This window comes from Panthera pardus, unplaced genomic scaffold (genome assembly GCF_024362965.1).
Source record: "Panthera pardus isolate Hobbes unplaced genomic scaffold, ASM2436296v1 HiC_scaffold_18, whole genome shotgun sequence".
Lineage (NCBI taxonomy): Eukaryota > Metazoa > Chordata > Mammalia > Carnivora > Felidae > Panthera > Panthera pardus.
The window spans coordinates 1,078,927-1,139,874 of NW_026526743.1; the positions used below are offsets into that span (position 1 = coordinate 1,078,927).

At 57.1% G+C, this 60,948-nt stretch overlaps 3 protein-coding genes and 1 long non-coding RNA gene across 4 annotated transcripts in view; 1 reads left to right on the forward strand and 3 right to left on the reverse strand.

Annotated features, from left to right (window-relative positions):
• The window catches only part of EXOC3L2 (exocyst complex component 3 like 2), a 14,608-nt gene extending 2,510 nt beyond the window's left edge, over positions 1-12,098 (reverse strand). The window contains exons 1-6 of the mRNA XM_053905471.1: positions 12,014-12,098; positions 7,409-7,947; positions 3,895-4,528; positions 1,475-1,586; positions 156-257; positions 1-37 (exon numbers count right to left, since the gene is read on the reverse strand). The exon at positions 1-37 is cut by the window's left edge and continues 64 nt beyond it. Coding sequence (XP_053761446.1) covers positions 1-37; positions 156-257; positions 1,475-1,586; positions 3,895-4,528; positions 7,409-7,931 — 1,408 coding nt within the window. The 5' untranslated portion in view covers positions 7,932-7,947; positions 12,014-12,098. The remainder of the gene's footprint in view (positions 38-155; positions 258-1,474; positions 1,587-3,894; positions 4,529-7,408; positions 7,948-12,013) is intronic.
• Positions 12,099-16,307: 4,209 nt separating this feature from the next.
• MARK4 (microtubule affinity regulating kinase 4) lies at positions 16,308-45,602 on the forward strand. The gene is given in 18 exon segments (XM_019426010.2): positions 16,308-16,660; positions 21,208-21,408; positions 23,941-23,994; positions 24,099-24,147; positions 24,862-24,927; positions 25,005-25,075; positions 25,709-25,765; positions 27,739-27,975; positions 31,260-31,379; positions 31,860-31,959; positions 33,236-33,345; positions 33,454-33,613; positions 36,676-36,893; positions 39,791-39,894; positions 42,009-42,287; positions 43,419-43,463; positions 45,153-45,243; positions 45,245-45,602. Coding segments are annotated over 18 exon segments (2,259 nt in total). The 5' UTR covers positions 16,308-16,609; the 3' UTR covers positions 45,491-45,602.
• An 835-nt stretch (positions 45,603-46,437) lies between these two features.
• Positions 46,438-49,187, reverse strand: LOC128777989 (uncharacterized). The gene is made up of 2 exons (XR_008423262.1): positions 47,933-49,187; positions 46,438-47,853 (listed from the first exon to the last, which is right to left on the reverse strand). It is a non-coding gene; the product is annotated as an uncharacterized LOC128777989 (long non-coding RNA).
• A 287-nt stretch (positions 49,188-49,474) lies between these two features.
• CKM (creatine kinase, M-type) lies at positions 49,475-60,066 on the reverse strand. Its single transcript, XM_053905472.1, has 8 exons — positions 59,934-60,066; positions 57,432-57,642; positions 56,512-56,666; positions 55,983-56,115; positions 52,913-53,084; positions 51,765-51,888; positions 50,441-50,630; positions 49,475-49,925 (listed from the first exon to the last, which is right to left on the reverse strand). The coding sequence occupies exons 2-8, from the start codon at positions 57,622-57,624 to the stop codon at positions 49,747-49,749; spliced, it is 1,146 nt and encodes a 381-aa protein (XP_053761447.1). The 5' UTR covers positions 57,625-57,642; positions 59,934-60,066; the 3' UTR covers positions 49,475-49,746.
• Between the last annotated feature and the right edge of the window lie 882 nt (positions 60,067-60,948).

Sequence of the window (60,948 nt, forward strand, 5' to 3'; positions counted from 1 at the left end):
TGATGCGGGGTGCTCGTTCCGTATGTTCTTCCAGCAACTACACGGTCCCCGGGAAAGGAGAAGGGGTGAGGAGGGGGGAGGTCTTACCTTCCCGCCCCCGGGGGGGGGGGGGCCCGCTGGAGAACGGATTCTCCTTCCTCTTCCCCACCCCCTACCTCACACACATCCTGCGCCAGGCTGCTGGGCTGCTCCTCCGTGCTCCCCCAGTGCTCCTCGTTCTCCTGTAGGACCCGAAGCAGGGCTGCCCGAGTCTGAGCCTGGAGCGGGGAGGTTGCAGGGGGGAAATGCAGGAGTCAGGAGGTGCCTGGAAGCCTGTCCCTCCTTTTCTCCCCTCCATGGCTCCCACCTCTTAGCCCCAGGCCGATCTGGGTCCCACCCCTGAGCTTGTCAAGGTTACTCCAAGGAGGGAGGCTGGACCACAAAACCTCCCCAGCCCCTTGCGTCCTTATGATTTGGAGCTTCATATTAAGAGGCTATAGTTTTAAGTTTCATCCATCTGACAGCCAGGGAGTTTGAGGGTCTATTCTGTCATTATTTGACGGTCCTAAGACTCTGGTCCCCAGGTTCTGCAAAAACAATTTGTTCGAGGGGCACCCGGGTGGCTCAGTCGGTGAAGCATCCGACTTCGGCTCAGGTCATGATCCCACCGGTTTCATGGGTTCGAGCCCCGCGTCGGGCTCTGTGCGGACAGCTCCGAGCCTGGAGCCTGCTTTGGATTCTGTGTCTCTCTCTCTCTCTCTCTCTCTGCCTCTCCCCTGCTCAGCTCTCTCTCTCTCTCTCTCTCTCTCAAAAATAAATAAATAAAAATTAAAAAAAAAATTTTGTTCAAGAGAGTCAGATTCTGTGATTCAAGAATTCCAAGGGTCTGGGATTCTGAGGTTGACACATGTCTGATTCCCTGGTCCAGTGTTCCCTTCAGTGACTCTAAGAACCTAGGTATGTTCCAGCCTAAGACTCTAGGCTCTCAAGTTACTACGATTCTGACCTCCGTGGCCGAGGCAGGACTGGCATTCCGGTGGGAGACAGCCCCCGTGGCCAGGCTGGGTGTTTATGGCCCCACCGCTCTCCTCACTGGTGCCTACGCCCGGCCAGTTATTACCCAGGTTTAGCCATCGGCCCCCCCCTTTGTATGTACAGACTGCTTTCATGCCCTCCTTCTGTGAGTCTTTGGGACCGCGGGCTGAGCTTCTGTGACTGACTCTGCTCTGGGATTCGAAGTATCGGAATGTCTGGAAACTTTGCTGATCGGCTCTGTGCCCCCTGGGTGCTTGGGTGACCCCACGGAACATAAGGCAGAAGTGATCAGCGTGGGCTTACACTTCTGTGTCTTTCGGACAGAACTCAGAAATCCACAAAGGGAACAGGGAAATGGACGTAGCGAAAGGGGGAGAGGAGAGACCCCCCAGCCCCCCCCCCCCCTCCAAGCGACCCCTCCCTCCCTGCAGAGCGCCTCTGGCTCCCGAGTCCCCGGTACCTTAACGTCTGTGACACATTCATCCTCCAAGCCCCGCAGGGTGCCAGGAGACAGAAGGGGCCCCAGCTCCCCATTCTCCAGGGCCACCAGGTCCACCAGCCCTAGGACCTCTCTGGGAGTGGGAGGTAAGAGACAGAGGGGTCTGTGAGAGGGGGGGTCTGGGCAACGGAACCCCTCCCCACCCCCCCACCCCTTCACACCCAGTGTGTTTGTGACCCTGGGCCACTCCCTTCCTCTCTAGGGGCCAGCTTTGCTCATCCCTCAAAGAAGTCTCTGGAATTGTTGCTTCCCTGGCCCCAGCTGTCTGAGTCAGCTCCCTGATGAATGGTGTCCGGGCAAGACTTGGAGGGATCAAGTCCAGGCTTGACGGGCTGGCACGCAGAGTCCTCGGCCGTGACCAGCTTCTGCCTCCGCTCCTTGTCCCCATCACGACACCCGCCTTCGAGGCCTCCCCAGTCCAGCCCTCGCTCCCGGGCCCTACACTCTTACACACCTGGTCTGTGCCATACCACCAGACCCCTTATGCCTCCTCCACGACCCACACGCACCCCAGGCTTTTGCTCTTGGCGTTTTCTCAGCCAGAAGTACCATCTTCCTACAAAGCAACTTAACTCCCGCCCAGGAAGCTTTCCGGACTCCCCGTCCTGCCTCCGTCTCCCATGGGAGATGTGACCGTGTCCTTCATACAGAGTCCCAGATGGGATCTGGGGAGTCGATGTCAGTACCTGTCACCTTCCCCTTCTTCTGGTGGCAGCATGAGGGTTTTATTTGAGGGACCACCCACCCTCCTCACTCGCCAGCCTGTGGTTTGGGTGTGGCCAGGTCCCTTGTCCCTGGAACCAGTAGGTGACCCAGTCATGGCAAATCATATTCCATCCCCTGGCCACCAGACTGGGTATGTTTTAGGATCCAAACACTTGACAGGAAATTTTAGGAGCGGGCGAGTCCCTGGCGCTGAGGTTCTAAATGCCAAGGTTCTAGAATTCAAGGGATCAAGAGATTACAGTCCTAACCCTGGAGGGATCCACAGTGGGTCCACATCCGGAGTGGATGCGGCTAAAGTTTAGGATTTGAAGTCTCATTGCTGCTAAGGCTCTAGGATTGAAAGTGTAGCGGCACCTGGGTGGCTCAGTCAGTTGAGCATCTGACTTGGGCTCATGTCATGATCTCGCGGTTGGTGAGTTCGAGCCCCGCATGGGGCTCTGCGCTGACAGCTCAGAGCTGGAGCCTGCTTCGGATTCTGTGTCTCCCTCTCTCTGCCCTTCCCCTACTCTTCTCTCTCTTTCTCTCTCAAAAATAAATAAACATTAAAAAAGTTTTTAAGAAAGCGTCCGTGCTAAAGTTCTAAGATCGGAAAAATCAACAGGGCTAATGCCCTAGGATCGAAAGAGAGAGCAGTAAGGGTTCTAGAATTCGAAGGGTCAGCGATGCTAAGATTTTAGGCACGTTGGTGCTAAGGTCCTCGTATTTAAGAACCAGTGGTGTTAAGGTTGCAGGATTGGGGGGGGGGGGGGGAGCGGTCAATGCTACAAAGGTTCTAGATGAAAATGAGCAACAGTGTTAAATTCTAGGACCAGAAGGGTGAACAACACTGAGATTCTAATAGTGTGTCATTGATGCAAAGGTTCTAGGCCTGGAGGGGTCCACCGCACCCCGGGCTTCTAGGACTGAAGTGGTCAGCGTGGGCACCTGGCTGGCTTAGTCTGTGGAGCATGCAGTCTTGATCTCGGGGTCGTGGGTTCAAGCCCCACACCGGGTATAGAGATTACTTTTTTTTTTAAAAAAATGGAGTCTTTAAAAGGAAGGACGAAAGGGTGGCGGGGAAAAAGAAATGGTCGGTGTTGCTGAGATTTCAGAACCGGGCGGGCCAATGGTGCCCATAGGTTCTAAGTCTGGAAGAGCGGGGGGTGTGAAAGTTCTACAACCGCAGGGATCGGTGTGATCCGTGTTGCTAAGATTCGGAGAGTTTAACCGTCAACGATGCGATGGAAGGGTCGACGGTGCTAAGATTTTTAAGAATGGCAAGATAACGCCGCTAAGCTTCCGGGACCAGAGGGGGGCAGCGAGGCTCAGATTCCAGGACGGGCAGGGTGGTGAGCGGTGCCACGCTCCCCAGGGTGGAGGGGTCAGCTGGGGGTCCTGACCCGTCACAACCGGAAGGGCCCGTGTCGCTCGGGTTCTAGCGCGGGACGAGTGGATCGCGCTCAGACGCTCGGATCGTAAGGGTCCCCGGGGGGGGGGGTGGGGGGTGAGGGCTGGCAGGGTCGAGGGTTCTCGGAGGCGACGATTGAAGAGTGGGCCGTTCCAAGCTCTTTAGGATCTGGCGAGGCCGGGGCCGGGGGAGCGTGTGTCGGACGGGGGGGGGGGGGGGGCAGCGGGGGCGGGATCTGCGCGCCCCGGGGGCAGCCGCCCCGCCTCACCTGGGGTACACCTGGTTGTGCCAGTGCAGCAGGGCGTAGCGGTCGGCCAGCGGCAGCCTCCGGCGGGCGGCGGCCCCGAGCCAGTCGGCGAGCGCGCCGTGGTAGCCGCGCAGGTAGACGCCGAAGGCGCCCAGGCCGGCGGGGTAGGCGGGCGCCAGGCGGCCCCGCACCACGCCCATATCCTCCAGCAGCCGCGCCCGCAGCGCCTCCAGCTGCCCCGCCAGGCCCCCGGGCGCCCCGGGCGCCGCCGCCTCCAGGCGCTCCCGCGCCGCGCGCGCCACCGCCTCGGCCCAGCGGGCGCGCAGCTGGCGGGCGGCCCCGGGCCCCCGGCGCCCGTCGGCCGCCTCCTCCTGCACCAGCACCTGGCCCAGCTGCGCCACGGCGCCCGCCCCGGCGCCCGCGCCCGGCCCGGGGCCCGCCAGCGTCTCGCGCACCAGCGCCCACAGCTCGCGCTGCAGGGCCTCGTACAGCAGCGCCACGTCCCGCGCCCGGCGGCCGCCGGCCGCGCCCTCGGCCCCGGGCGGCCCGGGCGCGCCGCCCCCCGACGACGCCAGCTCCTCGGCCTCCAGCTCCAAGATGTGCTCGTCGGCTCGCGCGAGCTCGCGCTGCTGGATCAGGCTCAGGATCTCCAGCACTGTGGGGGCAGAGCGGGAGGTCAGGGGGAGGAGGGCGCGGGGCGGGCGGAGAGGGGGAGGCGAGGGGCCGAGAAAGGAGCCCGGGACGTTCCGGGAGAAGAGGGGTGGGTGAGAGAAGGTTTGTCGGGCGAGGGGTGGGGGGGGGGGGGGCAGGGTGAGGGAGGGAAGGGGAGGGGCGGAGGAGGGAGAGAAGTCAGGGGAAGGGGGGGAAGGGGGCGAGGCAGAGGGGAGAGGGGCGGGGGACGGCACAGGGTATGGGAGAGTGGGTGAGGATAGGGGGAAGGGCCCAGGATATTTGAGGGGCGAGGACAGGGAAAGCGCCTCAGATCCAGAGAAAGGGATCCAGAGAATGAGAGGGCTGGAGGGAGGCCAGTCTGAGCCAGGTAGGGGGAGCCGGTGGAGAAGCAATGGATCAAGGGGCAGGGTGGAGGCCGGGAGGTGGGGAGAGGAGAGCAAGACCAGAGAGGGTCTTGGGGGGGGGGTGGCTGTGGGGGTGATCTGGCACTGTGCGTTCCGACTCCCCCAAGAGACACCCCCATGGGGTTGGGAGGCCTTCCGTGAAGGCCAAGGGAGGGTCCTGGTGGCCCAGGGTTACCCCGACACCTCCACCCCCCTCCACTTCCTCCCTGGCAGAGAAACTTGTTTCCTGGCCAGCGCTATTTCTGCCCATCCGTTTCCAGAAGGCGGGGGCTCCAGTCACCCCCTCCTCGCCTCCCTGAAGTGCCCTCCCAGTCCCCTGGGAGCCGGGGCTGAAATAGCTTCTGGCCAGGATGTGGGGCGAAGTGAGGGCTCTCCTGAGGTCCCCGGGGGCTGAGGCAGCATGCGTTGGGGGGTGGGGGGGTCTGGGAGTGAGGAGGGGGGGTGTATGAAGGTGGAGGGAGCCAGCCCCAGGGATCTGAACCCGAGTCTCAGAGATGGGACTGAGATAAGGGATGAGGGGGAAGTTGGGGTGCAATCTCTAGAGGGGACAGGAAAGGAGCTGAGTTTGACATCTGGGGCCTGGGACGGTGACTGGGGGCGGAGATGAATTGAAGCGACGGCTGAGGATGGAAAGAAGGGTTTGGATGTGAGTTTGAAGATGAAAACCGCACCTGAGTTGGGGCCGGGAATGTGGGTGGAGGTTGGGAAGGGGGGGGGGTTCAGGGTCAAGGTGGATTAAGGGTCAGGGATTAAGAATGAAGGGAGAGGGGTTCCCCGGGTGGCTTAGTCAGTTAAGCTTCTGACTCTTGATCTCGGCTCAGGTCGTGGTCTCACGGTTCATGAGTTTGAGCCCTGCCTCTGGCTTTGTGCTGACAGGCTGGAGCCTGCTTGGGGTTCTCTCTCTGCCTCTCCCCCTGCCCCCCCCCCCCAATGTCACTTGCATGCTCTCTCTCAAGACAAACAAACAAAAAATAAACGTTAAAAAAAAATGAGGGGCCCCTGAGTGGCTCAGTCGGTTGAGTGTCCAACTTCAGCTCAGGTCATGATCTCACGTTTCGTAGGTTCGAGCCCCCGCGTGGGGCTCCGTGCTGACAGCTCAGAGCCTGGAGCCTGCTTCGGATTCTCTGTCTCCTTCTCTCAATGCCCCTCCCCCGCTTGTGGCTCTGTCTCTCTCTGTCTCTCAAAAATAAATAAATAAATGTAAAAAAAATTTTTTTTAATGGAAAAAAAAAAAAGAATGACGGGGGAGAGACTAGCTTGCTGTTGGGGTTGAAGGTGGGTGCTGAGATGGGCCTGGGTCGGGGGGTTGGGCGTGAAGCTAAATTGGGGACGGGGCTGCCACCTGCATGCGGGAGGGCACTGGCTGGCCCCCCGGGGTGTTGACGGTTCTTGGGCACAGAGATGAGGTTAAAGGTGGTGTTTGGACAAAGGGATAAGTGGGGTTGGAATAAGGATGGAGTAGAAACTCAAAAAGGCATTGAAGAGAAGACACTGGGGCTTGGGGTAGTTTGGGGCTGAGGATAGAGACGGGGTGGGGGTATGAGCTGAGTTGTGCCCCCCCCCACCCACCATCACCAAGAAAAAACACGCGTGAAGTCCTAAGCCCCCGGGACCTCAGAATGGGACCATCTCTGGAGACAGAGATGAGCAGAGAGGTGAGCAAGTTAAAACGAGGTCGTAGGATGGGCTCTGATACGGCGTGGCTGGTGTTCTTACACAAAGGGGAGATCTGGACACAGAGACAGACATGCACCGCGAGAAGATGGCCAGCCAAGCACCAGGCACAGAAGAGTCGAGGAGGGAGTCCCCTATGCGTGTCTGAAAGGGCATGGATCCAGAACCGAGAGAAGAGATTTCTATAGTTGAAGCCACCCGGTTTGTGGGGTTGTGGGACAAGGTTACAGCAGCCTGGAGAAAGTGAGACGGGCAGTGGGGGACGCAGTGGGGAGACGCAGGTGGGAGGTAGGCGCTGGGCGTGGCGGAGGTTCGAGGTGCGGCTTGGACGCGTGAGGTACGGATGAGGTTGAAGCTGGGGGTTGGGAGATTGGGCTGGATTTGGGTTTGGGGTTCAGAGTGGGGTGGAAAAGGAGAGGAGGTTGGGGGTGAAGGAGGAGGTTGGGGTGCAGTCTGGGGCCAGGGTTGGGGCTGGCGATGGGAAGGGGGTGGGGTACAGAGGTTGGGGAGAGGCATAAGGTCAAGGTTGGATGTGGCTACATGGAAAGGAGTGGAAAGGAGATGGGATGGAGGCTGAACTTGAAGGGAGGGAGGGAAGGAGGGTTGAAATTGGGGGTGCAGAAGGGATTAGAGGAGACGAGACCAAAGTTCATGATCCTTATCATAGGACATGGGGGCGAGGTTGAGGCCGGCAGGTGGCGGGTGGGAGGGATCCGGGGTGGAGGGCTTGGTGATAGAAATCAAGATTTTGGGGGGAGGGGGCTGGGCGGGGGCTCCCGACTCACCTGACAGAGGCTCCTTCATCTTTGGGGGCTCGGGGACCTTGGGCGGGGGCTCGGGAGCTGCCTCGCCTGCGGGCACCACCCTCTCAGCCAGTGACGCGCGGCGGGGCTTGGGCCCGCGTCCCAGTCTCAGGAAGGCCAGTCTCCGGGCGGCCTCCCCAGCCACCTCCTCGTCGCCCTGGGCTCGGGTCCCCTGAAGCCTGGCCAGGAGGCCAAAATCTGCTGAGCTCCTGCGTATCCCTGGTGTCAGCACTCGGCCCAGGAAAGAACGGGACTGCCCATCTCCGGGGCTGCCTGCCCGCCGGCCGGGGGTCCAGCCCAGCCGGAAGGGGGCCAGGCCGGCCAGCTTCTCCAAGGTGGCACGGCGGCGACACGATGTTCCGTTGGGCAGGCTCCCCAGCTCCCCAACCTCGTCTTCTTCCAGTCCCGGAACTTCCTCAAAGGGGTTCCGAGAGGACCTCAGAGGCAGCGTCCCCGCCCGGGGCACCTTAGGGTCGGCCACCCCTAGACTCTTCAGGATGGGCATCTTGACGGGCAGGGACCTGGGAAAAACATAAGAGGTGTTGATAATTAACGCCTCTGGGTCCCCAGCAACGCAGGGCCTGCGTGCCAGGCACTGGTCTGAGCAGTCACTAATCCCATGAGGCTAGTGCTATTACTATATGCCCACGTGGCAGATGAGGAAACTGAGGCTCAGAGGAGCAAAGGTGCTTACCGAAGGCCCCACGGTGACTCAGGGACAAAGCCAGCATTCGCGCCCAGACCTGTCTGATTACCCTGACCGTTGGCATTCAGACCCTTTCCCTGCCTGACTTCCTGTCTGGGTGCTCATCACCTCGGTGGACCCTCCCACTCTAAGAGGAAACAGGCTCAGAGAGGGGAAGGGTCCGTCCCAAGGCGGCACAGCCAGCGAAGAGGAAAGACTGCATGGGGACTCGGGCCCCACCGTCTACCCGGACATCCAGTCACACACATGGGCACCTGCCTCGTCTCTCCCCTGTCCAGCCAGCACACCTGTCACCTCTAACCCGCCTTCTTCTTTCCCTTAGCAAAGCCTTACTGGGAAATGTCCAGAGCAGGCAAATCCAGAGAGACAGAAGGGAAGTGAGTGGTGGCCGGGACTGGGAGACGGGGGTGGGTCTTAATGGGTGTGGCTGCTTAATGGGTACAGGTTTCCCTTTTGGGACATGAAAATGTTCTGGAACTACATAATGTGGATGGTTAACAGCACTGTGAATGTACTAGAATACTAGAATGCCACTGAATAGTACGCTTTAAAGTCAAATTTTTAAATAAACTTATTTACTTACTTTGAGAGAGAGAGCAGGGGAGGGGCAGAGAGAGGGGGAACGAGACAGAATCCCAAGCAGGCTCCGTGCTGCCAGCGCAGAGCCTGAGGCGGGGCTCGACCTCACGAATCGTGAGACCATGACCTGAGCCGAAACTGAGAGTCAGACACTTAACTGACTGAGCCACCCAGGGGCCCCAAGATTTTATTTTTAAGTAATCTCTACACCCAACGTGGGGCTCGAACTTACAGCCCCGAGATCAAGAGTCACACGCTCTACAGACTGAGCCAGCCAGGCGTCCCATAACTTGAACTTGATGGGGCACCTGGGTGGCTCAGTCGGTTGAGCATCCAACTCTTGACTTTGGCTGAGGTCATGATCCAGGGTCGCGGGATGGAGCCCTACGTTGGGCTCCACACTGAGCATGGATCCTGTTTAAGAGTCTCTTTCTCGATAAACATTTAAAAGATTCTCTCCCTCCCTCTCTCTCTCTCTCAAATAAAATAGAAGAAAATAAAGTGAATTTTATCCCACCTCCTAAGTCCCTCATCTCCTCCCTCTCCATGGCCCCTGCCCCAGTCCAGGCCCCTTCCCACTTCCCCCCTTTCTCCCTGGTCTCCAAGCTCTCGTCTTGGCCCCTCCAGCCCACCTTTGAGGATCTCGTTAAAGCACAAACTTGCCCTGCTCTTTCTCTTAACCTTGCATGGCTCCCCAGTACCCTTGGCGCGAAATCCAGCTGCCCTTGCCTGCCAGCTGTGCACCTCACCAGTGCTATCCCACATTCTCCCCCTCCAGGCTCCTCTGGGTGCTGGCGTTTGTTGATCTTTCTACCTGGACACCTGTTCTCCCTGCACCACTCAGGCTTTAGGATCCAGCCCCCAAGGCCCTCTCCTCCAGGAAGCCCTCTGTCATGCCTAGGCTGAGTCGAGTTTTCCCCCCTCAGGATTTTCCCCATCCCAGCCCTCCCCACTCTGAGTTGTCAGTGTCTGGGGATGAGTCTGTGTCCCCCGCCGGACTGTGAAGTCCCTAGAGGGACAGGGTCGGGCTGTCTCAGTCACCACTGTGTCCCCAACTCCCAGGGCAGGCGCTCAGGAAATGAATGGGTGCTAAACAGGAAACAAAGGAAGGAGGCAAGGACCTCATTCCTTGTGGGTGAGGAGTCAAGCTGGAGAGGTCAGTACAGAGCAAGCCGTGCAGGGCCTCGGAGAGGAGAGCCGTGAGGAGGGACTTGGGCTTTTTCCCGAGGACACTGGGGAACTGTGGAAGGGCGCTTTTTAAAATGATGAAATCGTTCAAAGATTCGGGAATTTGGAAAAATTTAGAAAACAAATAAACACCCCCTCTGCTTCCAATCCTAGCTGCGTCTAATGCAAACATTCTATTTTGTGGCTATTCTGTTTCTATGGCTCAGGTTTGGCTGTTGTTTGGGTGTTTGTTTGTTTGGGGTGGGGTTTTGTTTTTGTTTTTGTTTTTGTTTTTGTTTTTTTTTTTTTGGTCTTTTTTAGAATCGAGCATTACAAGATGCACTCCCTGCCCCCAGCTCTCCTCCCTTGCCCTCTTCCCAGGACAGTAGCATCCAGAATGCGTGTCTCCCCAGGCCAACCCGACTTTTACTCTTAAGTCTCCAGAGCCTTGCATCCAGAAACAATGTATCGTTTTATGGGGTTTCAGAACCGCTCTGTGAAGGCTCTCGTACTAAGTTCATCCAGCAACTTGCGCTTTGATGGTGGTGTTTGGACTCAATACATGGGAGAGGTATCCGTGCCTATCTCGGTGGCTCTAGTCGATTTAAGTGTCGCATTACTCTTCCGCTGTCTGGCTTTGGCAAAACTGTGTGAAACGTCAGGTGTTTCCCCACTCACCTCCTGCTAGACACATAGGTTGTTTTGAACTGGGACAGGTTCCGAGCAGTTGAGGGACAGGGTCGGGATTGGGCGGCCCCTTGGGGGTGCATAGAGCATCTGGAAGGAGGCTGATGCTCAAAGGGTCCTGAGCTGGCTGGGCCGTGGGTAAGAGCATCTTCCTTTCATGGGGGAGCCCCCCTGCTTCTTTCCTCCCTGACTTCAGCCTCTGGACCTCAGCTGTCGTTCCTCAAGCCTCTCTCCAGTCTCCATGGTCCCCTGTCCTCCAGAGAGGCAGTCACCATGGTAACCCTTGCCTGGAGCCCCCATGGCTGTGGGCAATCGATACGAGCCCCCCATGCACACACCCACAAGTCGTGCACGGATTTCTCTGTCTTTCATTTTCCCGACTGGCTTCTGTGTGTTTCATCCCACAAATGGCTTCACCGTGTCCCAGCCCTGTGTCCATCGTCCCCCCCCCCCCGAAACTCCACATCCCCCTTCTACTTCCCTGTAACAGAAGCCAACATGACCCAAACTGGATCTGCCACTCCCCCACTGGCTCCCACATCCATCCCCAAACTGGATCCCGATACCCCCCAAGCCATTTCCAACATCCTCAGACCCCGCTGCAACAGTTTCTCCAAAGTGGCCCCGCCGGCTTTCCCTTTCCAGGCTCCACCACCCTCCACCACCCGCCTCTGCAAACTGGCTCCTCCGACATCCTGCCCCCTCCAGCCCCCTCATCTGCCTCCCAGTGCCCGGGCCCCTGACTCACTTCCGAGGCATCCCTCAAGCCCCCAGCCTCCCGACTCCCACAGGATGTCTTGGCCACCAGCGCTTCCCTCTCTGGGCTCCGGCTCCTCCCCCTCCCCCCCCCCCCTTCTCCTCGCTGCCAGCCTTTCCCCAAAGCCCTAAACCCTCCACCGGCAGTTTGACCTGTTTGCAGAAGTCAGCACCTCCAGCCCCCAAGTCTGTATCTGAGAACAGTCCTTATAAATTGTGCGTCCATGCTGGACCCCAGCCACACAACCCCAATCCAGACCTCACCCCCAAACTATCCCATCATCAGCCCAGCCCGGTTCAAGCTCATGCACATCTTCACTCCGAACACCATCTCCAAGCCCCCCATCTCTTGGGGATGGAGAAAAGCATCCACCGCTTTCTCCCAACCTGAACTCCGAGGGCATCAGACCCTTTCTCTCCTTTCTCCCTTGGTGGTCCCAGCTCTCCTGGCTCCTTTGAAGCTTCTCTGGATCCCCAGGGTCCCCAGATTCTTCACGGCACCCCCCTGCGGTCCCCAGCTCCTCCTGCCCTGTGGCTGGCACCCTCCTGAGGCCAGGCCCCACATGCTGTCTTTGCCCCCAGCCTCTCCTGGCTTCAGGGCACATGTTCTCACCACCTCTGGTCCAGCCCGCGTCCAGGGGGGAGCCCAGGCCAGGGCGCAAGAATCCTGCCCCCTCCTCCAGCACACTCACCTCCTCGTCAGCAGGCGCCTTCGTCCCTCTGTCCCTGCTGCTGTCCTGCCCTGAGGACACTTCAGCCAGAACTGCTGAGAGCTTGGAACTGGGGGGGGGGGGGGGGTTAGAGGAGGTCAATTTCCTGTCAGGAAACCCCTCCCTCTCTGGGGCCAGGGGCGGGAAGGACTCTTTATCTGTCTGCCCTTTTAGGACAAGCTGGGGTTGGGCTGGGAAGGACAAGGCCACAGTCTGGCCCCCACCCTCACCCCCACCCGGAATTGCCCCCCCCCCCCGCCTGTTCTTCACGCCTTCCAAGGTGACAACACCATCCTGGGCACCCTGGGGAGACACCCAATGCTGGATGCGGGCCCAGAGCTCTCCTTCGGGTTCCTGGCTCTGGAATAAAGACAGGGAGGAAGGTTCTGCTGGCCCAGAAGCTGCGATCAGAGGCCTGAGGGCGTGGGTGGCACGGGGCAAGGCTTTGGAACTATAGTCCTCTCCCCTGTCCCCAGGTCCCTGTATGGCTCCCTCCTTCGACATCATCCTGGCCTCAGCTCCAGCCTCTGTCCCTCAAAGGAGACATTCCCTGAACAGCAGAAGCCCCTTCTCCCCCCCAGCCACTTCCTCTCTCCCCAGGGACTGGCTCTGATTCCTCAATTCCTTCGTATCACCTTCCTCAATTTGAACGATCAGATTTCTCTATCTCCCTTGTAGATTTCCTGACTCTCCCACTTGAACGTAAATCCAAAGCGGATTTTGCTTACCTCGTTCATCTTTATATCCCTAGATGTGCGTCTGGCACATAATAGTAAAGGTTTATTAACCGAATGCACACATGGGGATAGATCAGAGCTAAGGATTGGAAGTTGGGGACGCATATGGCAGGTGCAGTGGGGGGGGGGGCGCTGGGAATGGGTTGGGGGTTGGGTGGGGTTAGATGCAGGCTTTGGATTACTTGTAAGGCTGGGTTTCAGGTTCAGGTGCTCTTCTGGGCGCTCAGGCATAGTGTCGCAGGTGTTAGGCCTGGAACAAGGGATCACTTGCCTAGGCAAAGTTGGGGTTGGTGTGGGATTAGGGTCGGGGCTGGGTTCAGGGATCCCTGCTTCTCCCCCAGCCCCAGCAAGGGCTCTATAGACACCTATGCTGGAAGAAGTGGGTCAGGGGTTAAGATTCCAAGATCTGAAGGTCTCAGTTCAAGGACTGGATTTGCCAGACAATGGGCTCTGGGGAAGGAGCCAGGTTGAGTGGCCCAGATTGGGGGGATGGGGGGGGGGAGAGGCTTTGTCCTCACCAGGTCCGTGTGGACCCGTGGAAATCAGAAGGCAGCGACTAGATCTGGCTGGAACCAAATGACCTGTCGTGGGCGGTGACAGCTGTCAGATCCCCCCTCTTTTTTTAACTCAATATTTTATTGAGATATAATTCAGCAGCACCTGGGTGGCTCAGTCGGTTGAGGGTCCGACTCTTGATTTCAGCTCAGATCACGATCTCAGGGTTTGTGAGATTGAGCCCCGCGTTGGGCTCCTTGTTGTCAGCTGGGAACTTGCTTGGGATTCTCTCTCTCTCTCCCTCTTTCTCTGACCCTCCCCCACTCATGCGCGCGCGCGCGCGCACACACACACACACACACACACACTCTCAAAATAAACTTTAAAAAATTGTTTTAAAAAGAGGTACAATTCATATGCCATAAAATTCACCCTTTCAAAGTGCCCAATTCAATGCTCTCAGTGTATTCACAAGGATGCAGCAACTGTCACCCTATCTAATTCCAGAACATTTTCATCACCTCACAAAGAAACCCATAGCCCTTTAGCAGCCCCCCTTCCCCCATTCCCCTCTGCTCCCAGCCGCATGGGTTTCCCTATTCTGGACATTCCATATAAAAGGAATCACAGTAAGTGGTCCCTTGTGTCGGCCTACTTTCGCTAAGCATACTGTTTTTAAGGTTCATCATTTTGTAGCCTCCCCCCTTCATTTAGCCTCAGTCCCCTCATTTGGGAAATGGGGTGGGGACAGTACTGGGGTGAGGGGGGCGGAGCCAGGGTGAGGCCTGAGGTGTGGCGGGCAGGTGCGTGTAGGGAGGTGATCTGCTGCCCCCGCGTGGTGCATTGGAGAACTGCGGCTCTCCGCGCTAAGCCTAGGAAGGAGTGACTCAGCTCCCCCAACCCGTCCCCGAGACCCCACCCCTCACCCTGCAGAGCCCTTGGGATCTCAAAACTTCTGGAACACCATCCTGAACTCCTCCCTCTCTGCACCCCACCATTCCTGAGACTCCTTGGGCCCCATTTGCTGAGTAACAATGGTAATGTCACCCGCTTACGAAGTTCTAATATGTTCCCATGTGAAGCATTTACATATGTAGTCATTACATACATAGTCTCTTACCGCAGACTGAGGTTGCTACTATTATGGTCCCGGGACAGGAAGCCCATAGTGCTTAAGAGCCCAAGTTCCAGAGTTTGGAAGCACTTGGGTTCAAATCTCAAGCCTGCCTCTCACCAGCCACGTAACCTTCAGCATGCGTACGTGGGGCTGAGGATGACGGTCCAAACTCACAAGGTGGCAGAAAGAATAAAGTGCTCAGAGCCGGGCACAGAGGAAGCTTCTGTGAGTTTATGTAGCTGATAGTATCAACCGGTGATACGTTGTTGAATGTTTGACAACCTGCTCTCTGGGGGTTGGGGGGGTGGGGAGCCTTGATTTGCGGCGTTTGCCATCTTCCATGGTGTCAATCGTTCCACCAGGGCTAATTCAAGTTACCAAGCTTGGACTCAGTGATGTGAAGCCACAGTGATGTCAGTGAAAGCATTTTGGGGGGAAGAGATGCACAGAAGCTCATTACACAGTTGTTTCACTATGAAGGCACAATAGATGTAAATCACCACAGGATCACAGATAATAGCAAAACGTAGTAAAATAATTAGGTCGTGATGAGCATTTGTTACCTTTGTTTTAAGTGTAATTTATTTAATTACGTGTTTGCATACTTTAATTTTTTATAATGGCTGTCTTAACCGGTTCCAAAATTCCTGAGCCTTTACCAGGCAGCTCGCTCGAGCTGACTCCCAACACACTGGTGTGAGCATCACACCCATCTTTTAGAAAGGCAAACTGAGGCTCAAGAAGATGGTCAGACAGGGGCAGGGCATGGACCCGATCCAAGGGTTGTGGGATTTGGGGGGGGGGGGGCAGGACTGTGCAATGCCCCTCTTTCTTTCAGGCCACCCTAGTCTAGAGGGGATGGGTGGTCCCCACTGCAGAAGAACCTCAGGGAAGCCCTTGCCCTCCTCTGGTTTCAGCTTGCCCATCCCGACAGCAGCTGCACCCGGCAGGTGCATACCTACACAGGGCTCTCTGGCACCTGCTTCAGCCCTGCCAGGAAGGCAACATGTAGATCCTTGCTCTCGCTTTATAGATTGGGGAACTGAGGCCAAGGAGGGGCCAATGCCTGCCTTGAGTCACAGAGCTATACGGAGAAATCCTCAGACCCCAGCTGGGGTGCACAGGAGAGGGGCCTGCAGCCACAAGCCTGGGCTCTGGAGTTTTCTGGGAGGTGGGAGGCGGCATTGCTAGAGATCGTGGTCAGCCCTGGGCAGCGGCTCTGCCTAGCACACTACGCCCCCTGCGCCCTCAGCTCTGTTCCCAAGAACTTCCTGGGCCCCTCGACTGAGCAGGGGGTGGGCTGGGAGGGAGAATGTGGACAGCGCCGCCTTCTGTCTGGTTCGTGTCTCTCGGGGCTTCGCTGCCTCGGTCTGTCTCGTCTTTTTATTTCCGCGCTCTTCACAGGTCTCTGCGTCTCTGTGTGTTATCTCTTTGTCTCCTTTTGCCTCTCCCTCCGTCCCCGTGTGGGGGTCTTCTCAGTCTTTGTCGCTCTCTGTGTCTCTGTTCTCTCTGTATCTCTGTCTCTGTGTGTCTCTCTTTCCCTATGTTTCTCCCTCCTTTATTTATTTATTTATTTATTTAGTCGCTCGGGTCTTTTGGCTCCCTTTACATCTCTTTGTATGTCTGCGTGTCTCCCTACTTCTGTCTCTCTATCCTTGCGTCTCTTTGTCTCTCTATCTCTGCATCTCTCTATCTTTCTCTGCGTCTCTGGCGCTCTGCCTAGGCGTTTCTCTCCCCTTCTCTTCCGGTGAGTCTCCGCTCTCCTGTGAGAACACGCTCCCCTACCGACGCGCCCAGACCTGCCTCCGCCCCCGGAGCCCCCGGCTAGCCCGGGCCTGCGCCTTTAAGGGCCGGCGGCAGAGGGCGGGGTCTCCGCGGCCCCGCCCTGCCCGCCCCTCCCCCTGACGTCCCTTCCTCCCCGGCCCCTCCACCGCCTCCCTCCGCCGCCGCCCGGGCCGGCTCCGCGCCCCCTCCCCGGCCCCCGCCCGCCCGTCTGCCCGCCGCCCCCATGGCGCCCCGGGCCGCCACTGCGCGGGGCCACTAGGACCCTCGGCGTCCCCTTCCCTTCCCCGCCCTGCCCCCTCTCCCGCGGCGCGAACCCGGGTGTCCACGGCACCCAGCTTTTGAGCTCGCGTCCCCAGGCCAGCGGGGGGGGAGGGGAAGAGAGGGGACCCCGGGACCCCCGCCCCCCCCCCACCCGGCCGCCCAGTCCCCCGGGACCCGGAGAAAATGTCTTCGCGGACGGCGCTGGCCCCGGGCAACGATCGGAACTCGGACACGGTGAGTGGGGCCCGGCCCCTTGGGGAGCGCCGGTCGGGTTCAGCCGCCGAGCCCCTCGTCCTGGTGTGCCCCGCGCCGCGCGAGCCCCTACCTTCGTTCCCCCGGCTCGGCCCAGCGTGCCACCTCCCGACCCCGGCCCGGACTTCCAGGCCTCTCGACCCTCCCCCACTCCAGCCCAGCCCGACCCCTGCGGGCGCCCCTCTCCCGGGACCCCTCTCTTGTCCCTCTGCAGACCGCTTCCGCTCGGGTCTCTCCCCTCCAGGAAGCCCCCTCCCCTGCCTTCCAGGAGCCCCTCCCTTCTCCGCGTGTTCTTAAGCCCCTTCCCCTCCTGGCTGCCTGCATCCGACAACTCGCCCCCTCCAGGATTTGCAGGGCTCCTGACCCCAAGGCCCGGCCCTGGCCCTCTCCCAGGAAGGCCCGGCCCAGTCCCGCCTCTGGCTCTGGCCTTCCCCATCTGGATGTGGGTGCCGGGCTCCCCAGGAACCCCCCTTCTCTCATCTCAGCCCTCCGCCCCTCTGGATCCTCCCGGATCCTGTGGGCACCCCCTCACAGGAAGCCGGTTTCCACCTTTCCTGGGCCCAGGGCCCTTTCTAGCTTGTTCAAGGTCTCTCCACTCCCAGGCCTGGTCCCTATCTTCCAAGCAGCCCTGTCCCTGGATTCCCAGTACCCCGGCTCTCCCCCAGCACCCCCCTCCCCTGGACCCTCTCTGGTGTCTTCTCCCAGGCAGCCTTGGCCTCCAACTTCCAGGCCCCTAGCCTAGTCTGACTATTTCTAGGCCCTGGGCTAGTCTGACTCCAGGCCTCATCCTGCCTGTATCAACTCCTCAGCTCCCGGCAAGCCCCCCCCCCCCAAACCCCCAGGACCCCCTTGACCCCCTCCGAGGCCAGGAGCTTCCTCACAGGACAGCACTCCTTCCACTGATCTCTAGGTCCCCCCATCTCTTCTGCCCCAGGGCCTCCCTCTTCCTTGTGTGTGTGTGTCCGGGGGGGGGGGGTCTGGCCTCCCAGGGAAGCCCCCTCCTCAACTTTGGAGGCCTCCCCCAGCCCACAAGGCTTGGCCCCAGATCCTTCTTCCAGAAGACTCCTGGACTCAAAGCGTCTGGTCTGGTCTTAGCTGTAAGACCTCAGCTGTTAAGACCTTAGCTCTTCTCTTGGAGGTCTGTCTGTTGGAAACCTCCTCCCCAAGTTTCTAGGCCCTTTTGACCCCCTCCAAGTCTCAGGCTTTCTTCTCCTTGTCCTCTGGGACTTGCATGCCCCGAGACCTTTCTCTGCTTCTGAAGACTGCTCCTAGAAACCCCGCTTCTTTAACTTCTAGGAGTTTCCTTGGCCCCTGACTGCCACTTCCCCATGGCTTTAACCCTTCCCAGGCCCCCTGTCCCTATACCACAGCCCAGAACAATCCTGGGAGACCCCCCCCCCATCTCCCTAGTTTCTGATTACTCTCAGCCCTTCTAAAGAGCCTCTCCCACCAACCAATGCCAGACTTATTCCCAGCTGGGGTCTTTGTCCCTTTTCCCTTAGACCTCTGCCAGGTCCCTGCGTGCGTGCACACACACACACACACACACACACACACACACACACCCCTGCCTGCCAGCCGCCCAGCCACCCTCACTCCAGATCTCCACCAGAGAGATCTGTCTCTGCCCCTTCCTCTTGCAAAACCCTCCCTGACAGAGATCCCCTCAACACCGTGGTGCCGCAGCCCCCATACAATAGGTCGTACTCTGATTTGGAGTCTCTGATGAGATACCCACCCTTCCCCCCCGCCCCCAAGTCACTCAGGAAGTGCCAGGGAGCCCACAGGCCTGGCCAGCTGGTTTACACTGTGCCCTCAAACTACCGGGTCATCTTCTCCGAGCCTCAGTTTCCTGTTCTGAAAAATGGGGATGCTCAAGTCCCTCAGAGGATTATTCGAGATGCCATGGGTGAAGCCCGGCACATAGGACGCTCTCTACACATGTTCACTGCTATGGTGACTATGGGCATGAGTCAGACGGGCCGTGGAGTCCCAACCTGGGGCTGTCATCAGTTGTCGCGTGCGCTTACAGATCCCCTCCCTGCTCAGGACCTCGGTTTATCTCTAAGTAGGGCTGATGATAGCACCTCCCTGTTAGGGATGTTTTAAGGGGCCGAGAGATGCTGGGAGCAAACCACGCTTGCAGCTGTGGTGTTATTGTTACTTTGATTGTTCAGATAAGCATGGGTTCAAATCTACTTTCTGTCCCTCCCTCGCTGGGTGATCTCAGGCAAGTGACCTCACTTCCGTGAGCCTCGGTCTCCTCATCTGTAAAGTGGGGCTCATCCGAACGCTTCCTCCTCTTTTTTCGTCCAGATTTGTGCACGGTGGGCATTTGAAGAGGGCTAATCCCCTTCTGTCCTCTTGTCTCCTCTCCTCCCAACTAGTCTGTAAGTCCTGCTGGTCAGCCCTGGCTGGGGCTCACCTCTCCCTCTGGCATCGGAGGTCGCAGACTCCTCCTCTGCTCCCGAGTTACCACGACGACAGCCATGTGGGGTCACGCTCCCCCACCCCAAGCCCCAGGCCCCCCCACCGCCCAGCCTCTCTGGAGGTTCCCTAGCAACAGGCCCGGTGTTGGGGCGCCAGCCGGGCGGGAGGGAGGGAGCCGGGCCAGCTGGTGGTGCCGGCCAATTTTAGCTCCCGCCCCCGGCCCCTTGGGGCTTTGTCACCTACTGCCCCAGCTGCCCCTTGCAGGGGTCCCTCCAGCATGCTGCCTTCAGTGGGGTGCCAGCCCACCCCCAGTTGGCTCCCCTGGTGCCACCTAATGGGGATTCTTCTTCTCCAAGCCCTTATCTCTGTGGGGATCAGAGGCCTCATCAGCCAGGATCTCCACCTCCCTTCCCACCCTCCCTCCCCTGGGAGGAGACCTGGGGTTGTGAGCCTACCAGGGGCAGGAGGTAGGAAAGAGCTGGGCACTCAGGAGCCAGCAGGCCTGGGATCGAATCCCCGCCACTCTGCTTCGGTGCCCTGTGACCTTGGCCAAGGGACTTACCCTGCCTCAGCCTTGGGGTCCCTGTCTGGAGAACGTAGATCGTGACTGGTCGCACAGGGGAGGCCCAGGTGAGGACACAGCGGCCGGCCGGCCGGCCGGTGTGTGGCTGGGGCTGCAGCAGTGGTGGTCGTCCTTCAGCCCCTTGTGGGGACCATTGTCTTTCCTGCCTCTTGTGAGTGAATCGAGTGACCTTGACAAGGCACCTCTCTCCCCAAGCCTCAGTTTCTTGTCTGGAATATGACGATGTAGGTCCTGCGGTCACCGGGCTAGCGTGGGAATTGAATGCAGACGAGGTGCCTCCTGGTCCGGGCCGTGGCCCGTATAAAAGCTGCTTAATAAAAATGATGTGGGAGCGTGAGTCCGTGCGCTGGGCGATGGTGAAGGCCGTCAGCTCTGGGGTAAACGTTGTCCAGCTCTGGGCCTCAGTTTCCCTGCCTTAAAAACGGGGATGAGGACACATTAATGGCCAGTGCTCATTAAATCGCGGTCATCATCGCTTAGTTAAGTAGCCACGCGGATTCCCTGCGGCAAGCCCTCGTCCTTGGCCTTCTCTCTTCCTCAGCTCCCTTTGTCCACCTGCTTCCCACCCCCGCCCTGGGAAGGGCATGGGGGCAGCACAGGGTCTGAGCAGAGCCGCCTTGGCTCAGGCCTCTGGCTGCCTCCGTCGCCTGCACCCTGGGCCCCAGCGCGGAAAGGGAGGCACAGTCCCTGGGGCTGACAATCAGGACAGGGCAGCCCGGAGCAGGCAGTGACCTGCGGGGGAGAGGCCCAGGAGGGACAGGACGGCAGGAACAGAACATCGGGGCCAGATGGGAGGGCTGGCGTGGGAGACCGCTGGTCAGGGCGTGGATGGAGCCACAGAGGTTCCCAGGGCGGTGGGGGGTGGGGGGAGCGACGGTTGGGGGTTGGGGGGGAAGCAACAACGTTTTCCACGGAAGGAAGGTGACCGTGCAGGGCCAGCCCGTCAGGGCAGAATGAAGGACTGTTGGTCACAGTGTTTGAAGTCGGATTTGGGGCAAATAGGGAGCGGAAGAAAATGTTAGGGCCAGTAAACTGGGAATAAAATGTTGTTCGTGGGCTTCAGAGCAGAGCTGTGGGGCCTGACAGGGAGGTGATGGGTGACCTGGGACGTCAAGAGCAGTGAGAGAGACCTGGGGCCCGGTGTGGCCGCCAGATTGAGGACCCGGACTGGGGTTGAGGGCCGCAGCATTTCGAAGAAAATACTATGTGGCCTCAGCAGCTAGAAAAGGAAGTTGGGGGTAGGCCGCAGGGAGGGGTGAGGAGGAGGCCTGATGTCGGGGACCCCCGGCTGCTGCAGAGTTGGGGCGCGTTTATGTTCTTGGAGGTGTCTGTTTGTAGAGGCGGTGGGGGCGGGGGGACCCAAAGGCATCGTGCTTCTCTCTGGCCTGGGTTTGAGAAGGACCACGAAGGGGCCGGTGGCCAAGGCTGGCATCGACCGCCCCGGCCCACAGGTGCCATTGACGGTGGGATCGGGCAGGCGCTGCCCCACCGCTCACACTCTGTCTCCGCTGTCCAGCATGGCACCTTGGGCAGTGGCCGCTCCTCGGACAAGGGACCATCCTGGTCCAGCCGCTCCCTGGGTGCCCGCTGCCGGAACTCTATCGCCTCCTGTCCCGAGGAGCAGCCCCACGTGGGCAACTACCGCCTGCTGAGGACCATCGGGAAGGGCAACTTCGCCAAAGTCAAGCTGGCCCGGCACATCCTCACTGGCCGAGAGGTGAGTGGGGGGATGGGTGGGGCTCAGGGCCCAACCCTGCAGCACCCGCGTGCGTTGTGGGAGGTGGGGCGAGGTCAGACTTGGCCCTCACTCTGCTTTGTGACCTCAGGTACATCCCTGGACTCTCTCCAGGGCAGGTCAGGACATCTCAGATTTTTCTAGAACAATCCAAGTAGAACTGGGCTACCGTGGGAATTAAATGTACCTGAGGTCCTTATTAGCCCAGGACTTAGCCCACAGTAAATGCTGTTTAGTAAAAATGATGTGGGCGAGGCGCCTGGCCAGCTCAGTCCGGTAGAACATGTGACTCTTGATCTCCGGTCCTGAGTTCAAGCCCCACGTTGGGCCTAGAGTTTACTTTAAAAAAAAAAAAAAAAAAAAAAAAAAGGTGTGGGAGTGTGAGGTGATGAAGATTGTCAACTCTGGAGTAAACGTTGTCCAGCTCTGGGCCTCAGTTTTCCCACCTTAAAACAGGGATGATGATGCATTAATGGCCGGCACTCATTAAATATTGGTCATCATCCCTGGAATTGTTGGGAACTCTCAGATGGCAGGCAGAGAACTGTGTGTCGTAGCTCTAAGAATTCTCACGGCTTCTGTGGCTAAACCTGGACAGCATCCCTGTTTCACTGGTGACTTTTGTTCCACCGAATCTCGCGGCAATCTCCATGAGAATTCGTGAGAACTTGAATTCTCTCTCTCTCTCTTTTTTTAATGTTTATTTTTGAGAGGGAGAGAGAGAGAGAGAGCATGAGTGGAGGCAGGGCAGAGAGAGGGAGACACAGAATCCGAAGCAGGCTCCAGGCTCTGAGCTGTCAGCACAGAGCCCGAAGCAGGACTCGAACCCACGGACCGTGAGATCATGACCTGAGCCGAAGTCGGGTGCTTAACTGACCGAGCCACCCAGGTGCCCCTTGAATTCTCAGTTAGGCACAGTCTGAGTCTCCCCACCTCCCCTCCAAGAGTGGGCATGTGTTGGGAGTATGGCAACATTATTGCAGAAGGGCCCACGCAGACCTTGTAATCTGGATATGAAGCCTCTCACTCACTCTTGGGAGGAGGGTATGACTCTTCTGTACCTCCTTTAATTTTAGAGAACATGGCTGGAGCGATTTCTCCTGCCTCGGATGAACTCTCTTCCTGCCCCCACGCCATCTACTCCAGACACACAAAAGATACCAGGCCCCAATGGTTTTATGGGCACATTCTACCAAACATTCCAATTTTATGCCAATACTTCCAGAGACCGAGGAAAGAAATGCTGCTGCCCAGCTGATTTTAAGTGCTAGCTGGACAGTGACCAAAATGTCAGAACCGGCTCTGAACACCATGATGGGCCGGCCTTACACGCGAACATCGATACAAAAATCTTAAACAAAATCGGAGCGGATAGACGCGGGCACATCCGTTAAAGAAGGCTGTGTGATGACAAAGCTCGGTTCGTCCCAGGAATACACAGTTCTTTTCAAATTGACAATTTATTCATGTACTTCGCCACATTCACAGACTTGAGGAGAGAGACCATATGATCCTCTCGATACTGGCATGAAAAGTGCGTGACAAAATTAAAAACCCGTTTTTGAGGATGTGAGGAAAGCTAACGGACCCTCTCCCGCATGAGGAACGTGTTGTTCCCCTCGTGTGGATCTTGAACATGATTCCAGGGGCTTCTCAGAGGACCAGCTTCTAAGGAAACGGGATCTCCCGGGGGAAGGGTTCTGTAATCCAGGATATCTGGAGGTGACCAGGCCCCAAAACCCTTCAGGGAAACGAGACACCTAGAGCTGAGTTTGGCCCCTCGCTACTGAAAAACTTACGGTGCTCTGCCCCAAAGTGCAATTCAAAATAAAAACTCAACCACACTGCAAGATAAATATAAGGAGAGTTTCATAACTTTCTGATTCTTCCTCCGTGCTGACTGCCTCAAAGCTCTTTTAGAACAAGGGGTGCTGGGGCGCTTGGCTGGCTCAGTTAGGAGAGCGTGCGACTCTTGACTTCAGGGTCTTAAGTTCAAATCCCACGTTGGGCGTGGAGCCTACTTAAAGAAATGAAGGGGGCACCTGGGTGGCTTAGTCCGTTAAGCGTCTGACTTCAGCTCAGGTCATGGATCTCACGGTTTGTGGGTTCGAGACCTCAGCTCAGGTCATGGATCTCACGGTTTGTGGGTTCGAGCCCCGCATTGGGCTCTGTGCTGGCAGCTCAGAGCCCAGAGCCTGCTTCGAATTCTGTGTCTCCCTCTCTCTCTGCCCCTCCCCGCTCATGGTCTGTCTCTCAAAAATAAATAAACGTTAAAAAAATTTTTTTTTTAAATTAAGAAAAGCCAAACACAAAAAAGTAGGGGCGCCTGGCTGGCTCAGTCAGAGGAGCGTGAGGCTCTTGATCTTGGGGTCGTGAGTTCAAGCCCCACGTTGGATGTAGATGTTACTTTAAAAAAAACACAAAAAAGCCCTTGCGTGATCTGAGCTGGGGTAGCCTTTCCCAGCTCAAGAGCCCTCAGCACTTTGATCTTTTCCCCCTTCCTTCCACCTCCAGGTCGCCATCAAGATCATCGACAAAACCCAGCTGAACCCCAGCAGCCTGCAGAAAGTGAGGCCCGGGGAGAGGGAGCAGGGGGGGGGACAGGTCGGGAAGACAGTCTTTGAAACCACCCACCATCATCTTTCTCTTTCTTCTGTTTTGGCCGTGTCCAGCTGTTCCGGGAAGTCCGCATCATGAAGGGCCTAAACCACCCCAACATCGGTGAGGAGGGGAAGAGGATGGGCTCAGAGGCTACGAGCTGGGGGCATTTGGCAGAGGAGTCAGGGGACAGAAGAACCGGCAGCTCTAACAGTTAGAAAGACCTGTTTGCTCTTGGCAGTACTGCTGCTCGCTGGCTGGGTGACCTTGGGCAAGTCATTTCACCTCCCTGAGCCTCAGTTTCCTCCTCTGGAGTGGGGCTGATAAGGGACCTACTTCAAGGTCATTGTGAGGATTGGATAAGATCGAGCATTCGAAACCCTTCCTTCAAAGCTGCGCTGTGGGAGCTGGTCTGATTATCGGTAGCAGCCGCTGTCATTGTCATCGTTAGGCAGAGGGGGGAGGGGGGTCTTGACCTAGAGAAGCAGGATTTGGCCTGGCCTGGATGGGGCCACAGCATTAATTCATCCATTTGTTTTTTCACTGGGAAGTGTTTATTGAGTGGCTGCATTATGCCAGGGGCTGGGGACATCAGGCATAGGCAGTGAAGAAAACCGACACACACCTTGGCCTCACACAGCCCGCTTTCTTGCAAGAAAGTAGGAAAGGTGGTGAAGTAGGGCTGAGGAGTTTGGAAAACGGTGCCATCAGTAGGGAGCCATTGAGTGTTCGTGAGTGAGGGGGTTCTGGTTAGCACACGCGTAGTTAGAGATGTGGGTGGAGTTGGGGGGAGTGCGTCTCTTCCCGAATAACCCCCTCCCTCCCCGGTCATTGCAGTGAAGCTCTTCGAGGTGATCGAGACGGAGAAAACTCTGTACTTGGTGATGGAATACGCAAGTGCCGGTGAGGCCTCCCTCCCCGCCCTGCCCACCGCGCCCCGCACGCCCCTCGCTGACCCCACTTTGGCCTCTGCCCTGCAGGAGAAGTGTTTGACTACCTCGTGTCACACGGCCGCATGAAGGAGAAGGAAGCTCGAGCCAAGTTCCGACAGGTGGGGGGGTGGGGGGGGGGTCACAGCTGCTGGCTGGGCTGGAAGCGGTGCCTCGGTCCCCGGGGAGGAGGGACGGGGCGCTCCGCGCGGGTCTGGGCTGTCCGCTGGCCCCGGGGGGCTTCGGCCTGGGTGGGAGTGAGGGTGGCCCGCTGGGTGCCCACGAGCGTGCAAATGCCCAGGTGTGAGGATAGCCTGATGGCAGGCGTGCGGGTGTGTGGGTAAAAGGACACGCTGAGGGGTGTCTGGCCAACAGGGGTGAGGGGTGGAGCGCGGGCGGTGTTGGCCCGGGGCTGTGCTGCGTGTGCTGGGGCCGAGTGTTTCTCTGCAGGTACACAGCGTTCTTATGTGTGTTTCCGGAAAGCCGGGAGGGGACTCGTGGTGTCCCGGTTCTGGCGCCCCTGCCGGGAGGGTGTCTGGGGGTCTGAGGCCGTCTGGGGGGTCTGAGTGGAGGCCTGCAGCCGCAGGTCCCAGGGGCGTTCCCTGCTGTGACCGAATCGGAGCGTGAGGCCCCAGCATCTCGGCCTGTGCCTCGGGGAGGCCTGGGGTCCTGGGTCTCGGTTGTGAGTAGGGGTCTGAGAGAGGCCGCGGGGTTCGGGGTCTCGAGGGACTGACCCTCCCTGCTCTCCCCTCCAGATCGTGTCGGCTGTGCACTACTGTCACCAGAAAAACATTGTACACAGGGACCTGAAGGTGAGCCCCCCACCCCCGCACAAGCTCCCCATCTCGGCCCACAGACCCCCCCCCCCCCACACACACACACGCGTATTTGTCCCCGGTCCTGCCTTCAGTCGCCCTGGGGTTCTCCAGTAGCCTCCGCATTCCCCCCTCTTCTCCCGTGCTCCTCCCTCAGCATCCAGGGCTCCTTGACTTTTTCCCAAACTGTTTCGGCAGAGGAAGGGCCAGCAGATAGGGGAGCAGGTAGGGCGGCGGGGACAGGAAGAGAGAACAAAGGGAAAGAGACAAAATGTCCTGGGGCGCCCCGCACCGTTCCGTGTGTGCCGAACAAGGACACAGGCTGCGATAAAAGGGTTCGCCACCCTCAGAGCCTCTGGAGCCTTGGCATCTCTCAGACTTTAGAACATTCAGGAATCTTCGAGAACTGAGGTTCATAGAGCCCCAGAGTCACAGAGCCTCCGGGTCTCAGAATCACAGGCCTCTCAGAAGTTGAGGAGGACCTTTGAGAGGGAGCCCCTGAGGCAGCCCCGGGCAGGGAAGGGACTCAGCCAGCCTGGACCCCGGCCGCCTGGTCGAGGTGAGCAGGGGCAGCCCCTCGAGCCCTGCCCCCCACCCCGAGAGAGCCCCCCACCCTGAGAGAGCCACACTGAGTCAGGGCTTCTTGTCCTAGACCGGAGGGAGAGAAACGTTTGTCCTGCTCAATCAATCGAGTTGTCTTGACTATCGTTTCTTGAGCCACCTACTGTGTGCTAGGCGCTGTGCTTTAAGGAAGGTCTTCTCGAGGTATCTGTAGTGAAGGACCAGGTTTGTTTTAATATTTTCAACTCCCAGTCCATTGTGATGGATACGCTTGTGAAGTACATACGATAAAGGTGAAAAAAAAAAAAAAAAAAAAAGTCCAAAATACAAGACCCAATTTAAAAAAACAACAACAACTATGATTACATTCAAAAGACATAAAAAATCAACTGTCACGTTGCTGTAGAAGTTTCTAGACGTTCTCTCTGTGGGTACCCGCCCTCTGAGAAAGCCCCTTAGAGGCTTGGGGGTTTGTTTGCCCTGTGCGGGTGCTGGAGATTCCCGTCACCCAGAGGAGGCACGCCCCCTGGTGGAGGGTCCTGGAAGTGGCTGAAAGGGATTTCGGGGATCTGGTTGGTGCACCCAGTGGGGAACCAACCTAAGGGACCAGCCCACATGTGGGGTTGCGGCTGGATTGTGGAGCCTCAAATTCTGGGACCAGAAGTATCACCCCTGAGCGAGATTGAGAGGCCATTACATTGAGGTTTGGGGACGATCCCTCTGAAGTGTCTTTGTGGGTTCGCTCCCCCCTGTGGGGTTGGAGGTGGGGGAGGGTGGGTAACCCCGAGGGTGAGGAGGTAGGGAGACCATGAGGAAGCCAGAGGTGCTGGCGGCCTGACTGGGGAAGGGCCGTGGTCGGGAGGGGCCACGCGTGGACGACACTTCGAAGGGTGGATCTGTGTGCCCCCAAAGCCGCAAGAGGCAGGGAGCTGGAGCCTCCTTCCAACGCCCAGGCCACGGGGACACCGGTTCTGCCACTTTCTTGCTGTGGGCATGACTTGCGTCCTCCCTAAGCCTCTGCTTCCTCATTCGTGAATGTATTCCTCGTTATACGAACACGTACCACCAAAGGTAGACAGGACCTTGATTTTTTTTTTCATTTTTCATGGGTCTTGAGCAGTCAGTCCTCATGTTTGTTTGTTTGTTTGTTTGTTTTCCTGCTGGGTAAACTAAGGCCCAGAAAGGGGCAGGAGGTTGCCTGAGGACCCCCGGCTCTGCACACCCCATAGGATAATGCCATAAGGCACTTACTGCATGTGAAAGATTGTTCTAGGCCTTTTAGGACTCACTGAGTCCTCAAACAGCCTGCTGAGACAGAAGCTGTGATTATCCCCCTTCTGCGGATGAGGAAACTGAGGCCCAGGCAAAGCCACTGCCCCAGGTCATGTCCACCTTCTACCCTCTCCCAGGCCGAGAACCTCTTGCTGGATGCCGAGGCCAACATCAAGATCGCCGACTTTGGCTTCAGCAACGAGTTTACCCTGGGCTCAAAGCTGGACACATTCTGTGGGAGCCCCCCGTATGCCGCCCCGGAGCTGTTCCAGGGCAAGAAGTACGACGGGCCAGAGGTGGACATCTGGAGCCTCGGTGTCATCCTGTACACCCTCGTCAGCGGCTCCCTGCCCTTCGACGGGCACAACCTCAAGGTGCTGGGCGGGGCTGGCGTGGAGGTCTTCATCTCCTGGGGAGGGTCTCTCCGGTAGGCCCCCAGCCCCTCCCCCCACACCTCCTCTGGAGAGGGCCAAGGGGCGGGGCTGGCCTGAGGTCACACTGCAAGAAGGTTGAGGGGGGTGGGGGGCGGGTCCAGGCAGGACCCGGGTCCCCACCATGGGTCGTGTGGCCAGCCCCAGCGGACTGTGCTGCGCTGGGGTTCAGGGCATGGGCTTTGCAGCCGGCAGGCTTGAGTTCAAATCTCAGCTCACTCCCTCATTCACTCAGTAAATATTCATTGCCCACCATGGGGGGGGGAGGGTCAGGTTGTTTTAGGTTTTCCAGATACCATATGAAGAAAAGAGACAAAAATCTCTGCCTTCATACGTGCTGGGCCATGGGTGAACCTTGAGAAGACAACCAAAGTGGGAAAAGCCAATCACAAAGGCCACCCGTCATATGATTCCATTTCTATGAAGTGTCCAGAACGGGCAAATCCCTAGAGGTGGGAGCAGATGAGTGGGTATCTCAGGCTGGGGGAGTTGGAGAACAGGCTTAACTGACTGGTGATGGCCACACCACTCGGTGAATGTACTCGAAACCTTTGTATAGGGTACCGCAAACAGAAAAATTCCTGCCCCCGGGGGAGGGAGCAGAGCGGGGCCAAAAACAAAATAAATAAGCAAACTGCATAATATTATGTCAATGTCGAATGCTGACCAGTGCTGGGGGGGAGGGGGTGCGTGGAGGGGTGGGATGTATGTGGTGAGTGGCAGGATGGTGTGAGGTTTTCTTCTCTGACCTTTTGGGTTTTTTTTTTTTAATGTTTTATTTTTGAGAGAGAGTGTGTGAACAGGGGAGGGGGAGAGAGAGAGGGACAGAGGATCTAAAGCGGGCCCTGCCCTGGCCTGATGCGGGACTCGAACTCACGAACCGTGAGATCATGACCTGAGCCGAAATCAGGAGTCAGACGCTTAACCCCCCGAGCCACCCAGGTGCCCTCCGTTCTTTGACCTTTTTATTCTGAAACGTGGCCAGTCTGTGGAGAAGTCGCAGGACTGGGACAGAGAACACATAGGACCTTTCAGGACATGCTCCGGCCACGTTTTCCATCAGTCTGTACGGGCACACGCCGTTGCCTCTGCCGTTACTGATGGAACGTTTGGGGGTCGGCCGCAGACACGATGCGCCTCTGTCCCTGCGGGGGACACACAGCAGGTATCTCCTGAGACTGGACGTTTTCCTGTCTACAGTCACACTCGGGAAAATCCAGCCAGGGTGCAGTCCTGGCCTGCAACCCGCGACCATCCTCCGATGTCCCCAGTCGTCCTGAGAATGTCCTCGTAGCTGTTTTTCTCCCGCACCGGCACTCGGGCTCCCGAGTCGTCTGCAGCTGACCTGTATCTTTCATCTCCTGTCATGTGGAGCAGCAATTCTGTCCCGCGTGGCATGGCTTTGTGGCCATCAGGCCACTTGTGCCACGGGGCCCCCCTCGGTTTGGGGTGACCCGCGTCTCCTCGCGATGGGGTCCCAGGGGTGCGTTTTGGGGCAGGAATTCCACAGCCGGGATGCTCGGTCCTGCTCGAGGTGGCCCGCAAGGAGCGTTCAGAGGTCAGGAAGCCACTACTGGGGACAGGCCACCAGAGCAGGGACCTGAGTGATGAGCAGGAAGGAGCCCCTTCTTCACAGAGGCCTCAGCTGAGGCGCTGACCCCTCTGAGCCTCAGTCTCCCCTCTGTTCGGTGTCCAGCTATGTAGCAGCGACTCGAGGGCTCGCTAAGATCAGACATGCGAAGTGCTCACCATCACAGAGTAATCTCTCTGAGCCCCGGGCATCAAGCCAAGAGACTTTTTTAGAAGGCTAGGCCACATCCCACCTGCCCCAGGCCCTTGTCACCTCCTGCTGTCCTGGTTTCCCACCCTCAGCCTTTCTGGGCAAAGGAGACATGCAGCTAGGGACAGGTCCCCGCTCTGTCATTTCCTTGCTAAGCGACCTGGGACATACTCCCTTTCAGAACCTCAGTTTCCCTGTCTGTAAGATGGGGACATTGAGAGTATCCACTGACGGCCAGCCTGGGTGTCTAAAGCCCTCCACCAGGGCCTGGCATCTGGCCAGGGTGTTACACTTGGGAGCCACACTGGTGGTGGCGATGGCGATGGCCCCTTGGCGACTCCTCATTACCACGTGACAGTGGCAGTGTGGTGCGGTGGTCACGTAGCACGGGCTCCGGAGCCAGACTGCCTGGCTTGGAACCCTGGCCCTGCCATTTCCCGGCTGCACACTCCTAGCACCAGTGACTTAACCCCTCTAAGCCTCAGTTTCCCGGTCTGAAAAACGGGCAGCACAGCCCTGCTTCACAGCATCGTTGGGAGCACAGAGGTAACTTGCGTAAAGCACTCAGAACATGGCCCGCGCGGGGTAAGTGCCCTGCTCGGAAAGCGATACTCGTTAGTATTAAATATTCACGACCCTCCGGGCTGTAGTGATCTGGAGACCCAGGAGGCTCCCAGCCCTTTCAGGAGGATGCCCAGGAGGAGAGCTCCCAGCCCAGAGCTCCACCCAGAGATTCCGCCCCCCCCCACCCCCCTACCCAACACCGGTCCCCCCTCCGTTTCCTGTCTCCCCCAGTTCTTCTTCAGGATGGAAGGGGCTGTCCCTGGCCTGCCATGCGGCTGGGAGTTTCTTTTCTCTGTCTTGGCAAGGTCCCTCAAAAAAGGCCCTTAAAAAAGAGAAAAAGGTCTGCCTGTAAATGGGCTCTCGTGCTTTGAGACTGCCAGCGTCTCACGGTTCTTTGGAAAGACAGGCATGCCCAGGGAAGGGGGGAGCCGAGGGGTGGGAGGCGGGAGGGCAGGATCCCCACCCTCTTCATAAACCTAACAGTTAAGTCGCACTTACCCTGGGCCAGACGTGTGCTGTGCATTTTACTTATGTAGCGTTATGGGTGCTGTGAGCCCTGGGTCCCCAGACGAGGAGACTGAGGCCCGGATGCTGACTCCCCTCTTCCTGGCTTGTAGAATTTGCTTTCTCGGTGGGATTTCCTCTGAATGAAAAATCCTTTTTTTTTTTTTTGAAAATGACTACACCTGGTACGGGGTTCCCATTTTATAGATGGGCAGCTGTGGGTCAGGAGAGAGGGGTGGGGGGTTCTGCCACCTGTCGCTTCTGTCAGGAGATTGGGAGAAGGAGTGTGTGTGTGTGTGTGTGTGTGTGTGTGTGTGTGTGTGTGAGATGGGTCAGGGAGGCCGGGTGGATCCCTCCCCCAGTAACCCCGTCCCCCTAGGAGCTGCGGGAGCGAGTCCTCAGAGGGAAGTACCGGGTCCCTTTCTACATGTCAACAGACTGTGAGAGCATCCTGCGGAGATTTTTGGTGCTGAACCCAGCTAAACGCTGTACTCTCGAGGTAAGCCCTGGTCCTGGCCGCCTCTCACTACAGCCTTCTTGCCCTCACTTTCGTCTCCTGTGCCCATCTGCCTGAGATCGCTGCTGGAAGGTGGGGGGAGCCGGGCAGCCCGAAAAAAGGCTCCCGGGCCCGTCTCGACGCCACCCCCAGCTTCGCCCACTCCCCGCCATGCCAGTAATTAGCTAATGAGCTCCTAGGCTGATTACAGGGTGCCGGGGACCCAGATGATGCGGAGGAGGGAGGTGACATCGGGAGGCTCCGACGGTGGGGGGGGGGGGGGGGGGGTTGCTGGGGTTGTGGTGAGGAGGCGCTGGCTCTCAGGAAGCCCTCGATTCTGGGGTGTTAGGTCTTGGAGGGGGTGGGGGGGCAGGGCACGCAGCCCTACTTGAGGGCCGGCCTGGGAGACGAGGAACTGTATTTTCCCCGGTTTTGTCTGACGTCTGTCTTCCCCCTTCCCTATCCTGCCCGCGATTCCTGCAGCAAATCATGAAAGACAAGTGGATCAACATTGGCTATGAGGGTGAGGAGTTGAAGCCATACACGGAGCCCGAGGAAGACTTCGGGGACACCAAGCGAATCGGTGAGGGTCGGGGAGAGCAGGCGCCCCAGCTCCTCAGAGCCACGGGCCCCCCCGAGCCAGGGGGAGGAGCTTCCCAGCACCTACAATACCCCTTTGATGAGCGCAAGGCAATTAGGGAGAGTGAAGTCGGGGCTCTGATCCCCGTGCTGCTACTTCCTCGCTGTGTGACCCTGGGCAGGCGGCTTCCCCTCTCTGTGCTGCCATTGCCTCATCGGTAAAATGGGACAGCCATAGAACCTGTCATAGGGCTGTTGTGACTATGAAGTGAGTGAACCCCCATAAAGCACTTGGTTTTGACTCTCAAGACACAAAAAGAAATCACAGCTCACTTCCAGAAATGTTGGGGCACAAGTCATCGGTAATCTGTACGTTTGGGGAGAGCCCTATGTTGGCATGTGCCTCACCCACCAACCCTTTGGTCTCAAATCCTCCGGCCTGGAACCCTTGAACTCTGGACCCCGAAGGCATTAGCCCCGCAAGAGCGCCTTAGGAGCCGTCCGCTCACTGGCCGTTATACAGTGGAGGAGACCAAGGCCACCGTCAGAGCTGGTTACATTAGTCAGGACTTTTGTGGTTATATGTTAATGGAAAACCCAAGCCATTCTGGCTTCAACCAATAATAATAATAGGCTGAGCCATTTGAAATTGGTATTTTTGTGGGTCCAAATTTGTCAGCGTTAGCACCTTTATCTGGTATAACCTACAAGTGGTAACTTATTCACATAACTGAAAACGCCAGAGTATGTCGACCTTCAGGCACAGCTGGACCCAGGCGCTCAAAGACAGTCGTTGGAAATCTTAGTGGTGGCTCCTGTCCCCGGGGGCTCACGTCACAGGAGCAAGCTGGCAACAGCATATACTAGGGGTCTGGACACCCCGGCAAGGAAAGAAGCCACTTTCCTAAATGTTCCAAGGGAAGCTCTAGGCTGGTACCCATTGGCTACCCCTGAACCAGGCCGTGGGGATGGAGTGCTCTGATTGGCCAGAACTGGGTCATACGCCTGCTGTGAACCAATCAGTGTGGCTATGGGGATGGACTGCTCTGTTGGGTCAGGCCTGGGTGTTACACCTGCCCTTGGGGGCTTGGCGCAGGCAGGAGTGGGCCAGGTGATCCAAGCGGGAAAGAAATGTTCTTCCAAGGAAATCGGGGTGCTGCCGACAGAAGGGGGAATGGATCCTGAACAGGCCAAAGAGCAGGCGTTGCTGTGTGGGGCAGAAGCGAGTCCAAGGGAAGGGTCTGGGGAGATTGAACCTCCTCTCCATCCCCCTCTCCCAGAGGTGATGGTGGGTATGGGCTACACGCGGGAAGAAATCAAAGAGGCCTTGACCAGCCAGAAGTACAACGAAGTGACCGCCACCTACCTCCTGCTGGGCAGGAAGACTGAGGTCAGAAGGCGCCAGGGGCATTTGGGATGCGCGATGCCCGGGGTGGAGGGACTTCTGGGGCAGAGCGGGGGCAGAGGCTGAGGCTCTTCGTCTGTCATCCTCCTGCAGGAGGGTGGGGACCGGGGCACCCCGGGGCTGGCCCTTGCACGGGTGCGGGCGCCCAGCGACACCACCAATGGAGCGAGCTCCAGCAAAGGCACCAGCCACAGCAAAGGGCAGCGGACCTCCTCGTCCACCTACCACCGCCAGCGCAGGCATAGCGACTTCTGTGAGTATGGCCCCACGCCCTCCCACACCGTCCCTGCGTCACATCGGGGTCACCTGCACCAGAAGCCCACTGGAGCCAGCTGCAGAGGAGAGAGGAATTTTGCATAAAGATTGCAGGGATGGTACAGGGAACTTGGAGGCGGGAATGCCCAGCCAGGATCAGGAAGGGATTAGAAACTGGAAAAGCAGCTGGAGTAGACACCCTCTGTTCCTCTGGTTTTGCCTTTTTCTCTCACTTATCTCACCTTATCTTTTTCCTAGTTTCTCAATTCCTTCCATCTCTGTTTTGGACACCAGCCCAAATGGTAGCATGAATCCCTTTGGTCCACTTGTCAGGCATAGAGTTCTCATGTCAGGGTCCACTTGGAATTTAGCCACTGTGATGGGGACACAGGAGGACACATTGCACAAAGTGGCTGCCGAGAGCTTGCCCTCTGGCTCTCCTCCGCGCTGAAAGGATGGGAGGCCCTTCCTAGTGGAAAGGGGGTGGGCGGACACCTACTTGGACCCCACATTCTGTAACTGAAAGATAGTCATCACCCACAGAAAATAGATCCCACAACCACCACCACACATTAGGCATGGATGCTTCTCTTACCTACACCCTCCTCAAATGTTAATCCTCCCAACTATCTTTCTTAAGATTGTTTTATTATTTTTTTTAATGTTTGTTTATTTTTGAGAGAGACAGAGCATGAACGGGGTAGGGGCAGAGAGAGAGGGAGACACAGAATCCGACGCAGGCTCCAGGCTCCGAACTGTCATCACAGAGCCCGATGCGGGGCTCACACTCACGAACCAGGAGATCATGACCTGAGCTAAAGTCTGGCACGTAACCGACTGAGCCATCCAGGTGCCCTGCCCCCAACTATTTTTTAAGCAGCTTTGTTGAGATATAATTCACATACCATACGATTCACCCAAAGTGGACAATTCAGTGGCGTTAGTGTATTCACAGAGTCATGCGGCCAGCCCCACAATCCATTTTAGCCCATATTCATCGCCCCAGAAAGGAACTCCACAAGCCCCAGCTAGCCATCAACCCCCAAACCCCCATCCACCGCCCCTAGCCCCTGAGAACCACCAGTCTATTCCCTGTCTCTACAGATTCCCCTAGTCTGGACATTTCTTATAAGAAGAAGTTTACAACACGTGTCCTCTTGTGTCTGGCTTCTTTCACTTAGGCTAACGTTTTCATCCATGTGTTAGTGGCCCTTTTTCCACCTATAAATAGCCGGATCGGTCCAGAAAGTCCCTAAGGAGCTCAAGACTCCAGCATTCTATGGTTACAACGTGGTAACCTTAAAAAACACCCACATGGAAATCTTCTGGGTTCCCGGGGTTCCCGGAGGGTTGTCGACAGGTGCCCTGTGTCCGTCATTTACAGACCTTATTATGCTTCTGGGACTTCCAAGCATTAAGGTTCCTGAGAAATTAACACATAGACGTTTCAATTGTCTGAAGTTCGTGAACACATTCAAATCCGCTGGTTCTAAAACCGTAATCTCCTTACTGAGATGTTCTAAGGGACCAGATTTGTTTGTTTTGTTTTTGAAATGAATACATCCTTCAAAATTTGACAGTACAAGGAGGGTAGACAATAAAAAAGTTTTCATCGAACACCTGTCTCCCGGTTATCCGTGGAGGCAGCCACTGTTAATCAGTTTTATATGACTTCTTTTGGGAGATTTTATTCACGTATAAATAAATAGAGTTAATCCTTGAACAATACTGGGGTCAGGGCACGAACCCCTGTACGTTGAAAATCCACGTATAACTTTTGACTCCCTCAAAATGTAACTGCTCATAGCCTGCTGTGGACTAGACGCCTCGCTGATAACATAGCCCGTCAACACACAACTTTGTATGTTGTCTGTGTTATATACTGTAGTCTTACCGTAAAGGAAGCTAGAGGAAAGGAAATGTCCTTTAAGAGAATCGTTAGGAAAAGATAATTTGCAGTACCGGATAGTCTTTATCGAAAAAAATCCCATGCGGAGTTCAAACGCCTGTTGTCCAAGGGTCAACTGTATATATAAGATAGATATGAAAAGGAGAGACAGGAAAAGAAAACAGCCATAAAGATGTATAAATACGATGCTAACATAGTCACGCACCATAAAGGTAATATTCTCACCTTGTAAGACAAACGATTGCCTCTGAAGACGTTCATGTATAAATATGTAGATAGAGATAGATAGAAATAGATCTGCACATTTCCCCTTTTTGGTACAAATGATAGGACACCGTGGACCTCAGGCTGTTGCCTTTCCTGCTGTATAATCCATCGTGAAGATCATTCTTTGTTGGTACACAAGCAGCTTCCTCCTAGCTGCAGAGTATTACATCGGATAGAAATATCTTGGGGCGCCTGGGTGGCTCAGTTGGTTGAGCCTGCGGCTTCCGCTCAGGTCATGATCTCGAGGTTCCTGGGTTTGAGCCCCAGTTGAGCCCGGAGCCTGCTTGGGATCCTGTGTCTCCTCCCTCTCTCTCTGCCCCTCCCTCTCTCTCTCCCCCTCTCAAGAATAAATAAAGTTTAAAAAAAAAGGGGGGGGGGAGAGAAAAATATCTTGGGGCACCTGGGTGGCTCAGTCGGCTGAGCGCCGGAGGTCGGCTCAGGTCTTATCTCACCGTTAGTGAATTCGAGTCCGGAGCCCGCTTCAGATCTTTTATCCACCCCTCCTCCCACCCTTCCCCTGCTTGCACGGTCTTTCTCAATCTCTCTCTCAAAAATAAATAAATCTTAAAAAAAAAAAAAAAAAAAATCTTGACTTGACTTAGACATTCCCCCAGTGACGAGCACTCAGGCTGTTGCCAGTCTTTCGGCCTTAAAAGAAAAACAAGGCTGCCGTGAATAAACCTGCGTGAGGATCACGTATCATGTACGTGAAGTTGGGCAGGGGGATCAGTGCACGCATTCGTCACACGGACGGATACTGTCAGAACGGCCTGCGCGGGAGCTTGTAGCCTGCGTGGGGAACTCTCCGGTTCCGAGGGTCACCCACAGTAGGTTCGGGCTCTTCCAGGGGACGCGAGCCCTAAACTGCCCCCTCCCTCCCCCAGGTGGCCCCTCCCCCGCACCCCTGCACCCCAAGCGCAGCCCAACCAGCACGGGGGAGACGGAGCTGAAGGAGGAGCGCCTGCCAGGCCGGAAGGCGAGCTGCAGCGCTGCCGGAAGCGGGAGCCGGGGGCTGCCCCCCTCCAGCCCCATGGTCAGCAGCGCCCACAACCCCAACAAGGCAGAGATCCCAGAGCGGCGGAAGGACAGCACGAGCACCCCGGTGAGTGGCCCGGCGTGGGGGCGGAGACCGCCTGGTGCACGTTTTCCAGACCCTGCTGTTTCCCAGCCTGCTCCCCCAGACCACCACGCAGGACTCCTGGTTTCATTCATTCATTCATTCATTCATTCCATAGACATTGGAGCGCGCTCTCTCTCTGCCGGAGCTTGTGCGTGACCGCTAGTGTATAAATTAGCATTCGGTGTCAGAAAGAAGCACGTTACTTGCTTTAGGTGGGAAGGACTTTATTTATTTACTTTTTAAAGCGTATTCATTGATTTTGAGTGACGCGGAGCGTGAGTGGGGGGAGTGGCGGGGGGGGGGGGGGGGGGGGGGGGGCGGGGAGAGAAAGAGACAGAATCCCAAGCAGGATCTGCACTGCCAGCACAGAGCCTGACTCGGGGCTCGATCCCATGAAACCGTGAGATCATGACCTGACCTGAAACCGAGAGTCAGATGCTTAACCAACTGAGCCCCCTGGGTGCCCCAGAAGAATTTTTTTTTAAGATTTATTTATTTATTTTGAGAGCGACAGAGCGTGGGGGAGGGGCAGGGACACAGAGAGGGAATCCCAAGGAGGCTTCCAAGGGTCAGCACAGAGCCTGATGTGGGACTCGATCCCGTGACCTCAAGATCACGACCCAAGCCGTCATCAAGAGCCAGACAGACGCTCAACCGACTGAGCCACCCAGACACCCAGAAGGGTTTTAATACGGGGAATTAGGTACTTACAAAGTTGTCAAAAGGACCAGCGGAGCAGGCAGGGGATGATTAGACCCGCAGGGGTCGCACCACAGCACAGCAGGTCTGACCCGCCACAGGGGCTGCTTAGCCCCTGGCACTGTTGAATTCAAGAGCACGTGGTGGTGACGGTAATCCAAGGCTCAGAAACTTTCTTCTCTACCAGAAGGGCCCCTCGATGCCCGGAAGTCTGGAAAACGGGCACTGGGGCCCTCCGGAGGCAAAGACCCTCATCCCGTGACCTTGCCCGTGGAAGGAGGAGGCAGAGGGGACATGAAGGCAACTGCCATCCCATTTCCACCTTCCAAATCTTCCCGCGGGCAAAGGTGGCCAGAACCAGAGCTCCAGAGAGGAGTCTGGGGGATATAGTACTGGGCTTCCCTGCCTCTGCAGCTCCTTAATGTTTTTTTAATGTTTATTTCTTTTGTTTTATTTTATTTTTTGAGAGAGAGGGAGACACAAAATCCGAAGCAGTCTCTGAACTGTCAGCACAGAGCCTCCGATGCGGGGCTCGAACTCATGGACCGTGAGATCATGACCTGAGCTGAGGTCAGACGCTTAACCAACGGAGCCATCCAGGCGCCCCTTTAAAATTTTTTTAATGTTTGTTTATTTTCTTTTTAAATTTTTTTTTTTAACGTTTATTTATTTTTGAGACAGAGAGAGACAGAGCATGAACGGGGGAGGGGCAGAGAGAGAGGGAGACACAGAATCGGAAACAGGCTCCAGGCTCTGAGCTGTCAGCACAGAGACCAACGTGGGGCTCGAACTCACGAACCACAAGATCATGCGTGACCTGAGCCGAAGTCGGACACTTGACCGACTGAGCCACCCAGGTGCCCCGGCTCTTGTTATTGTCAAGGTAAACCCACACCTTAAAAAGGTAGAAAAGAAGAGGAAATTAGCCCCCAGAACGTAGAAGAAGGGAAATAATAGACGGTAATAAAGGAGAAAACAGAAGGACCCTAGAGAAAACCAAAAAAAAGCTGCAGTCTGGTTCTTGAAAAGGTTGGTGCGATCATTGGACCCCACAAATTACTAATAGCAGAAGTGAAAGGGGCACCTGGGTGGCTCAGTCATTTGAGCGTCCAACCCTTCATTTTGGCTCAGGTCGTGATATCATGGTCGTGGGATTCAGCCCCGAGTCAGGCTCCACGCTCTAAGAATACTTGGGATTCTCTCTCTTTCTCTTTTTAAAAGAAAGAGGGAGGAAAAAATGAAGAAGGAAGCTATGTTCTAACATAAAGAGACAGTCAAAAGCTATTAGGAACCACCTTATGCCCATAAATGTGAGAGCTTAGATGAAATGGATAGATGCCTTCAAAAAACACAAGTAACTAAACTTGTCCGAGAAGAAGCAGAAAATCCGAACCGCCTTATATTCTTGTTCAAGAAACTGAATCCGTGACTTAAAACTTTCCCATAAAGAAAATTCCAGACCCTAAGTGGTGGGATTCTGCCAAACACTGAAAGAAGGAATAACACCAGCCAACTTTAGAAAGGCTTCCAGAGGATAGAAAAAGAGGGATCACTTCTCAGCTCATCTGGGGAGGTGGCATAATCCCGATGGGCACCCCATGATCCAAGAGAGCCCACAGTCCCATGCGGGGGTGGGGGGTGTCTAAGGGGACAGACGTCAGTGGTACAAAGTGATCAGGGCTGCAGCGGGGGCCCTGAGAAGGCTCCTGACTCAGCCGGGGGCCAGAGGCGGGGGTATATTATGAACCGACACCAGAAAGTTCCATAGGTGTGTGAGTCAAGGGGAGAGGTGGGAGGAATAGCCAAGCAGGTGGGCTAGCCTGTGCAAAGGCCAGGAGGAGGCACCAAATGTGCCCAAAGAAGTATGCTCCAAAAACCTTGACGTGGCTGGCCCGTACCCAGGTGGGGCAGAGCTGGGAGAGGAGTGAGCAAGGCGCCCCCCACACCCCCCCCAGGCACCGCCCCTGAGCCACCCTCCTCAGCACCCATCTCAGCAACGTGACTCTCGGCCTGGGTTGCTGGGATGGCTCATTAACCTTCCCTTTCTCCTGGAGTAAACCATCACCTACCCGCTCTTGGGCCCCTGCCTCCTTCATAATGAGGGAGGCCAGAGAGGGTAAACGGGGAGTTAAGGGGTGTCCCTTCGCCCCCTCACTCCCTCCTGGCCGTGTTCCCCACAGAACAGCCTCCCTCCCAGCATGATGACCCGAAGAAACACCTACGTTTGCACAGAACGCCCTGGGGCTGAGCGCCCGTCCCTGTTGCCAAATGGCAAAGAGAACAGGTATGGAGAGGGGACAGCAGCGGGGAGTGGCGGGCGGGGGGGTGGGGGGGAGTAGGGGAGCAGGACCCTCCTTTGATCTATGATAACCTTTGTGGGGAAGGGGTGCCGTGGGGACTGGGGAGCGTGCGTGTCTCTTCTTCCAGAATCTGCCCAGGTCCTCCTCCTCCCAGACCCCCCTGAAAATCTTCCCCTCTTAATTAATTAATTAGTCATCAGCATCAGGAAAGCAGTTTGCCCTGTTCTCCGCCTACGAGCCTTGGGAAACAGAGTTGAATTTTTTTTTTTTTTTCCTCCTTGAATGATCAATTTTTAGAACTTTGAGAGAAGCCCCAGAATGTCACAGCTTCAACATCCTCTTGTTGGCTGGTTTTCAGACTAGTTTTCCTGAGTCTGTTCGATGTCGTTCAGCTGGCAAGTGAGGGAAACCAGTGCAGACTGGCTGGAGCCTAAAAAAGGGAATGAATGAGTTCACATCGCGGTTCAAGTTCAGGAGGGGGGCGGGCTCCAGGATCACGGCACTCCCGCCCACCGGGACTATAGGGCACGACACCGAGGTGGTGCACGCTGGGGAAAACCTGATAAACAGGTGGTACTGTGTGGTGGGGACAGGATGTGGGGTGCTCGAGATCACTGATTCTGTGGCGGCTAAGTTCTGAGTTCAAATCTTGCCTCCGCGCTCTGCTAGTCGGATTGTCTTGGCCAAGTCCCTGAGTCTCGCTTTCCTCCTCTGTAAAATGGGGCTGACGTTCCCTGCCTCTGGGCCCCGTGAGAGGGATCCGGTGGAGATCGCTTGTGTCCCGTACCTGGCGCAGGTTCTGTGACACAGAAAGCATTTGATGAGTGACCACTAGTTTTGTGATTATTAAATAAAAATAATAACAGCGGATGCTCATCAAGCGGTAAGAGTATGCCAGGCCTTCGTGTGTATTTGCTGGTTGAATGCCCCTAACGACTCCGTGAGGTAGACCCCGGTGTCTCCATTTCACAGCTGAGGAAATGAGGCACAGAGAGATGAGGGAACTTGCCCAAGGCCACACAGCTGGTGAGTCAAGGAGCAAAGATCCCACACTGACGCCAGCGTGTGTCTCCAGTGTGAACACTGTAACGCATAGCCTTCCAGTTCTGGCTTCGATGAAACCGAGGCTTAGTCTTCCCCAATATAACCAGCCAGAGGTAGGCAGGCAGTCTCCTCCAAGGACCCAGATTGATTCTGCCAAACTCAGCGTGAGGCTCCAGCTCCGGGACCGAGGCCAGTGCACCAGTGCACCATTTCCTAACCAGAAGGAAGGATGGAAAGAGAGTGGAGCGCGGGCTGCATTTTTTTTTTTTTTTTTTTTTTTTCCAGAGGCATGACCCAGAAATAGGACAAAGTACTTCTGTTTGCGGCCCACTGGGCAGAGAATAGTCCCATGACCATCCCGAACTGCAAAGGAGGCTGGGAAATGTAGTCTCTCGCTAGGTGGCCATGTGCAACATGCCCGCTCTTAGAAGTTTGGTCACTAAAAGTAAAACAAGGAGGACGGATTCCAAGGGAGGGGTGGTGGCATCTGTCATGGTCAGGCCCTCCTGTCAGGACTGCGAGGGCCTGGAGGAGGGTCCTGGGACACTGGAGCCACCACTGCCCACACAACAACAAAAGTTAGGAAAAGGGTCCCTTTTCACCTGTCAGCACATTCTCATAAGTGCCTATGATGTTCACACCTATTCCTATCCCGAGTTTGAATAATGATACTTGAGATAGCAAAGTACAGTGTTTGCAAAGTTGACTCGGCTCCTGCGGTTTGGAGGCAAATGGCAAGGGATTCATCAAAAAATGTAATCTGAATCTATTCAGTTGCCGCGTTTGGAGAGAGGAGAGTCAGGATACGTTTGGAGCGGGTAGGGGTTGAAGAAAGGGCAGTTTGAAGAAGGGATGACTTAGGAAGACAGAAGAGTCCGTAAAACAACTAGGGTCATATAGTACACAGCCTGCCCAACTGTACACGGCAGCCCTTTCTCTGAGCTCTAGGTCTTTCGAGGTTTCTGATCTCAGGACAGGACAGTGAAGAATCAGAGGGACTGGGGCCTCGGCCTGCCTCGAGGCCCCACTCTGACTTGTCCCTCTCTGCCCACAGCTCGGGTACCCCACGGGTGCCCCCCGCCTCTCCCTCTAGTCACAGCCTGGCTCCCCCATCGGGGGAGCGGAGCCGCCTGGCACGCGGTTCCACCATCCGCAGCACCTTCCACGGTGGCCAGGTCCGGGACCGGAGGGCAGGGGGCGGGGGAGGCGGGGGTGTGCAGAATGGACCCCCCGCCTCTCCCACATTGGCCCATGAGGCCACACCCCTGCCCACTGGGCGGCCCCGCCCCACCACCAACCTCTTCACCAAGCTGACCTCCAAACTGACCCGAAGGTGAGCCCCAGGGGACGTGGGGGGCAGGGGTGGGGTGGGGGGAATGGGACCTAACCTGTCTTCTGCTCTGCTCTGCCTTCTGTACCCTCACATCATCATCATCACCTCCTCCTCCTCTTCCTTCTCCTCCTCCTCCTCCTCCTCCTCCTCCTCCTCCTCCTCCGTCACCCTTCACCTCGCCCCTCACACTACAGGGTTACCCTCGATCCCTCTAAACGGCAGAACTCTAACCGCTGCGTTTCGGGCGCCTCTCTGCCCCAGGGATCCAAGATCAGTAAGTCCCGCCACCCTCTGCTGTCCCCGGCTCTGCCTCCCTGTCTGCATGTCTGACCTGTGTGTACGGGCGAGGGGAGGGGGACTCTGTGCGAGCGGGAGGGGCACGGGTTGGGGGATCTGGCTGTTCGTTTACTCATTTAATAAACAATAGTCTGGCCTCTGGAGCCGGACTCTTGAGGGGCGGACCCTAGCTCTGCTGAGTGACCTCGAGGAAGTCACTCAACCTCTCTGGACCTCACTTTCTTCTGTAAGACGGAGTAGCGGTGACAGTGCCTTCCTCAGAGGGTTATCGGGTGGACTAAAAGGTGGTGTACGGGCTGAGCTTAGAATGTTGCCTTGCAAAAATGACGTTATGTTTACTTACTGAGCGCCTGGCGCGATCTTAGACCCCGGATGGAGGGAACAGAACGTGTAAAATCCCAGCCCAGGCAGAGCTGACGTTCTACACGGGGACCCAGACAGTAAATGAGTACTGAGAAGAAAAAGGGCAGGGAAGAGGGGGGCAGTTTTAAATGGAGCAGGCCTCACTAAGGAGGTTTGAGCAAAGCCGGAAGGAGGGTGTATGTATGTGTGTCCGTGGCCTTCTATACGTACCTGTGTGCCTCTGCCCCCCCCCCCCCTTTCTCTTTCGTCTTCCAAATTCTTCAGTATCTTTCCTACGACCTGCACTAACCATTTCAGAATGGGCTCCCCCCTCCTGGGCACGGAGACTCCCAGCCCTCCCCAGCCCAGCTCCAGCCAGCAGGGAGGGACCAGGGCTGAGGCAGGGGCTGCCCAGAGTCCTGGAGGCAGTGGGTTGGGGGAGGGGGCTCCGTGTGTGCAGATTAGACACTCTGCCCCCCTCCCCTCCTCTAGGGTCACAGACGAACCTGAGAGAATCGGGGGACCTGAGGTCACAAGGTGAGTGCATGAGCCTACCCTGACTGCCACACTAGCCCCTCCCCCTTTGCCTGCCTCAGACCCAGCCGCCTCGTGTCTGCACCTCCCCTATCCACCCCCCCCCCCAACACACACACACCATTAGATGGGACCTGAGCCTCCTCCAAGCCAGCTGCCTGAATGTCCCTCTGACCCTTCTTCCTCTGCCGGCCCCTCTTATGCCCTGTCCCCCGTGACTTCCTCCGATTTCCACCCCCATCCATGAACATTGTCCCTTGACCATATTTAACGTCAGCCTGTTCCACCTATGACCTGGCACACCTTTCCCCCCCTCCCCCCTCCCCTCCCCTCCCTTATCCAACGAGGCATAAGTGTTGCCAGGAGCTCTGGCACACATTACCTGTACAGCCCCACATGGTAAACAGTTTAGACTTTGAGGGCCAGGTAATCTCTCGTCGTGCCTATTCGGCTGTGCCATCGTAGCACGAAAGCAGCCATAATCAGTACAAAACCAAGTGGGTGGTGTGGGGGTGCGATAGACCTTATTTACAAAAGCAGGCAGCCCCATGCCACCCTCGCTGAGCCCCGCTTCAGCTTGACACAAGCCCAGTCCCTGTAAAGACCCCAGTGCAAATAAAGAACCGCCCCTCCGGTTCCAAAGGTCCCAGGACTGACTCTCATTGGCTGGAACGGAGTCACGTGCCCATCCCTAAACCGATGCCTGTGGCCAGAAGGGTGGAGGACTCTGATTGGTGGGATCTGGTCATATGCTCAGCTTTGAACTAATCGCAGTGGGCAGGGAGGTGGAATGTGTTCATTGGCCAGAGCCGAGTCACGTGCTCAGCTTGGAGCTAAGAGGCCAAGGCCGCCCCGCCTAGACCAGAAAGACGGGATGTGCGATGCATCTCAAAGAGGAGCGCTCTTGGTGCTTTGGGTGGGATGGTTCTTCATTGGGCTGGACCCACTCACACACTGCAGCACATGCATCATCCCTGAACCCCCCCCACCCCCCCCCCAGCTTAATGCCAGCGGCACCCCCATCCCCAAACGTTGTGGTGCTCCATAAGCCTCCAGAAATTTCCAGATACCTCTGGAGGGACGGTATGGCTTTTAGGCGAGAATCCCTGGTCTAGAGTGAGGAGGGTTGGTCCTCTGAGGAAAAAGGGATTATTCCCAGGAGGAGGATGTATTAGGAAACCAACCAAGCAAAGAGACTCCTCCCCCCCCCCCCCCCCCCCCCCCCAATAAGAGACAGGAATCAATTTCTCTGTCACATGAACCATGTGACTGGGCCAGGCTGGCAGGGCCCCTCTGTTCCATGAGGTCATGCAGGTACCCAAAGGTTCTTCAATCCCCAACACTTAGGGCTCTGTCTTCCTACAGTCGAGGTTCGTTTCTGGCCGCAGCCGGGGCGTTCTTATAGGAGGTGGGGGCAGGAGAGCGAGGGCTTGCGGGTTTCCTTGGAAGGGGTTCCCCCCACCGCTTGCACTCACATCCGGGACCTTTGCACTCGGGCCGCAGCAGAGGCCGGGCAACGTAGTCTCCAGCCGGGCAGCCGTCTGTACCACTGAAACTCTGTCCCCGTCCCTGGGATCAGAGAGGGAGGTGGGTTTTGAGGGACGCCTAGGAGCCCGTCCCCGGGTGGGAAGCGTGGGTTACCCCTTTCCTCTCCTGTCCCCGTCTTTGACCCGTGATCTCTCCCGCCCCAGTTTGCCATCTACCTTGGGATCAAACGGAAACCGCCCCCCGGCTACTCCGATTCCCCTGGAGTGTGAAGCTGACCAGCTCACGCCCGCCCGAGGGCCCTGATGGCGGCTCTGCGCCAGGCCACCGCGGCCGCCCGCTGTCGCTGCCGCCAGCCACAGCCGTTCCTGCTGGCCTGCCTGCACGGGGGTGCGGGCGGGCCCGAGCCCCTGTCCCACTTCGAAGTGGAGGTCTGCCAGCTGCCCCGGCCGGGCCTGCGGGGAGTTCTCTTCCGCCGCGTGGCGGGCACCGCCCTGGCCTTCCGCGCCCTCGTCACCCGCATCTCCAACGACCTCGAGCTCTGAGCCACCGCGGGCCCGGGGTCCCCTCTTCTTCCTCTCCCTCGTCCCCTTCGCCTCTGCGGCAGGGGAGAGGGGGGCAGGGAGGGGAGTCTCCCTCCGTCATCACCTCAGCTCCCGTGAATCCAACGTGGGGACAGAGAGTGTCCCCTGCGCTGTTGTCCGGGGGCCGCTGGGCAGGAGAGAAAAGCTGGGGGCAGAGCAGGGGGAGCTGGCACCTTCCTCGAGCCTCCAGCCGGTCCTGCCCCCGCCCCCCATCACCCCAACGTGGGGCACCTGAGGAGACTCTGGGGGCAGGGCAGGCGCAGAAAGGGAAACCGAGGAAACTTCCATTCCCACCCCCTTTCCCCCAACAGCTCAAGAATTAGGCCTTGGGCGGGGGCCGGAAGGGTTGCTGAGCCTAAAGACTGTAGAAGAGGGGAGGGGGGCTGGGAGTGGGGGTCAGAGAGGCAGATTCCTTCCCCTCCCCTGCCCTCCCCTCATGCTCGAACCCCCCCCCCCCTTCCTGCCCCAGGCTGGCGCGGGGCACTTTGTACAAATCCTTGTAAATACCCCCCACACCCTCCCCTCTGCAGAGATCTCTCGAGGAGCTGCCGGTTTTTAAGTTATTACACCCCCACCCTCCTCCTGTCAGCCCCCTCACCCGCAGCCTGTCGCCCAATAAACTTAGGAGAGTCCCCCCTTCCCCACGCGGACCCCGGGCTTTTCCTTCCCTGCCCTCACCTGCGGCTGAGATGAGGAGGTGCGTGACTTTGGGCCAAGTGGTTCCTCCTCTCTGAGCCTCGGTTTTCTCATCTGCAGAATGGGAGTAGTGGGGGGGTGAGGGTCAAGGATGATTGTGGACGAGGGCAGGACAGAACTCAGCCTCATCCAGGAGGCCCCCGGTTCCTATATCGGTCCCCCATTCATCCACTCACGTGCCCACCCACATGTTATACCGGACTCTAAGCCACTTCTTAACTCCAGTAGTACATTTATTCAATAAACAGTCATTGACCTGTGCCTACTCCGTGCCAGGCCCGGTGCTGGACACGGAGACACAAGGAGCCCCTGTCTGTGGGGGACGGGGGTTCTGACACAAACACTAGAGAAACCATTGCTTTGGGGAGGCCAGGAGAGAACGTGAGGGGAGTCGGGGAAGCCACTCCAGAGAGGAGAGGATACCGGAGTTGGACTTTGAAGGACGAGTAGGAGTTGACCGCGCATGGGGTATGCGCTGGGCAAAAGCCGGTTTGTAGGAGTGCGCGATAAGCCTTCAGAGAACTTCGGGTAATTTCGGTGTGGCTGCTATGTTGGGGCCGGTGGAGAATTAGCAAGAGAAATACCGTGTTAGGACTAATAATCCATCTACACATAAGCAAAAGTTATTTGTTTGCTTATGTCCCTTAATAGTCTGGGGGTGCCCGACTTCAGGTACGGCTGGATCCAGGCAGCGGGCCACCTCACCTCTGGTTTTATTTTACCGTGAGGTTAGTGGTTTCACCCAGCAGTTCCAACCTGTCACCCCTTTGTCTAGTTTCCCTTCGTCTAGCAGAAAGTTGCTCATTGCCTACTTTTGTCGAAAATCCCAAGACAGGCTCTTATTGGCCCAGAGAAGTCATGTGACCATCCCTGAACCAGTCACTGTTGCTCTGGAGTGGCCAGGCCCCTACCTAGAGCTGGACTTAGAGGGGTTCCCCAGAGGAAAGTCCAGGTGACCTTAGCCAGAGGAAGGAAATGGAAACTGAGTAGAGTTAAGCAGTAGGTTGGGGGGGGTGGGGAGCGGAGGAGCTTGTTCACAAAAGGCCAAAGTGAGCGAGGGGTGGGCTCTCATCCAAGGGCACTGGAGAGCCATTGGAGGATTGTATGTAGGGAAGAGGCTTAGTTTACTGTGCCTCAGTTGCCCACTTGGGGCGTGGTAGAGTCTGCCCTTGTGTTCTTCATGGGGCTGATAGGAAACTAAAATGAAAACGGGGGGTTGGTAGAGACTGAGTGGTCAGCGTGGAAAAATTCAGGGTCTGGGGCAGAACCGCATTCCTGCCTTAAGAGCGAGGCCAGAATAGGGGTCTGCTGCAAAGTGTATATATTGAGTCGTGGGAGTGGGTAGGGTGGGGACCCCACCAACCCTGTCTGGAAATCTCAATCCCTGAGGGCTTCCCGTATGCCCAGCCCTGTGCTGGGGACATAGTGGTGACCAAGACTGCCCCAGCCCTGCCGTCATCAGGCTCAGTCTAGTGGAGAAGGCAGCTGCATCCTCAGTGATGATCCTGGGTCCGGGGGGTGGGGTGGACAGAGGCTGGGGAGGGCCAAGGGGGTGCCAGTCGTAGCCAGGGAGGGCTTCCTGGAGGAGGAGCAGCTCAGCAGCAACTGGGAGAATGATGAGCAGCTAGCTAGACATGGCGGGTAGGGGGCTGGTGTTCTAGGTGGAGGGAACGGCTTGTACAATGGCTAAGAGGCAAGAGAGAGCACAGCAACTGGCCTATGGCTGGCAGTGAGCAGAGTCACCGGGAGACACGAGGCTGGAGATGTTGGCAGGGCCCTGAAGGCCGTGGAGAGGGGCTTGGGCTTTCTTCCAAGGGCACTGGGGAGCCACGGCAAGGTTGTGAGCAAGGGAGAGGCAGGGTCAGGTTTATGCTGTGAAGGGAGCGAAGAAGACAGGACGGGAGGTTAGGGAGAAGGTCGAAGTGGGACAGAAGGTGGGGAGACAAGGGCCAGATTTGAGGCTTATGAGGCAAGATGGGCAGAACGGGCACCTGGACCGCAGATTTGGCTCAGACCGGGCGGCTGGAATGTTTGTGGTCCGTGTGGCTCCCCGGCGCGGGGGGCGGTTAGAGGACGGAGCTGGGGTTAGTGATGGGATCTTCATTTGGGGACAGTGTTGTAAAGGACACCCTGACATCTGACAGATCCTGCCTTTCTCTTCTAACCTTCCTGTTTCAGCAATTTCTCTGGGAACTCTCGGAGACCTCCTCTGGCCTCAGTTTTCCGCTGGAAAACAGAGTACATTTCTTGATCTCTAAGGGCCCTTTACCTGTGTGCCTTCAGGTTTGAAAAATTCCCTCCCCCAGGTCCCTGAGGACTCTGTCTAACACTAACTCTGCCTCACGTTTACTTCTGAAAGCTTTGCCTCTTTTTGAGGCCGCCGCTCTGCCTGTGCTAGTGGAGACCTCAGCCTATTGGGTCGAGCAGAGGTGATTGACGTGGTCAACACCCAATCCACGTTGACCTGCTTCTGGCCTTCTATTCCCCGCCCCTCCCCCTGTGCCCGACCCTCCTTCCTGGGACCAAGCTCTCCAAAAGGTGGGTCCCTGAAGACTTCGCGGGGATGCTAGGCGCCAAGCCCCGGTCTGGAGGAGGAAGGCTCATGGGCACATGCGTTAAGGTGGGAATTGCAGGGTGTCAGGAGCAAAAGTGTACAGACGAGTCATGGGGCGAAAAACGGGAGCGATGAGCCTTCAGGGAAAGGTGCGCACCTCAGTTTGAAGAATCGAAACTAATAGGACTGCATTCTAGGAGATGTGGGGAGCTATGGCAGGTTCTTGAGCAAAGAAAGGGAAGTTTAAAGGACTGGCAGCAGCTATGGATGGATGAGGGGAGGTCACACAGAAAGAGGCCGGTGAAAAGTATAACGGGGTATATGTGAGGAGATGCACGTTAGGTCTCCAACCGGAGGCCCGTGGGCCAAATTCAAGTCTCAGACATTTTGTTTGGCTTACGTTTCTCCCTGGTGTGGGTCCTGTGTCTGAGATCCGAGCACGAGTGATTGATTGGGAGCGGAGGTTGGGAAGGGGTCACGCCTCACTGGCTCTCAGATTCCTCGTAGTTTGGGATCGGACTGTGCACTTGCCTCATTTTAGGGATGGGGTAAGACACGACTAGGGAGGGCAAGCCGCACAGCGGCCAATGGCAAAAGCCCCTCGTCCTCTTGCTCAATTGCTATCGCACGAAAGCTAAGGCCGCCGTTTCTTTTATTTGTTGCTTTGAGTGTAGAAAAAGCATGAGCTCCAGATGTGCCTGCCAGCTCTCCATTAGCCAGAGTTCCTGGTGGTGGGCGGAGCTCTGGGAAAAGGAGACTCGGGGGGAGGTTTTTCACTGGCCACAACTCAGAGGATGAAGCCCGTTGGTTGGAACTCTGGCTGGAAATGGAATTCCGAAAATGGTGGAAAGAGCCCCCGGTGGACCGAACCCTTTTGGGGGGGGGGGGGGGGAGGGGCAGGGCTCCGATGGGCCGAGTCCTCCCTTTGGCTGGGGCTCCAGCAGTCGGCGGCGGGTGGGCTGGACGCCTATTTCTGGGCGGGGATCATGTCGTCGATGGACTGGCCCTTTTCCAGTTTCTTCTCCATCTCCACCATGAGCTTCACACCATCCACCACCAGCTGCACCTGTTCCACTTCGGACGAGCCCAGCCGATCGGCGTTGGACACGTCGAATACTGAGCCCACAGCAGCTGTGTCCACACCACCTGCAGGAGCAGGAGGCAGGGGCATAAGGAGCGGGCGGAGATGCAGGAGCGGGGCCTGCGGCCCCTGTGCCAACTGAGCTGGCCGCACGTACTGAGGGCCTACTGTGTGACAGGTTACGTGCATGCAGAGCCTCCTAAATGTCTATTCATGGGCTCACGCCTCCGGCTAATTTAGGTACCTCGTGCCTCAACCCTCCAACATGAAAATAGAGCATGACGGCCAAAAGTGAGCTCTGGAGCGAGAATGCCCCGGGGTTGAGTCCTGGCCATCCTCTCCTTTATAGATGGTAAACCGAGGTTCCCAGGGGGCACGGGGTATACACATGCGTATTATATACCCATGATATCGTATCGATTCCTACGGGATAAGGCGTGCTGATGCCCATTTACAAGAGGAGGAAACTGAGGCTCACAGAGGGGCAGCCCTCGTCCACCCCACAACTCGCGTGGGTGCTCCGCCCCCACAAAGGGTCCGCCCCCGACGCCGCGGCGCGCGCATGCAAGCAGAGCCGCACCTGTGCCCCGCTTCTGCAGGCGCAGACGGGTGAGGATCTCCTCGAACTTGGGGTGCTTGCTCAGGTGCGCCAGCTTGACGTGCACGCCTCCACGCAGCCCGGTGCCCAGGTTGGATGGGCAGGTGAGCACGTAGCCCAAGTGCTCGTTCCACATGAAGGGGTGGCCGGCCTTCTTGAAGATCTCCTCAATCTGAGGTAAGGGGAGAGGATCTGGGGTCAGCGCCAGGGGGCGCCCCCCAAAGACCCGCAACTCGAAAGGGGCTGGGAGGGACACAGCGTGAGCACGTGGGTAGGGGGTGGGATTCCGACAGGGTGGGACCGGAAAACCGTGAGGGGTGAGCTTCTGAAGGGAGGGGCCCGACGACCCTGGTGGAGCCAGGGCTTGAGAACGCTTTAGAGCCGAGTTCTTAGGGGCGGGGCTTGGGCAGGATAGGGGTGGGTGGAGCCAGGTGCTTGTGGGCGGGGCTTAGGCATGGGGTGGAGCCGGCCTCTTAGGGGCGGGGCTTAAGCATAGGCTGGACCTGGTCTCTTGGGGGCGGCTTGGGCGCTGGGTGGAGTCGGGTTCTTAGGGGCGGGGCTTGGGCGCTGGTGGAGCCGTCTCCTTGGGGCGGGGCTTAGGCGTAGGGTGGACCCGGTCTCTTAGGGGCGGGGCTTGGGCGCTGGCGGAGCCGTCTCCTTGGGGCGGGGCTTAGGCATACGGTGGACCCGGTCTCTTAGGGGCGGGGCTTGGGCAGGATAGGGGTGGGTGGAGCCAGGTGCTTGTGGGCGGGGCTTAGGCATAGGGTGGAGCCGGCCTCTTAGGGGCGGGGCTTAAGCGTAGGCTGGACCTGGTCTCTTGGGGGCGGCTTGGGCGCTGGGTGGAGTCGGGTTCTTAGGGGCGGGGCTTGGGCGCTGGTGGAGCCGTCTCCTTGGGGAGGGGCTTAGGCAGAGGGTGGACCCCGTCTCTTAGGGGCGGGGCTTGGGCGCTGGCGGAGCCGTCTCCTAGGGGCAGGGCTGAGGCATAGGGTGGAGTCGGTCTCTTAGGGGCGGGGCTTGGGCACTGGCGGAGCCGTCTCCTTGGGGCGGGGCTTAGGCATAGGGTGGAGTCGGTCTCTTAGGGGCGGGGCTTGGGCACTGGGTGGAGCCGGTCTCTTATGGGCGGGGGTTAGGCATCAGTTGGACCGGGTCTGTTGGGGGGCGGCTAGGGCGCTGGGTGGGGTCGGGTTATTAGGGGCGGGGCTCGGGCGCTGGGTGGAGCCGGGTTCCCCGGGGGGGCGGGGTCTTGGAAAGCGGGTGGGGCGTTCAGCGGGGGTCAGAAGTCTGCCGTGAGAGGCAGGCTACCCACCTTCTGCAGCCCCACGCAGAAGCGGCGGAAAACCTCCTTCATGTTGCCCCCCTTCTCCATGGAGATGACTCGGAGGTGGTCTTCCTCGTTCACCCACACCAGGAAGCTCTTGTTGTCATTGTGCCTAGGGTGGGGCGCAGGAGGAGGCCAAGGGATCAGTCCCGCGTGGCCACCCCATTCCCGCCCCCTGGCAAAAGTACCCACCGCAAGGGGGCCCCGGGCCTGAGGAGTTTGAGGTGGTGGCACCGGCTCCTGAAAATCGCGGAAGCTTACACCTGTAGACCCTAACGTCCTAGAATCTGAGAAATCGCCAGTCCTAGGATCAAAGACTTTTAGGGTCTTAAGTCTTTGAACAGCATTAAATTACAGACTCTTGGAATTTCAGAATCTTTGAAAAACAAAAGCTGGGAATCAGAATTGATAAATCTTGGAAATCCTACTTCTGGTCCCAGGACCAATCTTCCCATCACCCTGTGACATCTCAGATAAAACATTAAGATCTGGAAATGTCTGCAACCGTGGAATCACAGAATCTGAAATTAGTGGAATCTTAGAACCCAAAAATATTTAAAATGTGTATGTCTTAGAACTCACACATTCTCCTGGTCATCAGAAACCTAGGCTTTTGAAACCTTTGAAAATCTTTGCCTATCAGAATCAGGGATTCAAGGATTCATACAAACCTAACTAGCAACAGTCGAAGATAAAACTAATAGCCAAGATGTTGGTCACTTACTATATACCAGACACTGGTGTATATATAGAGAGAGAAAAGGAGAGAAAGAGCAGGGGAGAGGAGCAGAGGGAGAGAGAGAATCTCAAGCAGGCTCCACGCTCAGTGTGGAGCCCAATGTGGGGCTCGGTCGGCACAGAAATGTTAAATAATGTGCCTGAGGTCACATCTAGTAAATGGCAGTGCTGGGATTGGAACCCAGGGAGTCTGGTTCAAGTCTAAGTCCCTAATTGCCACTTCCCTGGTCCAAGTTTCCTAAAATGTGACTCACAGACCACAAAGTAGGCAGGGGTGGAAGGCGAGGTCATTGTCTGGGGCGCCTGGAAACATAATTGTTTTTATGGTGTTGGCTTTGGTGAAGGAATGGGGAGGGGAGTGGGGGGGACTGGAGGAGGCTGGGGGGAGGGGACCTCACCAGATGCCGCGGGCGTCGGGCCAGTCTCGGGCCATGCCTGAGGCCAGCAGCAGTGGGGACACGGGCTTGTCGAACAGGAAGTGATCGTCAATAAGCTGCTGCTGTTCCTGCTCGGTCATGCTCTTCAGAGGGTAGTACTTCCCCTTGAACTCGCCTGTCAGGCTGTTGAGGGCTGAGGGGCCACACGGGGGAATGGTCAGCAGCCTGCGCCCCCACAACCTGGACAGGGAGGCCCCCGGAGTCCCCACACTGCTGCCCCCAACGAGCCTGGGGTTGGGCCCGTGGATGTCCTAACGGCACCCGAACACTAGGACGAAACCCAAATTCGCGACCTGTCCCCGAAGCATGCTCCCCCCTGCCTGCCCAGGCTCCGGGAACAGCCACGCCATGCGCTCTGCCCAGAAACAGGGAATCTCCCTTTCCTTGACCCTCGCATCCCATCCGCCTGGGAGCAACGGTGTGCTGGGGCCCCTTCAACCGGCCAGCCAGACAGATGATCAAAATCTTAGGAATGTGGGGAACCATCAGTAAAAATTATTAAAATATACCACACAAAATATTTGTGTACATTCATATGTAGAATGAATGTATATTATGCACATATGCATAATATATATTTCTGTAATATGTATGTATTTATATACATTTTATACATTTTTATGTAATGTTCTATATCACATACTATCTACTTACTATATCATATTGTTAAAAATAACTTATATAGGGGCACCTGGGTGGCTCAGTCAGTTAAGTGGCCAATTCTCGGTTTCAGCCCAGGTCATGACCTCACGGATCGTGGGTTTGAGCCCTGCATCAGGCTTCGCGCTGAAGGGCCTGATTGGGATTCTCTCTCTGCCCCTCCGCCGCTCACGCTGTCTCTCTCTCTCTCTCTCTCTCAAAATAAATAAATAAGCTTTAAAAAATAATAAACATTTGTATAAACTTACAATTAAATATATTATATTTAATTTTTTTAATGTTTGTTTACTTTTGAGAGAGAGAGAGAGACAGAGCCCAAGTGGAGGAGGGGCACATAGAATCCGAAGCAGGCTCCAGGCTCTGAGCTGTCAGCATAGAGCCCGACGTGGGGCTCGAACTCCTGGACTGTGAGATCATGACCTGAGCCCACGTCGGATGCTCAACCAACTGAGCCCCCAGGCGCCCCTTAAATATAGTTAAAACATAGGTAATAAATACTCAAAAGTATTGCTTCCTAATTATTTTACTCTTTCTTTTAAATTTTAGAGAGAGGGGGCACGAGCAGGGGCGGGGTCAAAGAGAGAGAGAGAGAGAGAGAGAGAGAGAGAGAGAGAAAATCTCAAGCAGACTCCATGCTCAGTGTGGAGCCTGACACGGGGCTCGATCCACGACCTGGGGACCATGACCTGAGCTGAAACCAAGAGTCTGACGCTCAACCGACTGAGCCACTCAGGCGCCGCCTACATTCTGGAAGTTACTTTCATTTTTATTATCTACATCCTTGAAGTTATTTTCATCTGTATCTGTAAGGTGGGAATACTATGTAAGGATATGTTACCGCCCACCTTTTCCCGTCTTTCTATGACACCATGTTCATAGCTCAAAATTGGCCGTGGTAGAATTTATACCATAGAAATTGGCAGTCACTATAGATTGGGGCTTTTTCTTTTTTCTTTTTTTTGAGAGCTAGTTGTTTAACACTTACCAGAACAATATGCCTGCCCACCTTGATGATTCTACCTCCCAAAGATCCCTGCTGTCTCTCCCCATCCCGTTGCCTATCTCCTACCCTCACCTGAACGACTGTGCCTTCCCCTCACGGTCTCTCTGCTCCTACCTTTGCCCACAGTCTGTTCCCCACCCAACAGCCAGAGGACTCCATGGCTTCCATCTCCCTCAGAGTCAAAGCCAAAGCCCTCCGGAGGGCACACAAGGCTCTGTGCAACCTGGCCACTCATACTCCTCGGACCCCATCTCCTCCCCCCGCCTCCACTCAGCTCTAGCCACACTGGTCTCCTGGCTGTTCCTCCCACACACTTGCCCACCTCAGGCCCTTTGCACTTGCTGCTCTGCTGGCCTGGAATTCTTCAGGCTCCTTCCTTGTCAGTCAGGTCTCCTCCTTTCTAAGGGAGCTCCCCTGAGTCATTCTGTGACCCACCCTCGTTTCTTGGCTACATGGCATTTGGGAATTATTCTTTTGTTGGTTTCTGTGTTCCCTCTTATCTCCTCACCAGGCTGACAGATCTGTGAGAACAGCGACCTCATCCATCCTATTCATCATGAAAGCCCCCAGCTCCCTCCTCAGGACCATAACAGCTGTAAATGTTTGCTGGTTGGATAGATGGATAGATGATGGATGGATGGATGGATGGATAGATGATGGATGATGGATGGATGATGGATGATGGATGGATGGATGAATGGATGGATGATGGATGGATGGATGGATGGAGGGAGGGATGGATGAATGGATGGATGATGGATGGATGGATGGATGGATGGAGGGATGATGAATGGATGGATGGATGATGGATGGATGGATGGATGGATGGATGATGGATGATGGATGGATGATGGATGGATGATGGATGATGGATAGATGGATGATGGATGGATGATGAATGGATGGATGGATGATGGATGGATGGATGGATGAATGGATGGATGATGGATGGATGGATGGATGGAGGGAGGGATGATGAATGGATGGATGAATGATGGATGGATGGATGGATGGATGATGGATGATGGATGGATGATGGATAGATGGATGGATGATGGATGATGGATGGATGGATGGATGGATGGATGATGGATGGATGGATGGATAATGAATGGATGGATGGATGATGGATGGATGGATGATGGAGGATGGATGGATGGGTGGGTGGATGGATGAATGGATGGAAGTCAGGTCCCTGGTGTCTACAGGCAGAGATCTGCTCAGATCTGACAGCACCCTCAGACTTCCACCAAGGGTAGTGCTGCCAGCCATCACTCACCAAGCAGCTATGATTTACCAAGCTCTTTCCATGGAGAAGCAGGGCCAGAGCTGGGTGGCCCCAATGGTGGGCAGGGTGGGGGTTCTCACCTTCCACGGAGAGCTTCTCCACCGCCCGGCGCTCGCCCCGGGAGCAGTGGGGGGGCAGCGTGTAGCCCTTGATGCTGCGGCCCGTGCGGACGCGGCTGCTGAGCACATAGTTGGGATCCAGATCGTCTCCGCCCTGGAGGGCAGGAGTGGGGGGTCAGGGCTGGGCATGCCGCCCAGGCTGCCCCTTCCCCAGCAAGCCTGTGACCCCCCAGATGCTCCCCGTTCTTACTCTCTGCTACTTTTTTCAGCTCCTCCTTGCCCCGCTCGCTGGGTTCTCCCTTCTCTGTCCGTCCCTCCATCTGTCTCTCTCCCCGCCCCTCATGCGTCCCTGTTTTTCTCTCCAAGCATCTCTTTCCCCACCTTGGCCCCCCACTTCCTGTGTCTCTTCATCTCCCTCCCTGGCTCCCCTCCCATCTGACCCCAGCCTCCTGGTCTGTCTTCTGTGCCTCTCTGTCCCTCTGTCCCTCTGTCTGCCTCCCTCCCTCCCCCATCCCTCCCCTCTGGTGGCGGGTGGGAGGGGGTGGCTGACCTTGAGGTTCTCATGGTTGAGATCGGTCTTGTGCTTGTCGGTGGGTTTGTAGCCCCCGTGCCGGTCCTGGATGATGGGGTCGAAGAGATCCTTGAAAACCTGGTAGGACTCCTCGTCGCCAGCCACACAGCCCACGGTCATGATGAAGGGGTGACCTGGGGATTCAGGGTGAGGTCAGAGCTGCCTGTCCCCAGCAAGGAAGGCCCGGGCTCCTGGGTCCAGCGTAGACTGTGTGTGTGTGTGTGTGTGTGTGTGTGTGTGTGTGTGTGTGCGCGCGCCTGTGAGTGTGTGTGTTTCAGAACTGCAGAGGCTGAGGGTTATGTGGATGGGGAGGGAAGGCTAGGAGAGGTCTAGGCAGCATCTGGGGTGAGGGCAAGGTGCTGGGGGCAGGGCAACGGAGAAAGGAGAGTCTTGGGGGGCCAGTTACAAGGTACTAAAAATATGACCACTTCAGAGTCCCCAAATCACATACTCTTCCTTTACCCAAACATTTTCAAAAGCTTATTAGACTATCGGCTCCCACAGATGATAAGAGACTTGAACAGCCCTCGTGTTCCCAGAGGGGAAAATAGGGGTCTGGAAAGAGGGGCCCTCCCTCCTCAATGGCACAGTGAGTTGGAGGCTAGGACGTGCTCTTTTGCCTCTGGTGCTGCTGACCCTCGCAGGGTGTCCTTGGAGAAAGAACCAGAGCACCAATGACATCCCTCCTCAGATCCCGAGTGGTGGCCCTGTACCAGGGGCTGCTCTAAGCACTTGTGTGCGCCGACTCCTATGTGTTCGCAACACGGGTGCCCATTTTTCGGATGAGGAAACTGAGGCCCAGGGAAGTGGGATCGAGGCCTGGCAGGCAGCTCCAGAGCCCCCCTCCCCCGCCCCGCCGCCATTCTAATCCCTGTCCCCGCTCCACCAAGGAGGCTTACCTGGGTTGTCCACACCTGTCTGGATGACGTCGTCCAGAGTGAACCCGGATGGAGTCTCCTTGTCCCGCAACTTCTTGTAAATCTCAAGGGTCAGCGCCTTGGCCATGTGGTTGTTGTGCTTGCTGAGGTCAGGGTACTCCTCCTCAGGCTTGTAGTTCAGCTTGAACTTGTTGTGGGTGTTACCGAACGGCATGGTGGCGGCGTGGGGGGCCTGGTGGGCAGGGAAGGTGGAGAAGGTTAGCTCGCGTCCTGCAGAGACCAGCAAGGGAACAGAGCAAGGTCTGGGGGTCGACGGCTGCATGACTGGGGACAAGAAGGGCGCCCTCTCTGAGCCCCTGCGCCTTCACAGGATGCATCCGAACTCTATGGCTAAGATCCCAGCTCGGTCACACCCTGACAGGTGACCCCAGACTAATAATCTTGCTAGAGACAGTTTCTCCAGCTGGAAAATGAAGCGGGGGGGCCTTTGGGATGGAATAGTAATGCCGGCATGGATAAAAGCGTAGTTTCCAGGATCGGACAGCCTGGGTTTAAATTCCAGGTCTGCCACTTACAAGACGCTGTGTGACCTTGGGCACCTTGCTTAACTTCTCTGTGCTTTCAGATTACTCATGTGTGGAATGGGGGGGTCATAATAGCACTCATCCCATGGGGCTATTGGGAGCACGAAAGGAGCCAAACTACGTAAAGCACTTGGGATAGTCCTGGCTCACAATAACCATTATTTTGCTTGGCCATTATTATAATTATTGCTGTTATTTTTTTTAATTTTTTTAATGTTTATTTTTGAGAGGGAGAGACAGAGCACAAGCGGGGGAGGGGCAGAGAGAGAGAGAGAGAGAGAGAGAGAGAGAGAGAGATACAGAATCCGAAGCAGGCTCCAGGCTCTGAGCTGTCAGCACAGAGCCCGACGCGGGGCTCGAACTCACAGACCGTGAGATCGTGACCTGAGCCGAAGTCGGCCGCTTAACCGACTGAGCCCCCCTCCCCGGGGGGGCCCCTGTTGTTATTATTTTAAAGGTCTGCGTGAGGAGTTTCAGAGAAGTTGGAGGGTGCCGCGGAGAACGAGCGAGCGTGCGAGCAGAGAAGGGACATCCTGTCTGCGGAGGTTCCTGGGTTCAAGGGATGAGGGGCAGGGTGGAAGGGAAGGCTGGGTGGCCGTCCCCACCCCTGTCTGCTGGCAACCCTCCCTCAGGGCTCTGTTGAGAAGAGCTCAGCTGCGGGAGTCGTCAGAGCTGGGTTCAAATCCCACCTGGGCCACTTCCCTGCTGTGTGACCCCCAAGCCAGTTGCTCAGCCTCTCTGAGCCTCTGTCTCCTGTGGACTAAGCCTCGCCTAGGGGGTGGCCAAGAGGACTCTTCAGACTCCATCATGAGGCCAGCTGATCACATGCCCTCCCGTGGAGCTGGGGCCTGCTACCTGGAGGGCCGGCTGCTGTTGTTACCCTTACGTTTATCCATAAGAGCCAGGAAGGGGGAGGGACTCTTCAGTGGCCCAGTGGCCGTGGCGGGACTGGGAGCTCGCTCCCGGCTCCAGGAGTGGGAGGCAGGTAGGATGGTGAGAAGGGAATCAGGACCAGGGGGGAGCCGAAGGCTGCGGCATCAGGCCAGGGGCGGGTGGAATTCACCACGGAGCTGCCGTCCAGGGTTGGGGATTATTTATAGTCTGGCAGACTCCTCCTCCTCCCCCCGCCCCCAGCTGCTGTCCCCCCCACCCCCACCCCCCACATTCCAGGGGCTCGGCTTGCGCCAAGTCAGCAGGCCGGAGACAGGTGGGCCAAGGAGGCCGGGAGGACACGCGTCCAGGCCTCGGGCCTCAAGGGCTTCCAGCCCAGAAACCCCCCTTCATGCTCTCCCACCCCCACCCTGCAAGAGACATGTCAGCAAAGGGCACGGAGGCAAGGCGGGGGTGGCCCAGAGACACAGACAGAAATAGCCCCAGCACCACACACACACACACACACACACACACACACACACACACACACACCCCTCCAAGCTCAGGGACACACCCGGGGTGCAGGCACCCATGCGGGAGCCACAGAAAGTCCAGAACACAAGGTCACACTGTTGTGGGACACCACGGGGACCCACAGAATCACAAATGCCAAGACCCCGCGGAGCCTGCTCTTGCAGACCCTGCCGGTGGACATACGGACACTCCCCGCGGCTCGTGCCATCACCCCCCCTCCCCCCCGCCGTTCTGGTGACAAACCATCACAATCACAGGCCCCGGCCTGCAGCCCTGCAGCCCCTCAGCCCCTTGCAGGGGTGACAGCTGGCAGCTGGCAGGACTCCCTTTGTCTCCAAGATCCCTCCCCGTGGCCCTGCGACACGGACCCTGCGGGCGGTGGGGGGGGTCACAGGTGGAGGTGACTTCCAGACGCAGGGCCAATCTCCCCACACACCAACCCTCCTGTGTGTAGGACCAGATCGGCTGCTGGCACCAAGGGGGGGGGGGTCCCCATTCTGGACCCCACCCTGATTCCCACCCCCAGTGGTACCTGGCTGGGCTGTGCTGAAAGGGGCTGTCTGTATCCTGGAGGCGACACTGACCCAAAGGAAGGGCCTGTAGCCCTGGCCTTATATAGGGGGGCCGGGCTGTGCAGCTGGGAGGGGCTGCCCCCCGGGGAAGGGAGCTGGAGGGCGGCTGAGCCTCTCACCTCGCTGCCCGGGCACCGTGCCCACCCTGAACCCAGGCATGCCTTGTGCCCAGCCCCATGGCCTTGTATGGGCTGCCCCAGGGGCTGAGCGTCACATCAAGCTGATTCCCTGACCAAGTGCTGAGTCGGGCTGGCAGGGACAGCTGGCCCCCCGCCCAGGACACGGGACCGTGGCAGGGGACGTCCCAGGCACGTAGAAGCCACCCTCCCCTGGCCCTGCACTGGGCCGCCAGCACCTCCTATGCCCAGACTTCTCCTCCAGCCCCCAGTGGCCTTGACCTGGGCAAACAGCGGGTCCTGAGGCCTGCACCTGGGGAAGCCTTGCAATAGCCCCCCGGGAGGCCCGGTATCTGGTTTTGCGGAGACTTGCCCGTTGTCACCCAGCTATGGGGAGCACTTGGCGAAAGCCCAGGCCTGAACGCAGGACAGTGTAAGCCCAGAAGCCTGTGCTTGGGTGCACAGTGAGTAGGAGGGAAACTGAGGCTCTCCTGAGTCAAGAGGATTGGAACTCGAGGCCAGGTTGGGGGAAGGGGTTGCCCGCCCCCCCCCCCCCCAGCCGCGGGGCTGACGCTGAGAGATTTCCGCTGGGCTGGCAGGGAGGGGACAGGGAGGGACTCATCCTGGAAGGGAGCTTATTTTTAGAGGGCGCTTCGCTGTCGCCTCTGCAAAGACCTAGACCCCAGGCGCTGGGGCTGGGGGGACACAGGGACAGGTGTTGGGGGGGGTGGGGTCGCCACGTGTCTGAGTTAATTATAACCCGGCGTGTCGGGTGTCCGGGGTGTCACCTCCTTACAAGGGCAGCCGCTGACCCGGGAGGCCGCCCCCACCGCAGGGCGCAGGGGAAGGGGGCTGGGCA

Coding starts and splice junctions, on each gene's coding strand:
- CKM (XM_053905472.1), bottom strand. CDS start 57,624: ATGCCGTTCGGTAACACCCACAACAAGTTCAAGCTGAACTACAAGCCT. Junction 56,667..57,431: donor GACAGGTGTGGACAACCCAG/GTAAGCCTCCTT, acceptor CTGAATCCCCAG/GTCACCCCTTCATCATGACC. Junction 56,116..56,511: donor TCAACCATGAGAACCTCAAG/GTCAGCCACCCC, acceptor CCTGCCCTCCAG/GGCGGAGACGATCTGGATCC.